Below are 71,447 nucleotides of genomic sequence, written 5' to 3'. Positions count from 1 at the left end.
CCAGCATCGGTACCGTGAATGGGCGTTAGTGGAGGGCTTGTGTACGTGTGCACTGGGCCCTGGGCCCCGAGGCTCCGCGCCACCTTCCATCTGGAACATTCTGCTACCTGAGATTGGATAAAAGTCCTCTGACTCTCTCGACCCATTCTGATGGAAGTTACCCAAACCTCCATTTCCACTTCACTAAGATTCATTAAAGAGTCAGTCACTTTTAATTTAAAACCATTTCCCAAGGCAAAGGTTAAGCTGTCCACTCAGGGTGGAAGATGATAACAAGAACAATAAATTCCTCTTTGCTTGGTCCTGTAGGCTTGGCAGAGCATTTCTAACTGTGTAACAGGGTCACGTGGACAGATGAGGGGCAGAGGAAGGTCTGGAAGTCATGTCCTCTGGTTCCAAATCTGGTGTCTTTCTACAGCAAAAACAGTTTAGTAGCTGGCTCTTAAAATTTTTTTTGTAATGTTTATTTTTGAGAGAGAGAGAGAGACAGAGTCAGAGCATGAGCAGGGGAAGGGCAGGGAGAGAGGGGGACACAGAATCTGAAGCAGGCTCCAGGTTCTGAGCTGTCAGCACAGAGCCCGACGTGGGGCTCGAACCCACAAACCGTGAGATCACGACCTGAGCGGAAGTTGGACGCTTAACTGACGGAGCCACTCAGGTTCCCCCAGTAGTTGACTCTTTAAGACGTGAAAAAAACAGCAGAAAGGTTCATGGCTTGCCTTTCCATCTTCGCACATGGTTGGTTGCTGGAGAGGTGGTGGACCCACACAGCCCAGATGTGCTGTCCGGGGCATGTGTGCCTTGCCCTGTGCAGGGGACAGGCTCCCACACTGTGGTGGCCCCTTATGTGTGCCTAGAGGAGATGCATCCCAGCTGCCACCTGCCACAAAGGAGTCCTGTTCCATGAGTCGGTATTTCTCTTTTTTCTAGGCCGAGAGGAGTGAGCCCTTGAGAAGACAGGAAATCCCTGTGGAAACCGGGGAATGACCCAGTCCATGTCTCCCAGGGGACAGGGGGAGATATCCAAGCTCTGCAAATGGAAAAGAGGTAACCTGGTTACTAAAGGCATCTGTGATGAGTGGAGGGAACCTTTAAAAAAATGTCTTTAATGTTTTTATTTATTTTTGAGAGAGAGAGAGAGACAGAACACAAACAGGGGAGAGGCAGAGGGAGAGGGAGACACAGACTTCAAAGCAGGCTCCAGGCTCTAAGCTGTCAGCACAGAGCCCAACGCGGGGCTCGAACTCACGAACCGTGAGATCATGACCTGAGCCGAAGTTGGACGCTTAGCCGACTGAGCCACCCGGGCGCCCCTAGAAACTGACTTTTCTTTTCTTTTCTTTTTTTTTTTTAGAAACTGACTTTTGATTGGGAATCGCCAACATGAAAGGTCAGGGGCCGACCACGTGAGAGGGCTTTGCCAGCATGCCGCCACTCCGCGTTCGGCTGGGCCTCCGGAGAGCACAGGCTGCCGGGGCAAGTCTCATCAGGCCGCAGGCCCTTCCCGGACGCTGCCGGTGTCCTGGAAGCAATGCACCTCCTGGCTCACACGTAGGCAGCTTATCTCAGGTCTTGTTTTGGCTTAGAAATCCTTTAATCTCCCAGGATCGTTTTAATGGATCAGCCTCTATTTTTACTCTTGGACGGCGGAGTGAATCAGAGACTCGGCCGACTCCACTGGACCTGTGCAGGCCTGTCCCTGAGCATGAAATTCCTTGCAGCTTCCAGCAAGTTACAGACAAAGCTGAGAGGCTGACATGAAGACAGCGACAGGATGGGGCCTGCTCTTAACCGTGGAGCTCGGTGCATAGTAGGCATTCAGCAAATGTTTGTTGGAAACAAACACCAAGAGATCCTGTTAATACCAAGTAGCTTTCGGCCCCTGCTGTACAGCATGCGGAACGAGAGACAAGGGCAGCCACCCGGTTGTTTTCCGAATTGATGAGCCGGTGCCTGTAATCCCCCCCCCACCCCCCGGGAAATATTTGTGGATGTGGCTACGTGCTGTGGAACTTTCTAGGCTTCACCACGTCTTGGGAACCTTTGTTTTCCTCTCCTTGGACAGTGGTCGCTGCATTCACCCTCCCCACTCTTAGGGGAGCCCTCGGAGATGGTGGGTGCTCTCTGGAGCCAGCGGGCTCTGTCTGCATTCTTCTTGATTCTTATCGAAACCCATTCTGGACCTTCAAGAAGTGGGATTTGGGGCTTTCTAGATGCCATGGTCTGGGCGCTGGGGACTTACCAGAAACCAGCAAGATTGCTTTGTCTTGCTGCTGTTTCATGTTATGCTGTCAATATCCTCCCCAGACGAAAGCCTGGAGAGTTGGACTATTGGCAGGGGGAGCAGGGACAAGGTGTTCCAAGGAGGGACTGAAGGCGCAGAGGCTGGGGCCCCAGACGTTTGGGGCAGTGTAGTGAGCCTGGAGCAGCCCCCGATATCCTGGGGAGAATGCTCACGAAAGAAGACTTGGCCACGGGCAAACACAGACACCTGCTGGATCCCCTGTCTGGCTCGGGCAGTCACGTGCTGAGGCTGTGACTCTCCCACCTGCCATCACCACCCCTTGTGAAGGCAACTGTTCAGTCCATTGCAAAGCTGAGCGAAGCACTTCTAACCTGTTCCACATTCACGGGTGAGCAGGTCGATGTTAGGATTTTCCGGAGAACAGTAAGATTTAGATCTCTTTTGGTACATAAAGACATTTATTATAAGGAATCGACTCACAGGATTACGGAGGCTGAGAAGTCCCAAGATATGAGGCCAGTAAGTTGGAGACCTGGAAGGGCTGATATTTCCATCAGTCTGAATCCTGGGAAAAAAGGTTCTAGCTCACAGGATTGGGCAGGAGGCGTTCCCTCGTATTCAGTCCTTTTGTTCTATTCAGATCTAAACTTGATTGAATCAGGGCCACTCAGGTTGGGAAGAGAATATGCTTTACTCAGTGTACTGATTCGAATGTTAATCTTTTCCAGAAACATACAGACACACCCAGAATAATATTTAACCAAATACCTGGGCGCCCCATGACCCAGTCAAGTTGACATGTAAAATGTAACTAGTAGTGTAGACAGAACTATTCACAGATTTTATAGGCTAGGGAAATGGGGGATTCAGGGCTGATCTCTCAGGTGTTCTCCCCTGTCTTTGCCATCACAGGCTTTCCAGACCACTCCACTTGCTAGGCTAGTCTTCGATGTTCAACACATCGCTTATGTATGTCCCCTGAGTGGAGGGCTGGGTGGGTGGAGGGAAGAGATAAGCAGAGAGATGCTTACAATGGCAATATTACAGTCATTGTATATGTTAGCTGGAGGAACATAGAAAAATACACACTTATTCATTTAATAAATATTTTTGGAACACCTGTTATGTGACAGGTAGGGTCCCAGGTGCTTAGGAGATGCCAACGAATAAAACAAACATAGGACACTATACTGTGGCAGGGGCAGCAGTCAATAAACAATAAATAGAAGATAGTATAATAAATAATAAGTTAGATACAATAAGGTAATAAACATACTAAAAGAAGTCAGCGTTACAGCGTGGTTGAAGGTGACAAGGAAACCGGAGAGAAAAGAAGCTTAGAGCCAGGTACGAGGGCCTAGAACTTGCCCGTGGGAGGACAGATTGCGATTTTAAGTAGGGACGGTCAAGGTCAGCCCCACTAAGAGAATGGTGCTTGTGAAGAGGCTTGCAAGAGGTGAAGGGGAAGATTTGGGGAAGATTGTTCAGGAGGGTGGGACAGCCGCCGCAAAGGTCCGAAGGCAGGCGCATCGAGCATGTTCCAGAAATAGCAAGGAGGCCAGTGTGGCAGAACCTGTGGGGAGGGGAGGGAAGTGGGAGGCCCGGGCAGAGAAGGAATGGGGCAGACCACACGGGATGCTGGGGAGAAAGAGAAGGATCAAGGATGGCCTTGGGCCCGAACAAAAACGTAATAGGCGTCTTGGTGTTTCATGAGTTTAATCAGCCATGGCATCGTCCCGGTGGGGAGGGGAGCATCCCCTTCACGTCTCTCCCTTCTTTAGAATACCACTGTCTTACGGAGGCGTGTGTACCCATGGGCAAGAAGGCAGCCGTCTACATATCCCGCTCCTCACACATGTTAGGGCAAAAAAAGCGTTCAAGACCAATGTCATAAACACATGGAAATTCGCTCACATCTGCTGTTGCCTAACATGTACAAACCCTCCTCTAAGGTGATTCTTTATTTTTATCACTTGTAGTCCAACAAGGGATCTTAACCTGAAATACACCGGACAATGAGGTACAGTCTTTAAAAGGCTCTTAAGGGGTGCGTCCGAAAGAAGCAGCTGGGTGTCCCTGTAGAAGCTTTCCGCGTGTTGGTTTCCGATCGCGGAACCAATGTCCACTTGCTCTGGTTTGGAAGGGGCCAGCCGCTGAGGAGTGGTGACTGTGGTTTTTTATTCCTCTGGAGGCGGGCCATTTCTGTCATTTTAAATCTCGTTTGAAACATTCTCCATGGCTTCATCTGGGGTTTCTAATATTCCATCTTTCACAGTCATTATGTTTTTGGATTTAAAATTCCCCTTTTGAGTATTTGCAAGCCACTGTAAGAGGTTCATGAAGAGAGGTGAATTATAATTTTTCTGGCCTTTCATACCTCTTTAAATTTTTTTTTTTTTTACTGTTTATTTATTTTTGGGAGAGAGAGACAGAGACAGAGTGCGAGGGGGGGAGGGACAGAGAGAGAGGGAGTCACAGAAACCAAAGCAGGTTCCAGGCTCTGAGCTGTCAGCACAGAGCCCCATACAGGGCTCACACCCATGAACTGCGATCTCGTGATCTGAGCCAAAGTTGGATGTTTAACCGACTGAGCCACCCGGGCGCCCTTGTACATCTTCTTTGGCAAAGTGTCTGTTCACAGATTTTGCCCACGTTTAAAATTATCTGGTTTTTCATGTTAATTTGTAGGAGTTCTATTTATTTCTGCATTTCTCTTTTCTCCCTGGTCACTAGCCAAATTCCTCGAGGTATCTTATCAATTCTCTCTCTGGTGCCACCATAATTCCTTGTAAACAGCAGGTACTTAGTAAATATTTACTGGATTACCGGCAAACATTAGGCTTTACCTGTGCAGTGGCATCACTTGTTGATTTTATTAAAATAATTCAGTCAAGTTTAGGTGTTTAGTTTTCTGATTAACAGAATCTCTTGCTGTCCAGTTGCCGAATTTGACATCACTCCTTTCCAATGTGTTGACCTTTCACAAACATCCAAGATATTTGTTTCCAAATGTTTTAAGCCAATCTGGTTTATACTACTTGAGTCTGGAAACCATACTAAACTTTACAGTTAATTTTTATAAGACCAGAAGATCAGAAGTTTTCATGATAGGTGGTCCCTTCTAGAAGTTAAAGTGTTTATAGTCTTAAAAAATAGAACATCACGTGTTATCGTCCTATGTTTTTCTTTCCTTCTGCCGTTTATGAGACATTTCTTAACCAAGAACCAGAGCCTAAGGGGCAGAAATAAGGAATATAAATACTTTTATTTGAAGATAGAGATGGTAAGCATAGAGAATATCTGAGGCTTTTAAAATCTTGTCTCCCTTCCAGTTTTGTCAGCCAAAACATTATAAATTTGTGTTCCACTTTGAAAGAACACCTGCAATGAGGTCATGTTCGTGTTCTTAAATTAGATTCTAGGCAGACTGGCCAGCTCAGGAAAGCCAGAGAAACATTTCCACTCTCATCCATTTGAACTTCGTCCAGACCCTTTGCTCTTGGGTATTAATTACCCCATGTTCTAGAGACACTCTCATCCCCAGGTTGACTCAGAGAAGCACAATCTTAAATCTTGAAAGTTATAAGTAGCCAATGAGTGTATTATTTTTCAGTTGACTGGTATTAAACTCAAGACAATGTAGCACGTTAAACTCTGTTTTTGACCTCAAAAGTGATATTGGCTGGTTGTAGATAATGCAGCATAAACGTATAGAGAGTACAAAAATAATCTGAAAATCTATCTTATAAAAGTAATTCTTATTGAAATCTCTTGGGTTTGTTTGCAGACTTTTTCGTTATTATATTTGGGGCCAATGTGGATAAATTTGTATTCTCCAAAAAAGAATCATAGGGAATGAACATTTATGGATCCTGCATTTTGTTTGGTTTCGTGCGGTTTTCCCCAGAATGACGTTCACACATCATTGTAAGTTTCTGAGGGCCGTCCAGCATTTCGTTGTGTGGTTGTGTGTCATTCGCCCATTACGTTCGCCCTTGTGCCTCCGTCAAGATTGTTGCTCACTTCGTGTCGCTGATGAGAACGGAGCCTTCTCTGCCCAGGAGAGTGTGCTTTCTGTTTGGTTCATGTGGGTATATGGAAACGCCAGCGACTGTTGTAGGTTTATTAATTTTTTCCTCTGGCCCCTTTACTACGCTTTTCTTCGAACTCTAAGTGTCTCAGAGTGGATTCTGTCAAGGGTTCGGGTTAATGAGTGGCATCACGGGTGTGGAGTACGTCTGTGTCTCCCCCTTGCCGCTGGTCGTCGTCCAGATTTCTCTTTCAGATCTCGTTACGTGAGCCGAATCTTCTGAAGCCCACAAGAGACGGCAGTAATTGAACCGGACACACCTGCTCTGCTTCTGATTGTAAGAGGAGTAATTCGGTGTTTCACTATTAAGTGAGATGTTGGCTATCAGTTTATGTAATTATCACGTGAAAGAAGTAGCCTGGCGTTGTAGTTTTCCCTAAGGATTTTAAAAAAAAAATTCAGGAATGTGTTTCAGGTGGGGGCTATTGACATAAAGCCCCAGGCCGTCAGATTTCCTAATCTTGAACCCTTTTGCAATCCCAAGCTAAGTTGTCCTGGATCATGCTAGAAAATTCTTTTCTTTTTTAAAGTTCATTTATTGATTTTGAGAGAGAGAGAGGGAGAGCATGAGTGGGGGAGGGGGCAGACAATCTCAAGCAGTCTCTTTGCTGTCAGTGGGCACAGAGCCCTCGGAGGGGCTCAAACTCATAAACTGTGCTATCATGACCTGAACTGAAAGAGTCCGTTTGCTTAACTGACCGAGCCAAGCCAGGTGCCCCGAAAATTCTTTTAAGATTTATTTTGCAGCTACTTTATTGAGGATTTTAAAATTACTCCTAAGTGAAGCCAGTTTATATATTTTTTTCTTTTTTAAATTATCTTTTAAAAAAAATTTTTAATGCTTTTTATTTATTTTTGAGACACAGAGAGACAGAGCATGAGCAGGGGAGGGGCAGAGAGAGAGGGAGACACAGAATGTGAAGCAGGCTCCAGGCTCTGAGCTGTCAGCACAGAGCTTGATGCAGGGCTCGAACCCATGAACCGCGAGATCATGACCTGAGCTGAAGTAGGACGCTTAACCGACTGAGCCACCCAGGTGCCCCTTAAATTATCTTTATTAGATGCTGGAATCAGGGTTAATGTTACTTCTAAAATAGATCATGTAGCTTTCCACTTTTTTATGCTTTGGGAGAGCTGATAGAACCTAATGCCTTAAAAGTTTGAAAGAAACCTTTGAGATACGTTGACTGCATTTTAAATTTCCTCTACCACTAGTCATCTATTGACTTGTAACATTTTTTCTTATGTCCATTTTGATAATATCCCCAGAAATGTGTCTGCCCTCCTTTTTTAAAATGTTTGTTTGTTTATGTACTTATTTATAGAGAGCATGCACACGTGCACACACACACACACACACACACACACGTGCATTCGGGGGGAGGGGCAGAGAGAGAATCTTAAGCAGACTCCATGCTGTCAGTGCAGAGCCTGATTCAGGGCTTGATCCCATGACTCTGGGATCATGACCTGAGTTGAAACCAAGAGTTGGAAGCTTAACCGACTGAGCCACCCAGGGGCCCCTCGTCTGGACTTTTTTTTTTTTTTTTTAATACATATTATATTTTCCATGGAATAGAATAGCATACTTTCCCATTCACGTTTGTTTCGCTTCGTTTTAATTTCAAAACTTTTTATTATGCAAAATTCAAGAGCATAGTACAAGGTTCTACGGTTCCCATCCTCCAGCTTCCATACTGACTGCCCCCGGGGGCAACTTCATGCTGTCTCTCTCCTCGCTCATGTGCTCACTCCCTGTCCTCCTCCGTCATCCTGAACAAATCCCATTATTGTCATGCCATCTGTAGATATCTCAACATGTATCTGTGAGCTTCAGTCTAAATAATAGCGAAAGTACCTCTGCTTACATAAAGCATTAACAATAATTTCTTAACATCATCCAACATCCAGTTCCCATCTCTGCAGTGTTCTTCTACTTTATGATTTGTTTGAGTCCATGTCATCTTAAGATGGGTTGATATGTCCCCCTGTATCTTTTTTTGATTATAGGTTCCTTCCATTTACCCCATTTTTCTTGAAATTTCTCTTTCCTCAACTCTTATGTGTGCATTTTCTTCTTGATTCTATTGGCCACAAATTCATCTATGTTAATCTTTTCTCATTTCCATATTCATTTAATTTCCTGTTTTCTTCATTGTGTTTCCCTAGACTTTATTTTTTAAAGAATCAAGTATTTTATCACATCCTATGTGACCCTGTGCTCTTTGCCTCCTCCTAAACATATTTATGTTGTTGCAATTTTGGTTTCCTTAGAATCTTCCCTTTTTGCCCCTAAACTGCTTATCTTCTCATCTTACAGTCTTGACTCATCTTATCCCCCCCCCTTTTTTTTAAATACAGAAACTGATGTTTATTTTCCATTAACCTTACATCCGTTGTCTACGAAAGAACAGCTAAGGCCACTCAGTGGTCGCTCCTCCCCCATTCGGTGGCCTGGGCAGTGGGGGTGGTCTTCAGCAGCGACCTGCTCTTCCCCTTGACCTCTCCTGGATCTCTGTTGGGGCAGCCATCGGGCATGGCATCCCGGGGGTGCTCCTGGGAGACGGGGCCACCATTCGCCCAACTTCCTGGGCCAGAGGCCACCACATCAGACCCATTGAAGGAGCTCCTGGCCATTTTCCGCTTGTTTCAATCCCTCCCCAGAGCTCTCACGTGCTAAAATTTCTATCAACCCCCCACTCATTGGGCCAGAGACTCTTGTGGATGTTGAGAACCTTGCCCCTGAGATGGTACACTTCCCACTACCTTTCTGTCTCTAAGTCTCTTCGTTTCCTTTCGCCACAGCTTGTTCCGACATTTTGGTTTTCTGATCTTGTTTCCAGAATACCTATTCTACCATGGGGGGCAAACCATTTCCAGAATACCCTCTTTCTGGTTTCTGTGGTCCTCAGGATTGTTATTTCTTTCAACTTTTTTGACGTTTTTATTCCATTTGGTACCGTATTGGCTTTTTCCTTTTGGAAATGTACTCTTCCAAGAAGAAACACCGAGATTTGAGGATGGCCTCCAGAAAAACATGTGAGTCGCCCTCTCGTTTGTTGATGAGGCCACGGGTTGTACTGGTCAAGGCTCAGAGTGACAGCTAGCAGAAGGCATCATAGTTTAAGAAGGAGGTGATTTACCAGAGGGTATTATGAAGCTTGGAGAATCTCTAGGGCGTGAGATTTGATTACCACACGGTCAGAAACAGTAGCCACTAGAGAACTGCCCAGCAGCACATTAGCTTTCCTAGTGGAAGCCTGGCTGTTGCCACCACAACTCCTTATTACCTAAGTTAACCAGGAACCAAACTTCTGAAACTCTGCCGGAGCTGCCTTGGAACAACCAACTTGCCCGTTGCCCTTGTTTGCAGAGACCTGCACTTCCCCTACAGTTTGACCTTGGCCACTGACTCCCTGTGCTGACCACCTCTTGGTTCTGAGGGTCAAGATCTAAGGCACATACAACGTCCAGGGTCTTGTAAGCGGGGTTCCCTGGTAGCTGCTATCCTGGAAGCCCCACTAAGAGGGAGTGGGGATAGCAGCTGGGTGAACCAGTGAAAAATCCACAGCACTAACTAGCTTAGTGATAGATGGAACGCCTCCGTCTACAATCCCAGGTCTAAAAGGGTGGCTTCTGTGGTGGCTTTGCTGTACGGGCGTCGGTCTTCCAACATACCCCTGATTTTCTGCGACTCTGGACCAAAGATATAAAAAACCCCACAGTTCCTTCTTGCACTAACTCCACAGCGTCTCTCAAAGCCCCTTCCACACAAGTTAATTTTCTCAGATGAAATGTTTCACCAGCAGTATTTCCTCAAACCCACCATGTCACGTCCCCTAGGATCCGCTAGTTTTTTTTTGGGGGGGACTTAGAGTCTCTGGATAGAAATATAAATAAGTGGGGATACCAAGGAGAAATTAATTCTGGCCACAACATGGTGGCGGACCGGGGGGCACCATTTCTGGGTTGTTATGGGTCCTGCAGGCATGACCTGAGAAGAGAATCCGGGCGAGGATTGTCTTGGGTAAGTCAGTTGACCTGTCTGAAGGCATCTGGACTAAGTTATCTCTCAGCGTATTTCAAGAGATGATGTCCTATGATTTTATGAAATTACAAAGTTATTTAAGTACATATTAGAAGAAAAATTTTTTCCTGACAAAAATGATACTTGACTTTTCCACAGATGATGCCGCAGCAGATGGGCTTCCGCATGCAAAACAATAAAGGTAGAACACCACCTCATACTCTACACAAAATGAGTTCAAAATCAATCACGGACCTAAATATAAGAGCTAACATGATAAAACTCTTCAAAGAAAACACAAGAATGAATCTGGGTGACCTTGAATCAGGCAATAGTTTTTTAGATTCAATACCAAAAGCTAAAGTGACGAAAAAATAAACCTATAAATTGGGTTTCATCAAAATAAATTTTTGTGCTTCAAAGGACATCATCAACAGAGTGAAAAGACAAGCCACAGAATGACAGAAAATATTTGCAAATCATATATATGATGATGGACTTCTGTCCACAGTGTGTATAAGACATTAGCAACTCAAGAACAGAAAGACAAGTGATCCAATTGAACAAAAAAATGGACCAAGCGTTTAAATAGACATTTCTGCAAAGAAATCATACAAATGATCAATAAGCACACGAGAGGATGTTTGACATCCTTAATCGTTCATGAAATGCAACTCAGAACCGTAATTTGATACACTTCATACCCACTAGGAAGGCTGAAATTAAAAAAAAAAAAACAGTAAACGACAGGTTTTGGCAAGGATGTGGAAAAAGTAGAACTCTCATCCCTCATAAAGTTGGTGGTACTTGAAAATAGTGCCTGGGGGGCTTGGTTGGGCGACTGACTTCGGCTCAGGTCAGGATCTTGCAGTCCGTGGGTTCGAGCCCCGCATTGGGCTGTGCTGACAGCTCCCAGCCCGGAGCCTGCTTCAGATTCTGTGTCTTCCTCTCTCTCTGCCCCTCCCCAACTCGTCCTCTGTCTCTGTCTCTCACAAATGAAGAAACGTTAAAAAAAAATTAAAAAATAAAATAAAATAGTCCAGTGGTTTTGGAAAACAGTTTAGCAGTTCCTCAAACATTTTAAACATAAAGTTACCATATTACCCAGCTGTTCTACGCCATGAGCATTGAAAATACATATCCACACAGAAATTCATACACAAATGTCCATATAAGCATTATCCATAAAAGTTAAGGAGTGGAAACCCCCCCAAATCCATCACCTGATGAGTGGATAAGCAAATGTGGTATACCCTTCCTTGGAATGTTATTTAGTAATAAAAAGGAAAAAAAGTACTGATACGTGCTGAATATGGATGAATCTTGCAAACATAATGATGTGTGAAAGAAGGAGCCAGTCACCAAAATGCCACATGTTATACGATAACATTCATGTTAAAAGTCCGTAGTGGGCGAATTCATTGAGACAGACACCAGATCAGTGGTCAGCAGGGGCTTAGAGGAGCCGGGAGGGGAGAGATTACCAATGGCACAGTGTTTCCTTTTGGGGTCGTGAAAATGTTTCAACATAGAATTATGATTATGGTTGCACAAATCTGTGACTTTCCTAAAAACCAATGAGAACACTTTTCAAAAGTGAACTTTGTGGTATGTTAATTATATCTCAATAAAACTATTATTGGAAAAGTAATGCATGCCATTATTTTTCTGAATTTCTCAAAAAGCATCGTCCGCCGAGCACAAATGCATTCATAACGTGCTTATTGCATGAGGTATAATCCTAGCTTCAGTTCAAAAACTATTTTTTTTTAACTGAGATACAATTGGCATATGACATTATATGAGTTTCGTGTGTACAACATAATGATTTGATACTTGTATATATTGTAAAACGATCACCACAGGAAGTTTAGTTAACATCCATCATCATACATAGCTACACACTTTGTGTGTGTGAGAACTTTTAAGATTTACTCCTTAGCAACTTTCAAGTATACAATACAGTATTATCAACGATAGCTACCGTGTTGTACATTATATCCCCAGGTTTTATTTATCTTACAACTGGAAGTTATAAACTTTGACCACCTTCACTCATTTTGTCCATCCCCTCACCCCCTACCTCTGGCAACCACCAATATGTTCTCTGTATCTATGATTTTTTTTTAGATTCCATATACAGGTGAGATCATATGGTATCTATGTCTCATTTTACTTAGCAAATGCCTTCAGGGTCCATCCATGTTGTCACAATGTCAAGATTTCCTTATTTTTTATGGCTGAATAATATCCCGACGTTCCATTATACATACATACACATATATATATGTATGTACATACATATGTCACATACATATATATACCTATATCACATTTGCTTTTCCATTCATTCATCATCATTCATCAGTGGACACTTAGGTTGCTTCCATGTTTTGCCTTCTGTAAACAATACCATAATGAACAATGATCATGGTGGTGCACACATCTTTTTGAGTTAGTATTTTTTTTTCCATCAGGTAAATATCCAGAAGTGGAATTTCTGGACCATGTGGTAGTTCTAGTCTTACTTTTTTGAGGAACCCTCATACTGGTTTTCACGGTGGCTGCACCAATTAACATTCCCACCAGCGTGCACAAGAGTTTCCTTTTCTCAACATCCTTGCCAACACTTGTTATTTCCTGTCTCTTTGCTAACAGCCATTCTAATAACTGTAAGGTGATACTTCATTGGGGTTTTAAGGACTGCACGACACTGGTTTTTGAATTTCACAAAAAGCATCGTTCGGCTGGCGTAAATTTATTTGTGATGGGCTCAGTGCGCGAAGTAAAGTCCTAGCTTCAGGGAGAAAAAGAAATTTTAATTAGAAACAATAACAAGTTGAAAGTCTAAATTAAGAAGTTTTCGAAAAGCAAACCAAAAGAAAGCAGAAGAAAGGAATAATAGAGAAAAGCAGTAATTAAGGAGTTACAAATTTAAAAAATAACAGACATAATAAATTCAACTAGTTCATGGAAAAACCCACAATAAAGCAGACAACTCTATTCAAGAGAAAAAGGGAGAAACACAACTATAAACATATAAACGACAAGGGGGAAATAACGATTGAAATAAAGGAAGTTAAAAAAAAAAAATAAGGACTTCTACCTCTGACCATGAAGGAAAAGAAGGCCCAGACTTCCCCTTTCACTGCAAGCAATTTGAAAATGGCACAAAGTAGATTAGACAACTGTTCCCAGACACCGGACAATAAATAGCACAGTGCTGCGATCCCTAATAATAGAAAAACAAAAGAGAGAAGTCTTATGATTGCCCAGCTTCCTGCCTGCAGGCATTTTTTAAACCCTTGACACGGGAGAGGCAACAGAAACAGAGTCCAGTGGCCTCATGAGTTGAAGAGAGAGCGGTCAGAGTTCAGGGAGGCTGGGGCCACATGAAGTCACAGGGCAGAGTTCCAGATGGGAGGGAGCTTTCCAGAAAAGGAGCTGCAGACATCTGCATACAATCTTCTTGTTTGCGGAGTGCTCAGCCATTCCAGGGTACAGTGAACCTTAACAGAGATAAGAAAGCAATGAGTGGGGTGTCGTAAACTGACTGAGTACCAGAGTCGCACAGGGAAGGAAGGGGGACATTTGAATTCCGACAGAGTGGAAAAACCTCCGAAACAACCTGGCGCATTAACGGAAGGCCCCAGAACTGTCGTGCCGCATTGTTCGGACTGAACTCTTGGTGGAGCAAGGCTATTCTAGACCTTCTTTTGGCAAAGCTTAAAACCAGGCCTCACGAGGATCTGGTCTTCAAGTAACTTAGCTGCCTTCCAAACTAGAGTCCACTACTCTATACAAGAAAACAAGATCCAGACATAAAATATAAAATTTGCAGTATCCAGCAAAGGTTAGAAGAAGCCCCCCAAATAAATGTCCAATAACTGGGAGAAATATCAGTCTTTAGAAACAAGTCAGAAATGACCGAGATGATGGTATTAGTAGATAAAACAATTACACCAGAAATTATAACAATTTTCAATATTTAAGGGGAAACAAACATGATAGGAGAGAGACAAGATAAATTTAGAAGAATAAATGGAAATTTAAAAGACAAAGAACATAATAACTGAAATTTTTAAAAAATTAATGGAAGGAATAATAGTGTATTAGATACTACAGAATAAAAAGTCAATGAACTTGTAGATATAACAATAGAACTTATCTAAAATGAAGCCTAGAGAAAAGAGACAAAAAAAAAAAAAAAAAAACCCAAAAAACCCAAAGTGAGTTTCAGTGATCTATGGGAAAAAAATCAAGCCCTCTAACATGATGGTAATTGAAATCTCTGAAAGAGAGAAAAGTGGAAAATTATTTGAGGAAATAATGCATCCAAATTTGGTGAAAATTATATAGCCAGAGAAGCCCCACAAATCCAAAGATAAACACATACACCATGAAACATCATAATGAAATTGCTGAAAATCAGTGATGGAAAATTCTTAAAAGCAAAGAGAAAGTGGGCATATGTACAAAAGAACAAAGGTAAAAATGACTGCAGACTTCTTGTCAGAAACTATGCAGGTGAGATGACAAAAAATGAGATATTAAAGGGACCTAAGTAGACTACTAATAGATCATAGATAGATAGATAGATAATAAGTTCATAAGTTCTGGCTACCTTATTTCTTAATATTCAGGGAAAACAATTCCTTGAAAATGTAAGTAAATTAAATCTTTTTCAGACAAACACAAGCTGCAAGAATTCACTTCCGAGAGATTGATCTGCAATAAATTGAAGCCAAGTTTTATGAAACCTGAAATCTCAGACGTATACAAAGAAATAGAGAAGGCAAAAATTTGGCAAATACATGGTAAATATATATTTTTTGCCTCATTTAAAAAATGTCTTCAGAGAATAATTGAATATTTAGGACAAAATGTAAAACTGTATTGTGGGTTTAGTATTATGTAAGAAATAAAATGTGACAGGGGCACCTGGGTGGCTCAGTCAAGCATCCAACTTCAGCTCAGGTCATGATCTCACAGTTTGTGGGTTTGAGCCTCACATCAGGCTCAGTGCTGACAGCTCAGAGCCTGGAGCCTTCTTCAGATTCTGTGTCTCCCTCTCTCTCTGCCCCTCTTCTGCTCATGCTCTCTCTCTCTCTCAAAAATAAAATAAAAACATAGGAAAAAGACATAAAATATGACAATAACAAAATAGCACAAATAGCATATGGAAGACAGAAGTACAATGTTGTAAGAATTATACATTATATGTGAAGTGGCATAATATTATTCCTATGTGGACTGTGATAAAATTGAATAACGTAAATCTTAGAGTAATCACTTTAAAAATGATAAAACAAAAAGTGTAGCATATCATCCAATAGTATATACAAAAGAACAGTAAAAAAAAAAAAAAAAAATATATATATATATATAAAATCCAAAAGAAAGTAGGAAAAGAGGAAAAAAATAAGAAAGGGATGGGACAAATAGAAAAAAGTAGGAAGATGATAGATTAAAATTCAGTCACATTGGTAATTATAACAAAAGTGATGGTCTACATTGTAACTAAAGAGAGAGTTTCTAAGATTAAAAAAAAGGCGAAAATATATGTGATCGACAAAAACATACTTTAAATGTGATGATAAAGATATGTAAAAGTAAAAGAATGGAAATAGATATACCATGCAAACAATAATCCAAAGAAAGCAAAGTAGCTGTGAAAGAACACGGATCTCAGAAAAAATATATAAACAGAGATAAAGAATTCACCATAAAAACATGACAATCCTAAGTGTGTACAGGTACAGTAAGTAAATAAAGCAAGAACTGACAGACCTGAAAGACTAGGCAAACTAACAATTATAATTGGAAATTTTAGCGCTCCTTCCTTAATAATTCATAGAACGAGTAAACAGAAAATCAGTAAGGATAATTTTATTCACCAGCTTGAACTAATTGACATAAGTACATCTACCCAACACTGCAGGAGAGCCATTCTTTTCAAGTACGTGTAGAACATGCACAAAGACAGACCATGTGCTGAGTCACAGAATAAGCCTTTAAAAGGATTGAAATCATACAAAATTTATGCTTTGCCTAACAAAAGAATTTAGTAAGGAGTCAACAACAGAAAAATGTCTGGAAAATCTCCAGAAATTTGAAATTAAACAACATACTTCTTTTTTTTTATTTTTATTTTTTAATTTTTTTTATTTTTTCCAACGTTTATTTATTTTTGGGACAGAGAGAGACAGAGCATGAACGGGGGAGGGGCAGAGAGAGAGGGAGACACAGAATGGGAAACAGGCTCCAGGCTCTGAGCCATCAGCCCAGAGCCCGACGCAGGGCTCGAACTCACGGACCGCGAGATCGTGACCTGGTTGAAGTCGGACGCCCAACCGACTGCGCCACCCAGGCGCCCCTAAACAACATACTTCTAAATAAACCATGGGTCAAGGAAGAAATCAAAAAGAGAATTAAGGATATTTTTAACTAAGTAAGAATAAAAACATAACAGATCAAAATGTGTGGGATACAGCTTAAAAATGATCTAAAATATCATCTTAAATTTCTAGGAAAAAAAGCAAATTAAACTCAAAAATAGGTAGGAAATAAATATAAAAGTTGAAATCAATGAAATAAAAAACAGAAAAGAATAATAGCATGCATGACATCCACAGTTGTTTCTTTGGGAAAAAAATTCAATGAACTTGATATACCTCTAACTAGACTTGTTCAGAAAAAAAAAAAAAGACACAACTTACCACACCAGGAATGAAATAGAAGCATCACTACAGATCCTACAGACCTTAAAAAGATAAGAAGGAAAAAATTACAAGCAATTTTACTCCAACTACTTTAATAAGTTAAAAGAAATAGATAAATTCTTTGTCATAATGTTACTTTGGTTGTATTAAAGAATGTACTTATTCTTATGAAATACATGCAGAAATATTTAGTTTTCAAATAGCTCAGCAAAATTTTGTATATTTGAACGTTTTGTTGAACATTTGTATTTTCATAATACAAAGTTGAGAAATATAAACCAGGCACAAACTCTTATCAGTGGAGAGGCTCTCACTCCAGGCTTGTCATTTTAAACAGGCTGATGACAGGAAGGACCGTGTCATGACCTTTCACCCAGAGAGCAGTGTCACAACCTTCCCTCTGGGTCAGGATAAGGCTTCTCAGTGGTGCTGGAGCCTCCTACAAGATGGACACAGACAGGAAGGACCTAGGTCACTGGAGGCCAGGCTTGCCCTTCCATCAGTAGCAAGGGCCAACAAAAATAGTGAGTAGCTTTCTGTAGATGTGTAGCCACTAACAACAACCTGTAAATGGCCGGGCGGTCAGCATGGGCCTTGCTCTGTAAACAAAGGTCTGACCTACTTAATTCTTCCCAGAGGTCGGAAAAAGAGGCCTTGACTCCCACAGACACGAAACCGTGGCCTAATTGGATACTAATTACTCGTAAGAGCTTTGTTTACCCAAACTTCCCATAACCCAAGTTTGGTAGTTGAAAGGAGGGCATGCCTGAAGAAGCAGAATCAGTGCTAGGAAAATGGCACAGATCTATCCAGTCCTGAAAGTCCTTTTCCAGAAATGATGTCGCTACTTGCGCAAGAAGAAACAATACTCGGTTGGTAAACCCCACATTCAGGGGCTGGGAACAGCTTTCTTATGTTCCTAAGGGGCTGTCTATTTGGAATCGGGTAACATTGAAAGTAAGAGTCGTTGGCCATCTCAGGCCAGGTTGGATGAGACCAGAAGTTCCCATATTTTGGAATAGCTCTTTGTGATGAGAGCATCCGTGAAGGACCCAGACTGGGGTGAGTGCCCAACGTTAGGAACCTACAAGAAGAGGCCTGATACCACGAGTCTCCTCTTGGCCTCAGGTCCTGCCTGCCGCTGCACATCCAGCCACCCTCTTCGTCTTGAGGGGACGCTTGAGAGGGAGTGATGGGTGGGATGAGACCCAAAATATCTCTGCAGGATGAATCCAGCTACTCATTTCCTGATGACCTGTGTGTTCAACAAACGGGGCACCTCAGTGGTTCTATGCTCTCACTGCTGCAGGTGCAGTGGAGAGAAAGACAAAATACACTGCAGCTTTTATGCAGCTCACATTATGGTGCATATGATAAAGTCAAAGTTATTTAAATAAAGACAAGATATGAGGAAGACTTTGGAAAATCTGGGCTCTCATGCCAGCTTTGCAGCTGGCTGGTTGGGGCCTGAGTGAGGAGTCCCCTGACCACTCCCAGACCTCAAGGTCTCATCCAGATTTCCAGGAGCAGCTCTTCCAGCCCCATCTTTGAATGAGGGCCGTTTTCCCTTCCATCCCTCTGTCAGCGGATGCCCAGCCTGTAACGCGTTTGGTTAACGATGGAAAGGGGGCCTCCCAGCTTCCCCACTCTGACCATCTTTGGTCTGAAGGACTGGAAACTTTCCTCCAAATGGAGAAAAGTCCCGGTGGCGTGTACATTCATTATCCACACAAGGTTACTGTTCCTTTTGGAAAATGTGTGCATTTTAACAAGTCAGGGCCATTTTTAAGGCAGCCTGTCCTGACATGACGAGTCGCCGCAAGAGGCACAGAGGGACACAGGGCTCTGGGTTTGTGTGGGACACTGGGTGCCACTCGGGTGATACGGCAGCGGACAGGTCTCCTGGGTACCTGTGTCAACAGGGAGGCTCCCTGCGACAACCATCATTTCATCCCTTAGGGGCCTCGTGGTGGAAACATCAAGGACAACGCTACAGAAATGGTCCAATATACCATGATTTCTTTAATTTCCAGAACATGATAAATATTGTAATGTTAATGTACAAGACCGGGATCCAGAACTCATAGACAACTTGTACAGATTGATAAGAGAATTCAAACAAACCAGTTTAACCATGGGCAAACATCCGGGTAGCTGCATTACACTAGAGCAGGGGTCAGGAAATGAAAGTCCCAGAGGCCAGATATGACCCCTCAGCCTCTTTCTAAATAAAATTTTATTGGTACACTGCCTGCTCGTTCATTCATATATTGCCTACAGCTGCTTTTCCCTACAACAGAGGGACTGGGTGGTTGGAGCGGAGACCAAACGACCTGCAAACCAAAGGTATTTACTATCAGCCCCCTACAGGATAATATGCAGACCCCTGTAACAGAGAAAACCCAAGAGGCCAATAAACATAGGGAAAGGTGCCCAACATTATCAGCCAACAGGAAAATGCAAATGCGGACCACAGTGAGATACCCTTGCACACTCACCAGAATGGCTAAAATGAAAAAGACCGGCACCAAGTGTGACAATGACGGGGAACAACGGCAGGTCCCGAACATCGACGGTTGAAGTGTAAAGTGACACAACTTTGGAAAACAGCGTGACCGTGTCTCATACAGCTGAACATACCGATGTCCACGCCAGCATCCCCGGGTGTGTACTTGGGGAAGTGAGGGCCATGGCCGCCGGGGGACACGCATCCAGTGGTCATAGCACCATTGTTTATGACAGCCCCAAACATAAAGCAACTGAGAGGTCACCAACTGCAGAGGAAATCAACCTCATTGTGGTATAGCATGTCACGGGACAGTATACAGCAATAATAATAATTTTTAAAAAGCCAAACTATTGCTTTACACAAGGACATGTCATAGACACAATGTTGAGCATGAGAAAGCAGGTCCTAGAATGCAGAGTGGATGATTCCACCTCTAACTTTTAAATTAAGTAACACGTAGTGCCAGAGGTCAGAGCTGCAGTTTCCTCTAGGGGTGGGGGATTAGTTATCGAGGAGGGGCCTGCTGGGCCTGGCAGACTTGGCATCTTTCTCTGGAAGAAGCTTCCATGACTGCAGAGCTATGTAAAAGGTCACTGGATAATAGTTAAGTGACCCCGAGATTTGAGCACCCACGGTAGAAGTGGTATCTATCGATAAAAACTAGAAATACTAAAGGAAAAAATACTGCGAATCCATCTGGCCTTGAACCTTACGCCAGCAGGGGATAGTGCAGAGTGAAGTTTTTTTAATTTTTATTTTTTTAATTCCAGTTAGTTAACATAGAGTGCTGTTAGTTTCGGGTGTACAATATAGTGATTCAACACTTCCATACATCACCCTGTGTTCATCACAAGTGCCCTCCTTAATCCCCATCACCTATTTCTCCCATCCCCCCACCACCTCCCCTCTGGTGACCATCAATTTGTTCTCTATAGTTAAGAGTCTTTTTTTTTTTTTGGGTCTCTTTTTTTTTCTTTGTTTTTGTTTTTTTAAATTCTACATAGGAGTGAAATCATGATATTTGTCTTTTTCTGACTACTTATTTCATGTAGCATTATACTCTCTAGCTCTATCCATGTAGTTGCACATGGCAAGACTTCATTCTTTTTTATGGCTGAGTGATATTCCATTTATATCTTCTTGATCCATTCATCTACCAATGGTTACTTGGGTTGCTTCCATAATTTGGCTATTGTAAATAATGCTGCAATTAACATAGAGGTGCATGTATCTTTTCAAGTTAATGTTTTCATGTTCTTTGGATAAATACCCAGTAGTGAAATTACTGGATCATATGGTAGTTCTATTGTTAATTTTTTGAGGAACCTCCATATTGTTTTCCAGAGTGGCTGTACCAGTTTGTATTCCCACCAACAGTGCACAAGCGTTCTTTTTTCTCCACATCCTCAACAATACTTGTTGTTTCTTGTGGTTTTGATTTTAGCCATTCTAACAGGTGTGAGTTTTGATTGTAGTTTTGATTTGCATTTTCCTGATGATGACTGATATTGAGCATCTTTTCATGTGTTTGTTGGCCCTCTGGATGTCACATTTGGAGAAAGGTCTGTTCATGTCTTCTGCTCATTTTTAATTTGATTATTTGTTTTTTGGGTATTGAGTTGTATCTGTTCTTTATATATTTTGCATGATAACCCTTTATCACCTATGTCATTTACCAATGTCTTCTCCCATTTGGTAGGTTGTCTCTTAGTTTTGTTGGTTGTTTCCTTTGCTGTGCAGAAGCTTTTGATTTTGATGTAGTCCCAAGAGTTTATATTTGTTTTTGTTTCCCTTGCCTCAGGAGACATATCTAGAAAAATGTTGCTGTGATCTCCACTAGGAATTTTATGGTTTCAGGTCTCACATTTTGGTCTTTAATACATTTTGAGTTTAGTTTGTGTATGGTGTAAGAAAGTGGTCCAGTTTCATTCTTTTGCATATTGCAAATACTATTTGTTGAAGATACCGTCTTTTCCCCATTGGATATTCTTTCCTGCTTTGTCGCAAATTAATCGACCGTATAAATGTGTGTTTCTTTCTGGGCTCCCTGTTCTGTTCCATCCATCTTTGTGTCTATTTTTGTACCAGTACCGTGTTATTTTGATTACTACACTTTCTAGTTTATCTTGAAATCTGGGATTGTGATACCTCCAGTTTTGTTTTTCTTCTTCAGGATCGCTTTGGCTAGTTGGATTTTTTTTGGTGGTTCCCTACACATTTTTAGGATTCCTTCTTCTAGTTCTGTGAAAAATGCTGTTGGTATTTTGATAGGGATTGCCCTAAATCTGTAGATTGCTTAGGGTAATATGAACATTTTCATATTTTTTCTCCCAATCCATGAGCGTGGAGTATCTTTCCATTTGCTGGTATCATCTTCAATTTCTTTCCACAATATTTTATTGTTTTCAGAGCAAAGGTCTTTCACATCCTTGGTTAAGTGTATTCTGAGGCATTTTATTCTTTTTTGGTGCAACTGTAAATGGGACTCTTTCTTAATTTATCTTTTGCAGAGTTAAGTTTTAACTAGAATTCAAACTATCATACCTTTTAGGTTTTGCCATCAGAAAAAGTAAAATTTCAGAATGTAGCTGTGCATCGGTGCTAAAGTCCTCCATAGCAACCCGTTCTCTTCCCTCCCCGTACCCTCTCCATACCCTCCCCTCCCCGTTCCCTCCCTGTCCCCTTTCTCCAAAGTTGAGAGGACTAATGGGGGGGGTCACCTGACCCTTCACCCTGATCTCTGATGGGGACACGTTTTAAGGCACCTTCTGAGGGCACCAGGGGCCCGGGCAGACGCTTGCCCCATGGGCCAGTAACAATCAAGAGCCTTCTTCTTCACTCAAAGGGGAATGCGGCTGCGGTAACAGAACACAGCAGACCAAGGGGCTTCGAACTGCACAACTGGATCCTCTCCCTGTTCTCCAGGCCGCAGGGGTGGGGTCAGGGTCCACCCGGGCTGGTCCCTTCTGGAGGCCCCAAGGGAGATCCGTTTGGTGCCTCTGTCCTGCTTCTGGGCTGCTGCTAAGCTGGGCGTTCCTGCAGTCCCTGCCGGTGGCTCGCCTGCCTTCCCCGCTGCGGGTCTGGGTCTCCTTCCTGTGCCTGCAAGGACACCGGTCACGTCGGACCGGGGGTCTGCTCTGGCCCCTGTGACCTCATCTCAACTAACTACATCTGCAAAGACCCTATTTCCAAATAAGCTCACGTTCTGAGGTTCCAGGTGGACACGAATTTGGGGGGACACTAATCAAGCCAGCACGGGCACCAAGCACCAACAGGGTGTGTCTGTCACCTCGCTCTGCATGTGGCAGCAAGACCTGCCCCCGTGACCACATGCTGGAGAACAGGACACACGTCTGGAAGGCGGGGAGGCCAAGGCTGGAGAGCAGGTTGCCACGGTGATTGTGTCTGGGGTCCATCACGGCCCCCTAGCTCCCGCCGGGTCCTGTCCTACCCCCCGGGGCTGTCGGTGCACCCTCCACACGGGGCCTGTGGGTGGCCGGCGGCCTTTCCTCCTCACCCGCGAGTCTGGGGTCCATGATGGAGCCTCGGAGCGGCCTCATGGCTCCGGGAGGAGGTAGGAGCGGCCCGTCCTTCTGCGGGGGTGTGCTGCCCGTGAGTCCCGGGCGAGGCAGCCCGGGACTTGTCACCCTAGCAACGGACGGAGGACCCTTCAAAGCCTAACCCAGGGCAGTGATTCACACAGCTGCCCGGGGGTTGGCCTTTGGTGCAAAGGCAAGAGTTCTGGGGGGTTTATGTCAGCCGGTGGCAGAGCCTTCGGGGGTCAGTACCCCCCCCCCATCACGTCAGGAGGGTTCCGTGGGCTTTGGCTTTGAGAACCACACCCGGGGATCTCCTGGGCGTCCCCGGCAGGGGTGAGGCGGGAGCAGTCTGGGCCGCGTCTGGGAGCCGGGACACTCTTGCCCGTCTCAGATGCACAACTACTCGTCCCCGTGAGCTTTGTCTCCCTCGGAAAGTCAGCCCACAGAGCCCGGCATCAGCTCTGCGGGGAGATCCGTCTCCGGCCTCGTCTTTATAAATCTTAACAGACGGGAGACGAGCGGCCTTTCCGTCTCACCCTTTCGGACCCACACGGGCGCCACGGCTCCACGGCTCCGCTGTATTCGGCTCCTCTGCTTCCGGCCTGGGTAGCATTTCCGGGGGTCAGAGGACCGGGGCGCCAATCCGGACCTTCTTCTCCTTTCCCTCCAGGCTCCTTGGAGGCGCCCAGCGGAGGACAACTGGGCATGCGCGGTCTATCCGCCCCTTCGGCCGCTCAGGGCGGGCGTGGCCTCGGGTCCGGGTTTCCGAGGCCCCGGAGGAGCCGTCCGTCCGAAAGGCGGGGAGAGGCATTGCTGGGGACAGAATGGCCCGGGTCCTGCCCCTGAGGCCTCCCCCTTCCCCAGAGGCTGACCCAGGAGGGGGGGGGGTGCCCCCCTGCGCACACAGGAGCTGGGAGCCCCCAGGCCCAGGCGCTGCTCCCAGGAGGAGCCCGCCGTGGGCGGGATGGGTCAGCGGCCAAGGCCGAGCCCTCAACTTGCCGTCCCTGCCGTGGCCCCTGAAGATGTTCGGACGCAGAGGAAAACAACGCCCCCCAGGACCTCCCAGGGAGGGGGCAACTGTAATGGACAGTGGGGGGGGGGGCGGGCAGAGGGAAGACGTCCTGCAATCTCAGCAACGGGGAAGCTTGCGACCGTCCTCGAACTTGTCAGGTGTGAGCCCGGGTGTGGCCACCTGAACTGCGAGCCGCCTCACCTTGTCTGTTCTGCTGGACCTGACTCTGGACAGAGCAGTTCTACTTAAGACGGCATTTGCCGTCAGAATTATTACAAACAATAGGATTCTTTCACATGCAAGTGGCAGAAACTCATCTCAAACTGCTTAGGCCTCAAAGGGGACTCAGGTCCTTTATGAGACTAAGACAGAGGCTTCAGGAACAGCTGGATCAAGGGTGCAGATACCAGGATTTTGTTTCTTGCTGTCTTTCAGCTTTACTGCTTCCTCTACAGGGGAAGATACCTTAGCTCTCACAGCATCTCCAAAAGGGACGCAATGGCTGTTGGCACCCCCAGATTATAGGATTCTTGGTGCTTGTGATTGATTTCAGCAGGAGAGAAGTCCCCTGTTTCTTAGTGTCTATATTTGTCTGTGGAAGGGGGCTGGGCCTGGGCCGGCTGGGGTCTCATGCCCACCGCTATACTGAGGGGTTGAAGGTCATTCCCATGTTGAGGAGGGCAGTTCCCAGAAGGCAAGAGAAGGGGGCCAGAGATGCTGAGTGAACCAACTGGGTTCACTGCTGGGTGTTTGGAGACCAGCCTCCCACAGGGGACGAGTTACAGGGGCACCTGCTGAGAGGTCGGAGACAGGGACCAGCGGAGACAGAGGAGGAATATTGAAAGAAAGAAAAAGAAAGAGCCTCTAAAAACCCCACACACCAACAACCTCAGAACTCTGACTCTGAAACTTGGAAATGTTACCTAAATTCTGACAAGAAAGGGCTTGTACATCTCTTTGTGTTCAGAATCGGCTGCTGGAGAACACAGAGCTTTCTCGAGGCTGTGCCCTGCAGATTCATTTCGGATTTGACATTTAGAAGAATGTTCCACCCACGGCTTTTCTTTGCAAGACGAGAGTATCTGTGAACTTAATATTCAGGTGGATAAATAGATTGCTTGGAGAAAATGATCCCCTCTGAAATGCTGTCCCCTGGCACTTTTCTTTTTGTCTTGTTTTGTTTTGTTTTCTTTAGGAGAACTGCGAGGGAAAGAAAGCAAAATGCAGAAATCCTCTCTGACATCCTCACTGCCCACGATGTTCCCAGCTCAGATGAGGCGTGTTTTCTCTCCGTCCCCACCCTGCTGCCTCTGGGTGGCTGTTCACCCGGAGCCCAGAGAAGTGACTCCTCACGGTGCATGGGTGAAGTTGGGGGTGGGGGGGGGAAAGCTGTGGTTTTGTTTTCCCCGGCTTTCAACTGAAATGTAGCATTTCCTTTGATTCTTGAGTGGAAGCAAGAACTCAGAGCAGCATTAGCAGGACTGGGGATTTTAGCACCAGCGGGATCACAGGTGTTTCATACCGCATGATTACTCTTGTGGAATCTGGAAGGAATGGTTCCTGATCATCTCTGCCCTGAAATTGCAATCATTATTAGACCTGCCACTGGGTCTTACTACGAATGCACGAGAAAAGAGCACACACGTTGCTTTTCCACACTTACAGTTCTATGCCCATTTTGATATTTGTGGGGCTTTTTTTTTTTTTTTTGTCATCCTTCCGAATTTTATTTTACGCATTTCAGCATACGATTCTGGGAAGGGGTCCGTAAGCCTCGCTGGCCTGCTGAAGGGAGCCACGGCATCGCCCGGCCACCAGCTCTGTGCTGTGAGTCTGACATGTGTTATTAGGGGAGCCCTCACACGCACGCTGTGAGGTGGGTATTAACAATCCCCTCCCACTTAACAGATGGAAAGACCGAGTCTCGAAGGATGGATACCTTCCCCAAGGAATGTATCGGAGCCACCAGCGGCAGAGTTGGAATTCGACTCCAGAACACCTGGCCCCCTCCTCCTGACCACCCCACCTGCTACCCACCTTCAGACACCCGGGAGGCCCCTCTCCTCCCAGAAGCTGCTCTCCCTGAATCACCGGTGAGCGGGGTTTGCCTGAAGTAATTGATTGAACGTTACCCAGAAGCGGAAGCCAACCAAAGAGAGACGACTAAGTGTTCGGTTCACCATATTTAAAACTTTTCATTTTAGAGAGAGAGAGTGTGCGTGCGTGAGCCAGGGAGAGGGCCAGAGGGAGAGAGAGAGAGAATCTCAGGCAAGGCTCCACGCCCCTCATGGAGCCCGACGCGGGGCTGGATCTCACGACCCTGAGATCACGACCCGAGCCGAAATCAAGAGTTTGATGTTCAACAGACGGAGCCTCTCAGGCGCCCCCAGCTCACCTGATTTTTCAGCGGCAAACACAGAGCGCTACCCTCCTTCTCGTTACTTAGCAAGCACGTTGCAAGTGCTCCCGGGTCAGGGAGAATGTTCGCGTGCGTCCGAGTGCACAGCGCCTGCCTCACGTTTCATCTGTGCAGGACTGGGTGAGACACTGGGCAGATACGCTGGGGCCGGAAGAGGAGGCGAGGAAGGAAAGGCGGGAGCAGGCTGGGCAAGGAGAGGGCAGAGACGGAAGCAGGAGGCAAATAGACAGACTGTTGTTCACGGGCAAGTCAGAGAAGGAAAGGGGCCCAGACCCGCTCTTCCAGAGACATGGGTTCAAATCCTGCTCCGGCCTCACCAGCTCTGTGAACCGTGTTCTTAGACGGAGACCTCGCCCCTGCCTCAGAGATGAGTGCAGGGTTGTCAACTATGTGTGTAGACACAGAGCGGGGCCTGGCCCTCGGGCGCCCGGTCTGTGGGGACACAGGTGATGAGGGCCTGACGTCACCTGGCATCCTGAGCCATTGCGGGCTTGGGCTTCGGGGACAGAACTTTGGTCAGCGGCTTATCTCAGTCCCGTGTGTTGCCCACCGAAAACCGCTCTCCGTTCTCCACCTGCTCTTTGCTCGGAAACTATCCCCGTCTGGCGGACCAGGTGCCCGCAGCGGCTGCCACCAGCCAGGCACTGCGGCACCGGGGCCGGCACGATGGTCCCGCGAGCGCAGGACCACCCGGCCGTGAGCCAGCACCTTTGCCCCTTAGCACCCGGAGAGGTGATGTGTTGTTCCAGCTCATTCTGCAGGCACGCTCAGCATCCTCAGAGCGACCCCCAAATCGCGGAGGGAGAGTTTCTGCGCCGGTCTTCTGACCCTGGGCTTGAACAACAACTTGGTTTCTCATTTCACAGCCGCGCTGTCCTTTCCAGAAAACCCAGCCCTGTCCGTCCCTAGCTCTCACTTCCTGGCACCCTCACTTGCGCAGCTTAGAAACGGTAAGCAGCATGTTCCTCTATCCAAACATACTTTGGCGAAATATGCATGGCTCTGAAAACGAGGCCCGGCCACCTCCCGGGTGGAGCCCTGGGGAACTTGTCTCCTTGGTCTCCTATTCTTGATAACCTGACCCGGCCGCCTGCCCAGGTACAGATTCCCTGCCCTGGGCTTGTGGCCAGTTCTCTGAGCTCCATGCCTGCTGGGGACGAGGGGCGAAGAGTATGCTGGCACCACGAGCTCAGGAGGGAAGGCACACGGTCCCCCAGGCCAGTGGCCGCGGCAGGATGTCTTTCCCGGGTGACTCACCCAGACTCACATGGGTCCCACGTCCCTGGGCGCCAGCTGGGCCCAGATGGCCAAGAGGGGAGGCAGGGTCTTTCCACAGCTTTGCTCAGGATTGATGCTCAAGCCCCAGCTGAGGGACAGGGCATCCTCGTCAGAAGGCTTGGCAGAGGCTCTCTTTGCGAAGGGACTTACCCACGATTGCGGAATGGATGTGGCCTGACATTAAGATGTTTTATGACTCTGATTAAGCAGGAGGGGGGAGCTGGAGAGAGGTGGTGATTAATCCTCCCACGGAGGAGCTGGCCCCCATCATCCCCACTAGACAGAGAGGCTGGACAGCAGGGGATGATTGCCGCTCCCCAAAGAGAAGAAGCCCAGTTTCCACCCGGGGTGTGGGGGGTGAGCCTCGGGCCTGCTGGGCGGGCGCTTTGCGTGTGTTCCCGGGTGGCCCGTGTATGGGCCCTCAGAGGGTCAGACACCTTGTGTAAGACAGAGGACGCCTGTGCCCTGGGACGGCGGTCCCTGGGGGGTCCTGGATGCCCCCTTTGAGACAGGTGCGAGGAGGAATCCCAGGAGGACAGAGCCCATGACGTTCCTCAGGGTCTCTGGTGTGGGCCCCACGGGAAGGCTCTTTGACAGCCAGGCCCCGAGCAAGTCCCTGTTTCTTGCAGGAAGAGTGTTTCCTTCCTGGCCTGGTTCCCCTCTCTGCTTGGCCCAGAAGGCTCAGGACTAAATTTGGGAGTCCGTGTTGTGAGTTCTTGAATTCCCATAACGTACGCAGGGCATTCTGGCCCCTCCTCGCCCATCTTTCCATCTTAGCTCCGTGCTCTGATCGCTCAGGCATTCGTGTTTCTGGTTTTCGTCGTAGGGCACACACCTCTGGGTACATCTCCCATCCTCATGGAATGAGGTCAAGGGTAATAATGGGCTTGTCTGTCTGTCTGTCCTTCCTGGCTGGGGATGTCTCTGGTGTGCCCATGCACGGGACTGTCCATATCCTCAGAGGAAACCCTCTCACCGATCCCTCCAGAAGGAGAAAAAGAGGGGTCAGGCACTGGACATGAAGTTATAGAGACAACCCACGTGCCCACAGGGGCTGGTAAATGGGGTCTTTGTACACAAGACTCTCTTCAGTCTCTCAAAGGAATGAACTAGAGTTGTGACTCAACGTGAACAATTCTCCAGAACGGATGACTGAGCCAAAGATCAAGTTCCAGAAGAATATATATGAGATGATATTATTCAAAACCCTTTTTAAAAATTTGAAGTGCTTTTCAGCAGTGTTTGTTGGCTTATTTGTTTTTATTTTTTTGTTCGATGGCACTCTGGTCACTGAAATGAGGATGTCTAGCTTCTCAGAGGTCGGGACCTGCCTTGAAGGACCCCAGTCCTTCCTACTTTTTCCAATGGTTCACCTTCATCTGTGGGAATTGAGCACTGGGTCCAGGGGCACAGACTGTGGTCTTTGCCAACACACCAAGTAAAGCCATGTGGGGACACAGGAAAGCCCCCTTTCGGGGTTCCATGAGGAGAGAGCCCTCATCCATGAACAGGGATGGGGCTTCGTCCGGGACCACTCAAGGGAGACTGGGAACTGTGGCCGGGCTCACCTTGGGCACAGAGGCTGAGAGGGGGCCCACTTCATGCTTGTCACGAGGGTGATTCTCAGAAAACAAAACCAGCAAGGACCAAGGGTTGGTGAGGATGTGGAGAAATCGGAACACTCGTGCTTTGCTCGTGGGCGTGTAGATGCAGCCACCGTGGCAAATCGTAGGAAGCTTCCTCGAAGAATTAAAGATAGAATGACCGTAGGGTCCAGCAAGTCTGCGTATACACTCCAAGGAACTAAAGGCAGATGCTCAAAACAGATATTTGCACACCGATGTTCATGGCCACATTATTCGCAACATCCAGAAGGTGGAAACAACCAGAATGCCCACTGATGGGCACGCGGATAAACTAAATGTGGTCTAGCCACACAATGGGATACTATTCAGGCTGAAAAAAAAAAAGAACGTAATTCTGACACGCTACAGCAGGGACGAACCTTGGAAACATCGTGCTCAGCAAAACAGGCCAGTCCCAAAGGACAGACGCTGTCTGATTCTGCTCAGTGAGGTGTCTGGAGTAGTCAGGTTGTTAGACACAGAGAGGAGGCCAGAGGTCGCGGGGGGCTGGGTTGCAGTTTGCGAAGACGGAAACTTCTGGCGATGGATGGCGGGGATGGTTGCACCACAATGGGAATGTGCTTAACGCCGCTGAATTTTACACTTAAAAAGTAGGTAAAATGGCAAATCATATATGTATGTTTTGTAATCATAACAAATTTAAGGGATGCCAAAAAAATCTCAGTAATCAAGGCAAATATATGCATTACGAAGCGGGCGAAGGCATGGCTTTCCTTCCGTGACTTTGCTTCGTCCGTTTTTTTCATTTCGTTGTTCCATGTGTGATGGCCAGAGGATTCTTTCGGCTCTGTCATCTGGCCTAATAAACTCTGATGATTAAAGTTTCCCTGACACAGCTGTATTCCCTGGTTCACGGGAAACCGAACCAGAGAGGGACTTGGGCACAGTTTGGGGCGGTGGGGGTCTTCTTCCTCCAGGGAAGGGCCAGGGTCACCACCTGCCTCTTGGTCAGGGTCAGCTCCTTCAGGCTGGGACCTTGTCTGTCCTGTTCAGAGCAGTACCCAAATCTGCCTGGTGCCTGGCACATAGAAGGTGCTTAATAAGTCCGGGCTGAGTGAGTGAGCCAGGCAATGAAGGAATGAAAACTAAAAGTCTAACTAACATGTAACCCTTTAAAAAGTACACGCAACCTTTCTCACAGATGTCCTTGAAACTTATACTCGGGGTAATTGTTGGATGAAAAGTTGGTGGTTGAAATGGAAAAGCATATAGGGTTGTGATGCTTTAAAAACCATACCTTAAGGGGCACTTGGGTGGGTTAAGCGTCTGACTCTTGATTTCAGCTCAGATCATGATCTCACAGTTCATGAGTTCTGGCCCCAAGTTGGTCTCTTCACCGACAGTGTGGTGCCTGCTTGGGATTCTTTCTCCTTTTCTCTCTGCCTCTCCACCGCTCGCTCGCTCTCTCTCTCTCTCTCTCTCTCTCTCTCAAAATAGTTTAAAAATCCTGTATCTTAAGTATTTATATTTGTAAATCTTCAGTGGAGGTGGACACAGTCAAATACATTTTCTTTAACCACAAAAGAGGTGAACATATAATATGTCACCAAGTACTTAGACATGATGTATTTGCATTTGATGTGTCCCTAAAATACACAGACCATTCATTGAGCTGTCAGACGTCTGCTCATGGGATAGATGAGCTCATGTGCACGGTCTGAAGGGGTCTGCTTATCTTCAGAGCTAAAGAGTTTTCTTCCTTGCAAAGCTGTTTCTGTGCCTGGTCGGAGTGGTGCCCCCATGGCTGGCTTCCCCGAGAGGCACCTCAAGTTCATTGTGCTCCTCTGAGATGGCCCCTGTAGGATAGGAGCCCCGGACAAGGTAAGGGGAACAGTGTGTGTGTGCACAGAGTATGCATCCGTTCTGCCTCCTCCTCCTGCCCTCCCAGCTTTGAGCTTCCGGGCTCCGGAAAGCTAACTACACGACTTGCCTGGCTCCCCCAGTCCAGGCTGTTTGGTGCCCTGTGTTTTCGCCTGTGCCCTGTCTTCTGCCGGAAATGCCCTCCCCCTTCACTTCTTCCCACTCCTACCCCACACTCACCTAAAGGTCCTTGGCCCTCCATGTCCGGTCCCGGCATCGAGAGCACATGGGGGGAGCGCAGGGTCTCAGCTCCCCCCACCACCTGATGAGTCACAGCCTTCTGTGACAAGGTCTTCAAGTGATTCAGACGCCCCTTGAAGCGCGGAAGCACCATCAGTGACTCCTGCTCATCCGTCAGTGTTCGGCTCAGAGGCCACCTCCTCCAGAGAGCCCTCCAGGCCTGCTCCCCGCCCCCAGCCTGCAGCAGGGGCAGTTGGAGAGCCGGGGTGGCCTGGCAACGGGCGCGCAGGCCACCTTCTCCAGCACTTTGCGTCCCTGAGCGTCTCTCTTCTGTGCCCGTGACCCTGGGAAGGACACGTATCGTCTGTCGTGGTTCTGCCGGGGTCGGCGCTCCGGAGTCTGAGCGCCCGCTTGGGAATCCTCCCCCTGCACTCAGGCCCCTCCTGTAACCGTGCTTGGGGTCCCTGTTGTGGGAGCCCCTGGGAGGGGAGACCACCTGCTCGAGAGGGCTTTGGGTGCGGTGGGAGCGTGGTGGGAGCCCAGACCGACGTGTCTGCTGCAGAGTCCCCTCCTCGGAAAGCTGGCTTCCTGCTGCAACGGTCCGCGCCCTCCTGAGTGTTCAGGGCTCCCCATAGAGATTCTTCTAAGGGCTCCCCGGGGACGTGCGGACAGCCCTCGGGGTTCTCAGGAAAGATGTGAGGCCTTCTTCCTGGCTCTCCTCTGAGCACCACCCAGTGCTCCATGCGGACCCCGTGAGCCCCCTCCCCCTCCCCCACGCCACCTCCCCTGTCCTCACAGCCTCGGAGATCTGTGTAGGACACACATCACACATCCCCAGTGGCCACCCTCTCCCTCCAGGCCTACCCCTGCCCCTGGCATCCCCCCCTGCACCACAGAGACGTCTGTGCAGTTGCCCTGCCCCTCCCATCCCCTCACATCCCATCACCTTTGCCCCAGTTCCCCTGCCCCAGAAGCACCGCCCTCAGGCCTTTATACTCTTGTTCTCTCTGCCTGGAACGTTCTGCCCCCTCCCCTCCCAGGCTACCTCCTGTTAGCTTTACTCTCAGCCTGAATGTCACCTTCGGGTGTGATCTCTGACCCTGGTTAGCCATCACCCTATTGGAACCATCTACAGAGCAGAGATTACCATCCTTTGTCCCTTTGGTCTTTGTCACCTGGCCTTGCCCCTCCTACAACGTAAGCTCTGGGGTCCACGGGGTCCACGGGCTCACTGGGGTGTCCTTTCCATCACTGCCTCCCATGCACTGGAACACACATCATAGAAGCTGCACAGACATTTACTAAATAAACAGATGTGAATGAGGGAGTAACACACACACTTTGCATCAAATAGAGTCAAGGGTGCTGGTCCTTCTCCGAATTGCGTCTGGACCCTGTCTGCCTGCTCTGTGCCCGAGGCTGACCCCTCTGCCTACGTTCCCAGTCCCCTGGGGGGCTGTCCCTCTCCAGCAGTCCAAGGGGGACCGGAGGACAGAGGGGGCATTTCCCTGTTCCCTCGACAGCCCCCACTGGGCTCAGCTGAGGCCACATCCCTCTCCTCCCTCCGGACCGAGGTGGGACCAGGTTCCCCTGGTGCTGGTGGCTAGGAGCCCGCCTCCTAGGTCCTGCCCTCATCCTTGCTGGAGCTGGGGACTATCTCCTCGCCTCGTCGTCCTCTGCACCCTGGGGGAGAAGTGCTCCTGGCTGGGACCCTGGCTGATACACAGGGCACCTGCTTTCTGGGGATGAGATCAAGGGGTCTTTCCTCTGTTTACACATCGCACACACACGTTTTTGCTTTTCAGTTATTTATTTATCTAAAAACAATTTTTAAAATTTTCAATTCTATTTTTACATTTTCAGGTACTCAAGAAAGAACTAGAAGAGCCTAGATTCTACACATGTGCACGTGTGTGTGCCTGTGTGCATGTGTGTGTGTGTGCGTGTGTGTGTGCGTGCACGGGTGCATGGGAGTGTGTGTTTGCCATCGAGAGAAAACTTTTTTTGACTGCATAAAATTTATAAGTGTTCAACAACAGCATCTTAAAACCACAAAGATGAAGAAAAAAATGACAGAACAAGAAAGAAACGGTTGCAAATTCTTAAGTTTTCCCATCTATAAATTTAGGACTAAACTAATCCCATGAATTTAGGACGAAAATATAAATGTAGGGCTAAAATATAAACGTGGGACTACGCTAATAACAATTTTGTGCAAGTTTGAGTGGGATGTGGTTTACGTTTTTTTCTCGTTGTTTTTAAAACCAACCGAATGTTATTCATGTAAATATTAGGTGACTTCTGCAGATTTGTGACCCTAGTCCTAGGGCGCAGAAGTGGTCTTGTTTTGGACATTTTTATGTCCGACCTTATTCTATGTCAACCTTAGAGAATGTTTGAAGGACGAGTGGTGTCAGTTTAAATCAAAACGCAATACTTCCATGTTTCTAAAGCGTCTGAGGGGGAAATCATGTATTCGTGAGAACATTCACGCAGCTATATTAATATGACGCCGCGGTAAAGCTATGCTGCTCCCCTAGGAAGACAAGTATAGCACGAGCGTAGTGACAGCAGCATAAGGAAAGCGAGGACGATCAGAGATTCGTCGCAGAAATGCGTGCAGGTGTGCGTGGGGGTGTGGGTGTTCAGGGCCCCGCTGCCCTGAGCTGAGTCAATCCCACAGGCGACCCCGGATCCCCGAGCCCTCACAGTGGGGACCCTGGTGACCCAGGGGACCCCCCTGACCTTCCCGGCCTCTCTGGGCTGCGGGGGGAGCAGCGGGAGCGAAAGGGCCCCTCGGGAAAGGCTGGCAGCTGGACTCCCGGTGGGCCAGCAGCTGCCTGATGTGGTCATTTTCTGCCCTTAGCGCCTCGAGCTTCCTCTTGGTGGACACAGCTGCCGCCCAGCTCTTCTGGGCTCTGTCCCAGTGGGCGAGGACCTCCTGGTGACAGTAGGGGGAGTTTCTCTCCAGCTCTTGGCCCACGTCCTGGGCCATCTTCTTGTAGAGGTTGCGAAGCTGGTACGTGCAGTTTATGTCTCTGTACAGGTTGGCCAGTTTCCTCTTGATTTCCAAGCACCGCGCTTCCTCTCGAAACCATTTCTTGTGACGCTGAAGGATGTGCTCGTCCCGTGCATCCTGCAGGCTCTGGAGTTGGAGCTTCAGCTGCTGAATCTCACTCTCAAGCTGGGAATTTTCACGCTGCAGGGCGGCTTCCTCGGTTTGGAGACTGTTTGCCTGTCCTGTTGGCTCTGCGGTCAGGTGCTGGTCTTCCCGCCGCTGTCTGGCTCTGTCTCGATGCCCCCCTTCGGGACCCCGAGGGGACACAGCGACGCCAGCATCACCAGCGACATCCTTCAGATCACCTGCTGCCCGCTGCAGGGGACGATGGCCATTCCCTGCCGCCCCCCTGTGCTCGACGTCCCCGCTCCCGGCGGCCCCGCCATCTCCAGGGAGGTCAGGCGAGGGGATGGCCCGCAGCAGGTGCTCAGCCCCAGGCCGTGACGGGCCTGCTCGATCTTTCGGGCCCTGCTCCCCGTGTGCCTTCGCCCGCTCCAGCCTTTCTTCCCCCTCCCTTTCCTGACCTCTCTGCCTCCGTCTCGAAATTTCTTGGTTGAGCGTTTCCGGACTTTCTGGACAATGAGGGTTTTCGCCCCGATTATGCGTTATTTCCTTCCGACCTTGTTCTCGATCCTTCTCCGATGCCCTCAAGATGGCGTTTTCATCAGTGACTTGGGGAAGTGTAGGAGGCTGGCTCTCGTGTGCCTGTTTCACGAAGCCAACGGAGTCCCGCAGTGAGGCGCTGCTCAGGTGTATGCCCGTCGCCGAGGAGCACGGGATTTGTGAGGTGAGCGGGGGCGGCCCGAGGGCGTCATCGGCCCGTGAGGCTGGGCCAGGGCTCTCACGGCGTCCTCCGCAGGCCTCACCGCGGGCTGGACACCTCTCGCCCAGTGTCTTCGCGCTTCTGGGACTGTGTTGTCTCCTCACTGTCAGAACCAGCACCACAGCGCATGCCAGCACGGCCCCGGGAAACACGGGGTGTCTCAGGCTTCCAGAAATCCCCTCCCCGCACCGCACAGGTGCTTCAGGACCAGCTGAAACGCGCATCCCGTGGTCGACGGCGGGCCCTGCGTGGCTGCGCGGGCCTCCACGGCTCGGCCTCCGACCACAGCACTGCCTCTGAGGGCCAGCGTCCTGTGGTTCCCAACTGACCACTCGGGAGAGTTCCGTCTCTAAGGTAAACAAGTGCCCGGCAACCGGGGCACGTCGGTTGGGCTGGGGGGAGGGGAGGCCAACCAGTTTCTAGAAAACAGCTCTGCCTGACTTTGCTGACGTAGACCGTGGTCTCACTTACACAAGCACCGGGGGAGGCGGGAAGGGCGGATCCCAGCCAGGAGCTCGGCCCATCTGGCCCGACGGCAAACCTAGGCGGTCAAAGCAGAGCCAGGCAGGGTCCCTCTCTGTGCACCGGGGAAGTCGGGGCAGAGTGTCAGGTTCCCCGGGCGAGGCCCACCGTCCTGACTCGAAGTTTCCCTCTGCTCCAGGGACTCCTGGTCCTGCCCGCAAAGGTCCCAGGGATCTCCCTCCTCGGAGGCTCCCTCCCTCCTTTCTGTGGTCACTGTGAGCGGGCAGGTCACTCTGGGTCTGTCCCCAAAGCTACTAAGGGACCAGGATTCCAATCCTAACAACTGGGGAGAAATCAGGAACTGGCAGGGCCTTACAATGTCGTGGGTTCTGTGCAGCCAGCCTGTCCTTGTCCAATCCTGGTGCTCCTGCGAGGGGGTAATGCTTCTACAGGGTGACGCAGTGGCCGTCTCCCTCGTGTGGCCTTCCATCCACAGCCATGTCTCCCGCGGTGCCCGGGGGAGGGCCCCCAGTCCAGCGAGTCACCTCGGAAGTGGGCCCCTGGAGGGGCCCAGTACCTCTGCGGCAGAGTCCGGCTCCGAGCCCCTCGTCCGTCCCCTGGGACCCTGATGGAAGAGGCCGTTCCCACTCTCCTTGTCTGAGAGGGGAAGAGAGAAGTCAGTAAGGCTGGTCAGGTGTCCCGAGGGGTTCCAGGCTTAGGCTGTGGGGGCCCTCTGGATGGACAGAACAAGTACTCTGAGCAGGTTTGGTGATGAGGGAGGAGGTGGCCCATGGTCTGAAGCGAGAGCTGTTCAAGTAGACTTTTTAAAAATTATTTATTTATTTTGAGAGAGAGAAAGAGAGCATTTGTGCATAATTGGGGAGGGGCAGAGAGAGGGAGAGAGAGAGAGAATCCCAAGCATGTTCTGTGTTGTCAGCACACGGCCTGGCTAGGGGCCGGATCCCACAACCCGTGAGATCTTGAACTGAGCCGAAATCAAGGGTCGGACTCTTAACCAGCTGAGCCACCCAGGTGCCCCTAGATTTTATTTTTTGTAGTTAATTTTACGTTTGAAGAAAAATGGAATGGAACGTATGGAGAGTTCGCATATACCCCCTTGCCTCCCTCGTTAAGAACCCCCTACTGTTGACAACTGGCATTAGTGTAGTATGTCCATACTAGTGATGAAGCAGCATTGGTATATTATTATCATCTAAAGTCCATAACTTACATTAGGAATCACTCTCTGTGTTGTGCATTCTCCGGTGTTCGACAAATACACTCTGTCGTAAGTGTACCGGTCCAGAGTCTACAGAATAGTTTTGCTGCCCTGAAAATCCCCCAGGGCTCCCCCTGTTCATTCCTCCCTCCCTCCCTCCCTCCCTCCCCCTGAGCCCCTGGTCATTTTCCTTGCTCTGTATTCAGCTTGTGTGACATTAATACAGTGATCCCAGCTTTTTAAAATTACTGTCACTGTGGTATACCTTTCTCTATCCCTGTACTCTTAATCTGTGTCTTTATAGTGAAAGTGAGTTTCTTGTAGATAACATAGAGTTGGGTCTTGTTTTGTGTGTGTGCGTGTGTGTGTGTGTGTGTGTGTTTATCCATTCAGTCTCTGTCTTTTAATTCATATATTTAGACCATTAACATTTAAAGTGATTATCAATATTTGTGGATTGATACCTATCACATTTCTGACTGTTTTCCTTTGTCACCCTTGTTCTGTTTCTTTTTTTTTAAACTCCTTTTCTGCATTCTGTGGTTTTAGTTGAGCAATTTATAGGATTTTGTTTTATCTTCTCTCTTGGAAGCAAACTTCTTTCAATAATTTGTAGTAGTTGGGGCACCTGGGTGGCTCTGTTGGTTAAGGGTCCAACTCTTGATCTCGGCTTGGGTCATGACCTCACAGTTTGTAAGCTCAAGCCCCCCATCAGGCTCTGTGCTTATGGTGCAGAGCCTGCTTGGGATTCTGTCTCTCCTTCTCTTTGCCCCTCCCTTGCTTGTGCTCCCTCTCAAGATAAAAATAAATAAACTTTAAAAAATTAAAATAATTTGTAATAGTTGCCCTTGAATTTGTAGTGTACCTCTACCACTGGCCCAAGTCCGCGTGCAAGGACCGGCGTCCCCAGGTCTGCTTCTGCTGATTTTAACTTCTTTAGTGTTGGGAGATGTTATGGGTTGAACTACGTTCTTGCAGAATTCAAATATTGAAGTCCTCACTCCCAGGACCTCAGAATGGGACCTTACTTATAAATGGAGTCTTTACAGAGGTAATCAAGTTAAAGTCACGGGCCCTAATCCCGTGGGACTGTGTCTGCACAGAAGAGGAAATGTGGGCAGGAACGTGTGGGGAGAGAAGGCAATATGGCGACACTGGGGAAGATGGCCAGTGACAAGACAGGGAGCAAGGCCCGGAGCAGATCCTCCCTCATAGTCCTCTGAAGGGAATCTTGCCCCCCAACACCTTGCTTGGGGACTTCTGTCCTCCAGAAGTGGGAGATGACAGATTTACCTTGTTTGAGCCTCCCAAGGTGGGTATTGTGTGACAGCCGCCCCAGGAACCCGATAGAGAAGAGAAGAGACGTGGTGACCAACAGAAAGAGGGACAGAGACAGAGGCAAGCAGAGGGTGCTGTGTGCGCACGTGTAAGTGTGAGTGTGCATGTGTGTTTGTGCGAGGATGCATGTAAGCATGAGTGTGTGTGTGCGCGCACACGCGTTCGGAGGATCGTCTTATTCCCGGCTGCAGGGTTGAGCTCAGAGACATTTCGGTGAACTTGTGGACCCCCGACACCTACCCCAGCGCCCAGTAAGGTTGATTCCTTGTCACCTCTTGTTGCAATGCCACCGCTGTCACGCACAGCTATTGGAGAAACGCCGGCCACAGGTGCAAGGGTAGCACTGGGACCCAGGCCTTGGTGCTAGATGGAACTCATCTGCTCTTGACGTCGTTACTCCTGGGCTCCTTCACTTAACTGGCTCCTAGAAAAGCATAGAGTATCTGGCTTTCTGTGATCTCTACGTTCCTAGTGGTTGACGTTTAAGAGCTGCTTGTGAATGAATGGTTGGGGGAGGGGTGAATACAAAAATGACTGAATAAAAGTTAACTAAACTGTTGGGGCTCCCCTTGGAGGGTCTTATGGGATTCATACATTGGGGAAGCAGAAGCCCAGGCTCGTGTAAATTTGATCGAAAATACTAGTCTGATTGCTCAGGGCCTGAGAGCTCTGACCAAGGTGCGGTGTCCGTGAGATGATGCACTCACTTCATCCCCAGGGCGGAAAGGCTAAGAACACCTGTACCACTGATGGCAATGCCTAGGATGGGTGGGGCAGATGAGGGTGACAGTGTTGAGAGCCCGTCCAGCCCCTCGTCTGAGGCGGGGGTGGCTCTGGGCTCCAAGCCCTGGAGGCCTTGACCACCCCCAAGCCCACGGTCAGGACAGATCAGAGGCCACCACTGAGTCCAAAGAAGCCCCTCCAGTTTGAACATAGGACTTTAACCTCTCCGAGCCTCCGTTCCCACATCTGTAAAACGAACGTAACGAAACCGACCTCCCGGAATCCCAGGGAGATGATGCCAATGCTATTGTATTTCACAATTGTTAATTACACATTTGTGCTGTGATGAAAAATAACCTCTTTGTTAGCCAGTTTGATGGAGTTTACGAGCAAATGGCAAAGGTGTTTCTCATGGGCTTTACGTGGAGATGGGCCACAGCTGATGCACAACCTTCTTGCTCGAGACCTCATGTTCTTTGTACCGTTTGTTGCCCCCAGCATCTCCAGGACACGTCATTTGCCGGCCAATCTGGGCCATGGGCTCCCGTGAATCAGCATTTCCAGCCCCATGCCATGCAAACACACATGTGTGTTGAGCCCTGGCTGGAGAGTATGAAACCATAGATATGGAAACTGTTGGTGGGGGTCAGATTTGGCAATCCTGGGCTATCTTGCCATTGAACATGACTTGGGGAGGCAAGGAGGGGACAGTTACTCATAGCACATGGACAAAGGCGATGTCCATTCCAGTTGTGAAGGTGTCATCACCAGCTATGACAAAAATCATATTTCCCTGAATGTCAGATTTCAAGTAGAATCACATGTTCAAACCCTGCCCAGGCGTTTCAAAAGAATTACACAATAAGGGGTTTCCCCCTTCACTGCATTGAGCCTCACCCTTTTGTGCAGCTTTTTCAGAAAAGACAGATTAACATCTGGCCCCGATTATGGGATTCACGCATCTGCTCAAACTAAACTAGCCGTGACCAGCTGCTGCGTGTATGAGGACTGTGTGTCCTTTGGGTAGAAGGCTCGTGGATAATTTTAAAATTCAAGGGCTGTGCACTGTGTTCAAAACAGAACAGAAGGAGGAACTGGAAGCTTGGGGGAGCCCCTGGGTAGGATTTATAATGATTTAAGCAAAACGCAGCGTGGTTATCATGGCAAGAGAACAGCATCTGGAAACGGAAGGCCTAAGTCTGAGTCCTGATTGAATTAAATGCCAGCTTTCTTGCCAAACTCTGCAGCCTGGGTTTCTTCTTATGAAAACAGAGACATGATGGTCAGGAGCTGTATTTTCTTCACAGACCCCTTTGCTCATGACTTAAATGGAGACCCTCAGGTCACTAACTTCCCACAATCTTAAACAAATGATGGATTCATCCACCCACGACCGCCCCGTGACTCCACTTTATGGAGGGGAAACTGAGGCACCGTGTAATGAAGTCACATGCCCAAGGTCATGCAGCAGTGCGTGAACAGTTGGGTGAGAACCATAACCCAAGGGCAGGCCACAGCATGACAAACTCTACCGTCAACTTGATGTTTCCAAAGAGGTGATGAGAGAGGTTACTGCCCTCCCCACCCACCCTGTTCCGTCTCCACCTGCTCTGGCCCCCACATCCTGTACCTCACTACCTCACCCACCCAATGGAGCAGCCCCTTCAGGCTCCGAAACATTATCGCTTTGAGTGTCCACCATTTGCAGATCTGAGGACCTCTGAGGCCTCTGCATGGGGAACAACCAGGACATGGGGTGGGCTGAGTTGTTTGCCCTTCATGACTTCAGTTTTGACTATGTTAAAAATAAACTTTTAAAATGTGAAATACACTACATCCAAAAAAGATTTAGAGAAGAACTTGGGTGGCTTGGCCAGTTAAGTGTTCGACTCTTGGTCTCAGCTTGGGTCATGATCTCGTGGTTTGTGGGTTTGAGCCCCACACTGGGCTCTGCCCTGATGGCGTGGAGCCTGGTTGGGATTCTGTCTCTCCTCTCTGCTCCTCCCCTGCTTGTTCTCTCTCTCTCTCTCTCTCAAGCAAAAAAACTTAAAAAAGAGAGAGAATTGGAGTGACATATGGAAAAGGACAAAGAGTGAAGGACGGTAGGAGAAGGACTTTGAGAATATCCATTTCACCTTATTTCCTTATCAGGTAGAACATTAGATAATCCTTTTTGTTTTACATAAAACTGCTCATCTTAACTGGCTATGAAAGGGTAAGATTGGAAGGATGGACCCTGGATCTGGAAGGAGAAAGGAAAATTCTCTTCACCTGATTCCTGGCCACCTTCTGGTCCCCGTTCCACTCCGTTCTGGGTGAGCTGCTCTGCTTTCCAGAACATTTCTCAAAGTGAGGTCCACAGATATCTGTGGGGCTCTGACACCCTTTCAGATACTTTGCAAAGGCAAAGGTGTGTAAAATTGCTGGGGCCTTAGCATTAACTGTCCCAGCCATCACTGCATTCTTCACCACCATGTACTGGTAGGGAAAAAAAAATACCAGTTCCATTTAAAAATGTCCTTGATAAAGGAGTAAAAAGTAATTTTATTAATGAGTGAATACACGTTTTTAATTTCTGGGTAACAGTACACACGAAGAACTGCTGCATGCTAAGGTAGATTGGTTGTCCCGGGAAATGCATCATGCATTTGTGTGAGTTGCAAGCTAAACTAACCACTTTATCCATGGACGCCATTTTTACCTGCAAGAACAACTGACAAGTTATGTTTATTCAGACTTGGGTATCTGACAGGTATTTCCTCACAAGCAAATGAAATGAGTCTGTCATTTCAAAGAAACTTAAGACTATTTGTTGCCAATGATAAAAATTGAACTTTCAAGTGAAAATCTGAATTTCCGAAAATTTACATTGCCACTGTGAGCTTGATAGATTCTCAGTACTTTCCTGGTGAAATTGGTGATGGTGGTAATTAATGTGATTGTTTGATATTAGACATTGAAATGTGTCAACATTTTGAAGCAATATTTTCCAAATGACTAATGTGTGATGTTACAAAATCACCCCTGGGTAAATGATCCACTCAAAGTGCAAGACAGACCAATAGAATTTACTGTAATCACAGGAAAGTTTATTGGCATGGTTTCATATTCCAACTGCAGTGAACCTTTAAATAACTTTCATTTGCCAGGTTAGGTTTAGTATAAAATACACACAATTATCCTAAACATCTCCCAAATACTCCTCTGTTCCAATTACGTATCTGTGTGAGACCTGATTTCCTCCAAAATATATTGCAAGAGACAAAATGCAGAAGAAAATATAAGAACCCAGCTCTCTTTTCAACCAGACATCAGAGAAATTTGGAAACATGTAAAACAATGCTCCTTTTGTTTTTTTGGAAAAGTTATTTTTCATAACAATGTTATTTTAAAAAGGAATTGCATTGCAAAATTTGTTCTAATTACTAATATGGTGAACACCGATGCCAGTGGTGTTTTGGTAAATAACCACCAGCTCCCTGAGGGGCCTTGAAGGGAGCCCTGATTTGTAGCGTCGGGTGATTTCCATGGTATAAATGCTCTCATCACGACCACTTTCAAGGTGCCAATAAGTCATTGATGCGAAGTTGGGAAGGGACCTGCTCTCTCTCTAGCCTGTGGTGAGAGGGATCCAGCACATCACTGATCATAACCCACCTCTTTGTTGGCATCCTAACTTGTGTTTTTAGCTTGTTGAGAGAGAGAGAGAGAGAGAGAGAGAGAATACCAAGTAGGCTCCGTGCTGTCAGCACGCTGGGTTCAATGTCACAAACCCATGAGATCATGACCTGAGCCACGATCAAGAGTGAGATACTTAGACTGAGCCACCCAGGTGCCCCATTCCTAATTCTGAAGTGTGTTTGATAACAGGTGTCCCAGGATCATCACCCCGACCTCAGTCAGCTCAGCAATGTCAGGCACCCTGGAGAAAGTTTTTGAGACTGAAGTTCTTATGTTCCTCACATCAACATCCTACCATCCCCTGTGTTCCCTCTGCCGACCCCTTGGCAAAGACAAGACACCTGTGTCTTTCCATTCTAACCCCTTCTTAAAAGAATTTTTTTTTTTTTTTTTTTTTTTTTTTTTTTTTGCTGTAAGCAAACACTTTCTCGGGATTCTGTCAGGAAGAGCTCACAGGTGGCTGAGATTTGGTCATGATTTACTAGGTGACCTGTGTGTAAAATCAGTTAAATGGACTTGTGACTCTCAATAGATGGAAAGCTGCTGAGAGGACAATGGATCAGAGCTCAATATCATACCACCTCCCCTCATCCCCTGTCGGGGTGGGAAGAATGAGGACCCTTACCAGGAAGCGTATATATAAACAAAATACTTTATTATTTGCAAGAGAAAAGGCCAGATTACAAAATCTTTATACTTCAGTTCTGTGCATGACCACACCAAAGGTTTATGACAGACTTTGGTTTCTGTAACTTAGGTTGAACCACATGACACTGCCAACTTTGTAAGTTTCTAAAAAAGTCCAATATTGGCAATTTCATGTGGTTCAACCCCATTTAAAATGAGCCAAGGGCTAAGATCCCCTTTGGCAGAAAGACATTCCCGGTCACATGTCTGTTGATGTTATAAACAGATGTCTGAGTGATAAACATGTCCCGCTTGAGAAAAACATCCTGTGCTTAAAGACACTGGAAACGGTCTCGGGTAGGTGCTGAGACACAGTCCCCAGCTCTGGTGTTGCTGTTCCCAGCTGCCCCCCGCACCCAGTTTCATGGTCTCAATACATAGATGGACTCCTCTCCGGGGACGTCAGCCACTCCTCTGAGTGGCCTCTCACATTGCGAGTGAAGTCGGTGAGGCTCCGAAACCAGGTCGACTCGATCATTTACAAGCGTCCTGACTGCACGCGGACCCAGGCGCTCCTTCGAAACAACCACGGGAGTCTCCCGTCGGGCGCAAAACATTTCTGCAAGTCGACCCCTCCAGAGGATTCTCTCTCCCGTTTTCTGTGCCCTCTCTTTGCCTCTGGGCATTCAGCTTCCAAGAAAATAGGAACAAAGACCCGTGCCGCTGCGGGCACTGAGCAGAAAGGAACAGCATCGTGCGTGTCCAGACAGCCCACGACCCGACAGGTGAGCCAGGCCAGGGGAAAAATTCGAGTTTCGTTCATGACCAACAGACTTCGTGAAGGTCCCCCTCCCCTCCCCCCACCGGCCCCAACCTTCAGCTCTGTACAATACGTTTAACTTTACATGGAGTGCAGATAAAAATAAAGCTTTCTTACAAATTGCATTTTTTCCAGTGAATTACTTCTGCAGTAAAAATAGCTGCTACATAAATCCTTCCTGATCTCTGAAAAGGAGCCACATATTTCCAAAAATAGCACTCTTATTTTAATCATACAGAATAATTTGGGGTGCGGAGGTGGACCATGGGAAGGGAATGGCTGGTCAGGGGACGTTAGTCGTCGGGGAAACCCGGTCGAACTAAAAAATAAAAGAAGGTTTGCGTATCAACTGGTTTAAAGGCATGCACGGAAATGGAAAACATATGCCATTCGTCAAGAAAAATACTGCTCTATAGCTTTTACGTTACAATTAAGGAGAAAGCGGAGGCTACGTGTGCCTCCAGATAATAACATTAAGTGTTTTTATAAAAATTCCCAAATGTACAAAGTCCTTGCCGGATGATAATCCGGACAAAACAAAACAAAAACAAGGGACTGACCCTCTCAGAACTTACACCTGTAGGCATATTGAATGTAAATAACACACGGCTTTACAACTTCTGCGTCTGGCCGGGCAGACGCGACGTTTGCAGAATGCCGCACGGGCTCTGCGTTCCCGCTCCACGTACGCTTACGGAATTATTTTAAATTACAATGTACAGTTTTTGTTAAATAGGACCATTAGAGGATTCAGACAGCAACGAGGAGATTACAGTCATATATACAAACCTGACTCCTGAAACGGCACCACAGTCTCCCTGCACCGCCCCTCCGCCTCTCTGAACCGAACAGAACACCCCCGCCTTTGTGATTCCCGGCTGCCAGAGGCGGAAAGAAACTTACGAGAAACAAACAAACAAAAACAAAAAAAACCCAAAATGCGCGTGCCCCAGACAGGCTCGCTCCTTTGAGACTCTCCGGGAGCCCGGACGGTCCGGTCACACAGCCTGCTCGGGGATGGGGGGCGGCCAGGGCGGCTTCCCAGTGCTTCTTTCTCGGCCGTTCTAACGTTAAGAGCGTCATCAGCAGCGGGTTCCAAGTCGGCAGGCTCTCCGAGCGAGAAACCGTGCTTCCTGGTGGCGGAAAACCCGCGGTTTCGGAGGGGACAAGGCCACTGCTCCGCGGCGACTCTCCGGGACGCGATCAACGCCGCCTGTCAGGGTCCTCGGGGTGGGGGGTGGGGGGGGGCCCACGCGGGCGGGGCCGGCTCTGGTCGGGGCCCCGCGGGCCTCAGTCCTCCGTGTCGGGCTGGACGCCCAGGATGGCGTGCAGTTCCTCGGGGGTGAACCCCAGCAGGTGCTGCAGGTCGCACACGAAGCGGTACACGTAGCGCTTGCCCGACGTCTTGTGGATGATGTTCTTGTCGTAGTAGTAGCGCAAACCGCGGCTCAGCTTCTCGTAGTTCATCTTGGGCTTGTTTTTCCTCTTCCCCCACCGGCGGGCCACCTGCGGCGGACACGGAGGGAGAGACTTCAACTGGGCAGGTAAAGAAAAAGCGGGGGGACCTTCTCCCCCCGTGAGGGTGGTCGTGCCCGCTTACCCGGAGAGAACCGGGCCGGCCCTCACGAGCCCTGGGGGTGTGTGCTCTGTTTCAGGGCACCTGCGGGGGCACCGTGTCTCTGAGGACGGAGGGAGGGGCCCCCACCCGCCACGACGCCTCCTGCGGCCTGAGGCCATGGTTCACGGTCAGGCGGCCCCGACGCAAGGGAAACGCTGTGTCCCCCCCTCCCCCCCGGGCTCCTATTCCAGGCACCCCAGCCACCAGCTGCCGGGTGTGGTTCCGAGCCACGGGACGGTATGCATTCCTCAGCGCTTCTTTGCACCTTCCTGCTGCCAGAGATCACGGGCCTCTCTAAGGCCCGCAGGGGAGGGTCTCGGATCTGCTCCCGGCCTCCTCCTGCAGAGGGGAAGCCCCGAGGACCAGCACAGGGCTGCGGGGGGGGGGGGGGAGGCAAACTCCCCACGGCATTTGCGAGTGGTCGGGAGAGACCCTCAGTTTACCGCTCGTGCCTCTATATCAGAGGAGAGAGCAAGACGGAGAAGCCTGCCCGGTGCCCACGTGCACGCCCACGGGACACTAGAGCCGCTCTGGTTAGTAGCCGTGGACCCTGCCGTGTGCCCAGCTGGGCCTAAGGTGAGGAAATCAGGGTTCTGAGCCCAGAGATGGACTTCCCGAGCCCTGGCCGTACCTCATCGGGGTCAGCGAGCTTGAACTCCCATCCGTCCCCGGTCCAGCTGATGAACGGCTGGCAGGACTTGTCCGAGAGTAATTCCAGGAGGAACTGCCACAGCTGAATAGGTCCGCTTCCTGGGGGGGGAAAGGGCGGGTCACACGTTTTTACAGATTTACAGTTCGGCAAGGCTTTCGTCCTCCTAGTGACCTCGGCTGCTGGAGCCCTGTGAGACCCACCTCCGGACAGGGGGCCAACATGACGACCCGGTTCAAGGGTGGTGACACTTCAACGGCACCAGGCTAGAGACCGAATAGGGCGTCTTCCTCCCCGCCTCCCACTCCAGAAACAAGGGGTCACTGAGCCCTTAAGGATCGCCGAGTTTGGTCTTCTGGAAAAAAACTCAGGGCCACCGACTCTAGACGTGAAAATTCCTCAGCTCGAGGGCGCCCGGCTGGCTCGGTCGGGGGAGCGTGCGACTCTTGACCTCGGGGTTGTGAGTTCGAGCCCCACGGTGGGTGCAGAGATGCCTTAAAATCTTTTAAAAAAGATTCCTCATCCTGTTTAATTGTTCCTTATGTAATAAGTTTCAGGGTTTATTTCTAGAGCCACCCAGCAGGACAGGGGCGGGGGTGGCTGAAGGGGTGTTTCCCCACAGAATGAGGCACGCCATTCAAGGAATCCTACGCTGCACCTTCCTGACTAGAATGAGGGTGGGTAAATTGCTTAATCCAGGACTCAGTTTACTCAACAGCGAGTTGGGCATCTGGGGTTGTATCCATTGCTTCACCACCTCTGGCGAGGGATGCTTTGCTTTTCATATACCTCTCCTGGGTAATGTTTAGAACCCCCACCTTGTGAAGAGGGTTATCACTGTATTTTATTTATTTTTTTCAAGTTTACTTGAGAGAGAGAGAGAGAGACAGAGTGAGTGGGGAAGGGGCAGAGAGAGAGGGAGAAAGAGAACCTGCAGGCTCCGCACTGTCAGCACAGAGCCTGACACGGGCCTCGAACTCACGAACCGTGAGATCATGACCTGAGCCGAAACCAAGAGGTGGATGCTTAACCGACTGAGCCACCCAGGCGCCCTGTAACACTCTTTTATTTATTTTTAATGTGTTTTTTGTTTTGTTTTTTTTGTTTGTTTGTTTTTTTTTTGAGAGTGAGAGCAAAAGCATGAGCAGGAGAGGGCCAGAGAGGGAGGGAGACCCAGAATCCAAAGCAGGCTCCAGGCTCCGAGCTGTCAGCACCGAGATCGACGCGGGGCTCAAACCCACGAACCGTGAGATCATGACCTGAGCCAAAGTCAGAGGCTTAACCGACTGAGCCGCCCAGGCACCCCTGTAACATTGCTTTAAAGAGGAGATGCGCTCAGATGCCAGGTGTCTTGCCCTGAATCACACACCCATCAAAGAGCTGTTCCTCAAGACCCCATGGCCATCATCAATAAGGCTAGAAAACACGAAGGGCAGGAGTTCTGGAAGCAGACACAACCAGGTTACCTATGTGCCCGGAAAGCTGTCCACTTCTGAGCCAACCGCCCCAACTGTAAAGCAGGTTACTGCCCTCACCTGCGCTGGGCTGTCCCAAGGATCGCCAACCCTATTCGCGCCTAGTTAGCCACAAAGAGCTGACAGTTGGCAAATGGTAACGAATCTTAAAATGAAGACCACCATGGCTGTTTATCTTCTCACCAAGCCCATTTCTGTGGACGTTTGGGACGACAGAAAGAAAAAAAAAAAAAAGGATCCCTCTGTATTCTTACTTTAACCTGTGAGTTGTTTTTCCATAGGTATTTTTTTTAATCCACTGGCTCCATATGGTCAAAATAGGGAAAAAAAAAAAACAAAAACACCCACACACACTTAAGGACCTATGAAGCAATGAAAAAAAAAATCTTGGTAATTTTGCTCAAGCACTGGAAATATCTGCTTCCAGAAACAGCCTTAATATTTATCCGCTGCCTAAAATAGCTCTCGCCCAAATCTTAAAAATAAGATGGATTTTAGAAACACGAAAAGGTAAACAGCCCCCGTGTTATTGCAGGCGGGCTCCTGTCCCTCCCTGGGCTGGCTGACGTTCTTTGGAATTCCTGGAGGGGGTGAGTCAGAGCTAAGGCCTCCGCAGGCCCCGTGCGTGCGCCCCAGCCGTCTCCCCTGCAGGCCGGCCCTGCACACCCCAGGTGAGGGAGCCGCCCCTGGAAGCGCATCCCCGCCACCGAGCCGGGTGTGCGAAAATCCCTGCAACGTTGGCCGTTTTAGAAATCAGGGATGCGGCCTGCCCGATTCGGGATGACGGCCACGCAGGCAACGCGGGGTGTGAATACAATGTGCTCCAACCAGAAACACCCTGGATAAATAATGCGGCGCTGCGGCCGGGCGGGGCCCGGGGAGGTGACGGGGAGACCCGGGCGATGCGCTCACCTGTGAAGCCGGCCAGCACCGCCGCAGGTATGACTGGTTTGCCCTGCTCCACCGGGTCGCTCCGCTCCTGGATGTAGTCCTTGAAGGACATGGTCGGCTTGTTGAGGCACAGGGACTGGCTGCAGTCATCCTCGAAGCTCTCGAAGGAAGGCACTCGCTGCACGTCCAGCAGCGACGACTGGCTGTTCCAGGACTGCAGCAGCGAGTCTGAGCTCTCGAAGCTGTCCGTGCCGTTCTCGGGGGAGTCACGGTCCCGGGGCTTTCCTGGCAAAGACAACCGGGCACGGACGCTGACTCCTCCGGGCAGGGGACCGTCCGGTGTTACCGAGCCGCGAGGGACCTCAGGCCGGTCTGGGGCTTTGCAGCAGCATGGACACCAACCCCCCTGGGGACTGCTCACAAAGCTCCTCCACGAGGCACTCGGTCCTGATGACTAATGTGCCATACAACCTCAGCACCCAGCAACAGCATGGCTGAACCAAGCGCAGCTCTGCAGGATGGAGTATTACACAGCAACGAAAAGGACAACTGGGGGGCGCCTGTTAAGCCCCCGACTTCGGCTCAGGTCACGATCTCCCAGTTCGTGGGTTTGAGCCCCACGTCGGGCTCTGTGCTGACGGCTCAGAGCCTGGAGCCCGCTTCGGGTTCTGGGTCTCCCTCTCTCTCTGCCCCTCCCCCACTCACACTTAGAACAAAAAAAAAGAAAGAAAAGAAAAGGACAATTGTCTGCCACATCCAACCACATGCATGGGTCTCAGACACGACGAGGAACAAAAGGCACAAGAAAACAGAGCGCTAGGATTCCATTTATATCAAGCTCATGGGCAGGAAAATCTAATCTATGATGACAGCAGTCAAGACAATGGTTTCCTCTTGCTGTGTGGACGCTACTGATGGAAGGCACGTGACGGGGTCTTCTGGGAGGCTGGAAGCTTCTCTATCTCCATCTGGGTGGCTGTTACTTACCCAGGGGCATATATGTAAACAGTCAGCCGGCAGTACAAGCCGAGATTTGTGCGTTGTACGTGTGCACCTCCATAAAAAGAAATCTGTCATATTCCTACGTTTTCTCCCACATGCAGGAATGTCACATTCCTACGTTTTCTCCCAAAATAGCCCACTGAGCGGAGGAATCCAGCTGCGAGAGCAGAGACCATGCCTTGTTTGCTCAATACCCGCGGTGCCCGGCTCAGAGCGTGAAACATAGCGGGAGTCGATGTTTGCGGAGACCATCTGTCCCCTGCCAACAGTGCCCCACAGCACTTGGGACACAGAGGGGACCTGTGCCCTCCTCCAAAGGCTGAATCCAGGCCGAGCTGCGTGAGAAGCTCCCCTCACTGTGCGACTGTCTGAACCAAGCCTGGAGCCCTGACTTACCAGAACCGCCAGCGAGAAGGTTCAAGCTGCCGCCTGGGAAGTCCTGACTGACGGGGCAGTAACTGACGCTGACGGTGTTGAGTCGAGACTTGGGGAGCATCTGAAAGTCCTGCTCAGAACCGAGTGCGCTGGGTGCGGAGGATGATGCACACACGTCCAGGAGGCCGCCTTTGGGGTAATTCTGTGTCTGCACGCCATACGCTGCCTGCTCCACGCCAAAGCCTGGGACACAACGATCGGACGGCAGAGTTGTTAGGCAGGAGCGACGTGGTCATCAGAGACCCTCTGTGCCCTCGAACCGAACCAAACACAACCCGTTCTGCACGCTCTAACCCTCCACGAAACCGTGGCGGGGGGGGGGGGGGGGGGGAACGTGGGCTTCGGCAACAGCTCTTCTGAAGCCAGGGAGCCCTTTTCCAAAATTCCCCGGACCGAGATGCGGTGCCTTGATGTCAGCATTTCTACGGCTCTGGTTTATCAAATGCTTTCATCCTGCCTCGGGATGGCAGAGGTCACTGGCTCTTTCAGTTGCTAAGGCTCGGAGGGAGTAAGTGATTTGCCACCCAGCGTGTGCCTTGCAAGGGAACATCCCCTCCCTCTGCTGGCTGGGGGGGCGGGTGGGGGCTGGTGGGGGGACCATCTGTAATCCGCACTCATCAGTGTCAGTGACCAGAAGGAAAGACCCGAATTCCAGGACACTTCTTTGAACTCCAAAGTTCAGAGCAAATTTAGAATTGCTTTCTACATGCTTCCCGTGCCTGTCACCTCTTACTGATTGCACCAGCTCTGACTACAGCCGTCAGCCCCCTTCGCTCTGCCCCTGGGCTCTACGGACTGCCTTAGACGGCACTGGCCAGGCAAAGATCATGCCAGGCACTCAGGCAACGTTAGATTTTCCAGTAGCCGCAACAGCAAACTGAAAATAAACAGGTGAAATTAATTTTAACCTTTTATCTGACTCAACAGTACCAATTATCGTGGCAGATGTGTATTATTTACCACACGTCTCAACGTGGACCAGCCACGCATCAAGAGCCACGTGTCGTCACCACATGGGGACAGTGCAGGCCAAGACTGTGCGCCAGGGAGTCCGAATTTATTTTTATTTTTATTGATTTTTTTCGTGGGGGTGGAGAGTGCAAATTTAATAGAAAAGCTTGAAACCAAGGTCTTCAGGGCAAGAATCGATTGGACTGACCTAGTGAATTGCTATTAATCCAATGAGGAACGGAGTTGAGGTGTGAATTTTCTTCATACTGATCTTCTGTCTTTTCTTGGTTTTCTGAAAAACAGATACAGGAGGCATAGGATTGCAAATCAAGGTCAAAAACATTTATTCCCAAATTACCATCGTACGGTTATTTTAGAATATCGAAATGCGTTTACGCTTCACGTTTTTTAAAATTTTTTTTAAAGATTTTTTTTAACTTATTTTTGAGAGAGACAGAGAGTGTGAGCGGGGGAGGGGCAGAGAGAGAGGGGAACAGGATCTGACGGGGGCTCTGTGCTGACAGCAGACAGCCCAATGCGGGACTTGAACTCATAAACCGCGAGATCATGACCTGAGCCGAAGTCGGAGGCTCAGCCGACTGAGCCACCCAGGCGCCCCCGTGCTCCACATTTAATCAGACGGTAATCAGCGTCATTTGGTCTTTTTAAAAAACCGGAGACAGCAACACATTTTCTAATAACTAGAGTGAGTTTTCCGCCATGAACGCTGTCACTGGCCAAGCTAAATGTTCTACTGCATCATTTCAAATATCTAGACCGTGAATTTAATTCACCCCTGCCGTCAAGAGGTAGTTAGATATTTATGAAGTTCCATCTGTCCCAGGGGCTGGGAACTTTGAAAAGGAAAAGGTTATTAGCATTCCGTGTGTGTGCTTACTCCCTACAAACACACTGAACCACACACACCCACAAATCCAGGCCCACACAGACTCACACCCTGAGTGATGGTCAGACAGGCCCAACCCGCCAGTGAGCAGATTCACCAGAAACTCGTCAAATCAGACTTGTCCAAGTTCAGGAAGGATTTGGGGGTCTTCACAAATAAGCTTCCTTGGCCCCCAGAAGTCACAGCCTAAAAGAAATGGTGGCTGAAACCTAAGGTCTTTCAAAGATCCTGGGTCTGTAAAAGGTGTTGAAACACAGTGTTTAAAATCAAGTGAGTGAGGACTATTTCTCTGAACTCTACCAATGAACTGATTTTCTTATATTTATAACTTGATCCTTTCCTATAATTTTTTTTTTCTTTTTAACTAGATGTGTTGTTAACATTGCTGCCAACACTCTTACAAGGTCTAAATCAAGACTTTCTGGGGGCGTCTGGGTGGCTCAGCCGGTTAAGCGTCCGACTTCGATTCGGATCATGATCTCACAGTACACAAGTTCGAGCCCCACGTCGAGGTCTGTGCTGACAGCTCGGAGCCCGGAGCCTGCTTCGGATTCTGTGTGTCCCTGCCTCCCTGCCCCTCCCGTGCTCACGCTCTGCCTCTCTCTCTCTCAAAAATAAACATTAAAAAAAAAATTAAGGACTTTCTATCTGATGAGAGTTCTTTTTATCCAAGGCCAGTTTCTGCAGAACATGTCAGCGTGTAAACATATATCAATCACTTCTGCATTTGTTTAAATAGATAAAACCAGAGGAAATTCTCGTTGTTGCATTCCATTGGGTCTTAGGAAAACTTACTGTAAAATGCACGGAGTGTGTCTGAATAAAAGCTCCCTTTCACTCAGGGCAACTTGCTCCTTCGGGTTCTCTAAGATGCGCCCCGGCACCTGGGAATTCTGCTGGCCTCCATATCTGAGCCAACACGCGCTCCTCTGACACATGCCATCTGACCACGGTCAACGAGTTAGTGACTCAGGTCACTGCCAAGTGGCTATGCTCCATTCCACACACACACACACTTCAGTGGATTAAAAACCCTCTGATCACGGCCACACATCTGACTCACTCCGGTGGCATTTTCAGGCACTGTACGTAATTCGGAACCCCAACCATACGATTACAGAGCGCCGCTCCCCCTTCCATCCCCCTTCCCTGCCACGGCTCTCCTCGGCGAGCGGGAGCCAGGCCCCCCAGCGGGCACCTTTGATCATCTGCTCCAGATGCTCCCAGAGAATGTCGCCCACAAAGTCAGGTGCCAGCTCCAGAAAACGCTCCTTGCCCAGGTTGCATAACACGTGGCCATTCATGCCGAACCTCTGGAGGTTGACGTTGACCAGGCTGAACTCGCTGGTGGCCCAGAGGAGCCATTGGCACACTTGCTGCTCGGTCCACAGCCAGGGGTCTGTCCGGGGGAGGCAAGGACAGACAGACACACACAGGGAGAAGACGGGAGGGAGGCAGTGAGAGCAGCGTCGTTCCTGATCTGCCCGCAAAGTCCAGATGTGTACCAGAGACCGGGCAGAGGGAAAAGACACCCAGTAAACTCTAAGACAGCAACAACGGTGCCGGACTGAGGGTTCGGCCGGTTGAGGGGTTTGAAAGCATCGCTGGCTCGGGTTATGCCAGCTGCAAGCTGCTTGGGGAAGAACCAGCCGTCATCCCAAGCAATCCCAAGCAACGACGGTCAGATTCGTTCTTCCAGTACAACCCAGACTCAGAGAAACTACTGGAAAAAGTGGCCCTTACTCTTTGGGATGCCAAGACGGTGCTGCTCCTTCTTGAAGCCGCTGAAGGTAGCTTTTAAGGCTTGACTCATCACGGCCTTGCTGCACGGCGTTAACAGAGGTAACTCACAGCTGGATGTATCTAGAAAGAAACCCCATGGGGACATGAGGGCTGGAAGCTGGCACGACCAGATACTGACTTCAGGGGAGAAATCTTGTTAAGTTTTCAGGAAAGAACAATTCTGATCTCAAACCTTGACGTAATTCCTTAAGAGAGTATAAATGTTATCAAAAATTTGGCCGGGGAGGGGTGGAAATTCAGAAAATATCCTACATCTCACAGCTACACTTAGGAAAATAAAATGCAAGTTTTATTTTATTTTGCAAATTATTTTGCCATTATCCTTAGGTGAAATTCCTATCTAAATCTCTTTTAAAATTTTTAAACAATGAAAGACAGTAGGTGGTTTCGGTCAAAGGTTTTAAGGGACGGTAAATGTAGAATTTGCCATTTAAAAGAATTTTTTTTTTAACGTTTATTCATTTTTGAAGGAGACAGAGACGGAGCCCGACGTGGGGCTCGAACTCACGAGCTGTGAGATCATGACCTGAGCCGAAGTGGGACGCTTAACCGACTGGGCCACCCAGGTGCCCCTGTAAATGTACAATCTGAAGTTACCTCCATTCAAATAAGCAGCAGGCAAAGGGCCTTCTGGTGTAATGCGAACACACAGCATTTAGCCCCCGTCACGTCAGCGCACCTGCAATTTTTATTGAAAACCAATCTTCTCCGGGTTCCCTCAGCAATTTCATGAATGATAAACGACCGCATGATGGTATACTTATGCAGGCATCTGTGTTTTAATTAGTTTTCTGGGCTGTATTTTCCAGCACCTACTTCGTATGACAGAGTAATCTCTGGAATGTTTCCAACGAATAACCCTATCCCAGTAATCGTACAGGCATTATCTGACTGCTGTCCCTTTAAAAACAATAAGCCATGACATTAAGAACTACAGAAATAAATACAAACGGGCGGGCGGATATTAGCAATTGTCATTTGTTGCCCCAAGACTCCGGGGTGGGGTGCATGATCTAACTAATGAGGAGACCCCAGACAGAGAAGCTGGGGTGCATTTTAATCATCCGCTTTGCAGGTGCACCCCGGAGACGGGACCCAGGCTGGCTACAGTGTTGCAAACATCCCAGTGGAAATCTCAGGGGCTCCCCTACAGGTTGGTCCCAGCAGGGCATTTGCGCTGGCTGGGGGGCGGGCGCCTGGCAGGGGAAGGCACCAGAGCCAGCATGTTCATAGTGGGAAAACTGTCTTCTCCCAGGTCCAGAGTCACCAACTTTGCATGCCAAAGACTGAAGACACCAACCGTGGCCGCTTGCAAATGGTCGCCTCTTTAGTAACCGAACTAGGGGAGGAAACCAGGCACACTTTGTCAAGTCTGAGTAGCAAATTACCATGAGAAATTGAATCCAAGCCTGTAGGCACTTCCTGGAGTGTCTGCTCTTCATTTAGGGAGGGGAAAACAGCAAACAGGGACCCATCGAAGGTGTCCAAAGCTGGCTGGCGCTGGGAAACAGATGGAAAAGAAAATGGAAATTAATATTTCAACCCATTTAATTACCTGTTTTAAAAGTGGTCCATGGGTAATCGTGCCGACATAGCCTGACGAAACTGGCAATTATGAAGCCACCAATGGACCAGACCACTGAGCGCTCTCAGACCAGACTTACGAGACAGTCAAAGTGATGGGGAGGGTTCCACTTTACTCGGGATCATTTCATTGACCTCGCAGGGTCAGGATGACCCAGGAATTTATTTTTAATGGCCTAATAATTAACTTCAACGAAGAAACGAAGTAAACAAACCTAAAAATAATGGAACTTTGGAAGAACAGGACTGGACGAGACTAAGAGACCCACCTGGTCCAAACACCTGGTCCCTCCACTACATCAGAGGGAAATTCAGTCAGACTGGGCACAAAAGCAAAAACTACCCTCAGTCGGGCAGTTTTAGCTCATTGCCGTTAAAGGGAAGACAAATGACTGAATGAAAACTGAGAAGCAAACAGTGAAATAAATTACTTTATTTGTGGAAGCAGTTATCTTTATGTTTAACCATGAAACACTTTAACTGAAACTAGTTTTTTTTTTTCACTCAACTCCAATGGTCCAGAAAATAGTAATAGATATGAAAAAAACACCTTAAGGTTTACTTTTATAAAAGTTAAGGTGTTGAAAAGACCTCTACCCCACATCATCTACTAAGGAGAAAGCTTTCCAAAGGAAAAAGGTTTCAAGTTCAACTATCTATAGCTTAGGGGAAAAAGAGAATGGCGACACAGAGAAAGATAAACCCCACACTGTGTCGATCTAAGATAATTTCATCTAACAGTTATGAAAGTAGCCTTTAATGGAAGACTTGTTTATAAGTAACAGATAAAGTCTTGATTCATCACTGCCTGACTTGCTGAGTAACAATGTAAAAGATGGTTATGTTTTTCCAACATACACTGGAAATCCCGTGTTATGTGTAATACAATGAACCATCTGTTGAGTCATCAATTTAAAAAATGTGCAACACATTTACAAATAAAATCGGTTTGTGTGCTTTCTTTCTAGAAATGCGGAACAATGAATGACGCATTACGTAAGAGGGCAGGCAGAAGTTGGACCGCAGCCTAAAACACTCAACACGGCGATGTCCCAACGATATGGGAGCCCAGCCCCCCAAAACCCGAGACTCTAATGTCTGACTGCCAGAAACCTAAGGGAATAAACAATCAAGTAAGTTCGAAATCCTCATCTGGATTTATAAACTATACCACAGGACCAATTTCAGTGAAATAGCCGATTAATTATTATTATTATTTTTTTTAATTCCCAGTAACATTTCCCCAGGTGACCAAGAAATGCCTTTCCTTTCCTGGCTGGAAGTTCATTTTTTAAAGTCAGGAAGCCAAAAGACAATACAAATTCCCACTGAGTGTACCAACACATCAATGTCAGCAACGACGTTTCTTCTCCGAACCCAGAGATCACATGAGCATCATCAGGTTCTTTTAACGTCTGGAAGAATTTTCCTCTCTAGGGGTGTGGTTTCAGACCTAACACCACGATTTCTTATACAGCCTCTGCCACGTGGAAAACATCTGACCAAATCAAACGAGCAAACTCACTGGCTGGAAGTTTCCTGACCTTCCTAATACGCAAGAAAAGCCTGGGCCCATTTTTGGCCGTCGGGGACTCTCCGGGACTAAATCACCTCCTAAGGATACACAAACGATCATGCAACACGACGAAGCTCCATCACCGTACGAAACACTAAGCTTGGTGGAGGCCAATCGAAAAATCCCTGCTTCTACAGGTGTTTACTGCGTGAGGCTAAAAAAACAATCAGGTCTCACTGTCACGTTTGAAGAAAGCAAACGGGAAATTATCAGTTTCTGCTCCTTCAGAATGTTCCCCAAAGGAACGAAGGCAGAAGCTGCATGGAATTTGGCTCTTAGACACCGGAAAAGCCTCCTTCATCTTTCACCTGTGTTTTGGTTTACGCAGAGAGGCGTGCCGTTCTGTGGCCGTGTGGCAGCAGGCTGCCAGCAGCCCGGTGGGCACAGACCCTTCGGAAGGAAGGACCCTCCCCCTGCGGAGGCGGGCCTTCCTCCTCTCCGATCTTCCCTGGTCAGTTCTTTTTTTTTTTTAATTTTTTTTTTAACGTTTATTTATTTTTGAGACAGAGAGAGACAGAGCATGAACAGGGGAAGGTCAGAGAGAGAGGGAGACACAGAATTTGAAACAGGCTCCAGGCTCTGAGCCGTCAGCACAGAGCCCGACGCGGGGCTCGAACTCACAGACCGCGAGATCACGACCTGAGCCGAAGTCGGCAGCTTAACCGACTGAGCCACCCAGGCGCCCCTTCCCTGGTCAGTTCTTAAACAACCCAGCCCGTGACCCCAGGAAATGCACAGATGAACAGAACCGCAGTAGAGACAGCTTCTCCAGCGCTGTCCCACTGAGAATCCCAGGATTTTTCAGCTGGTAGGAGTCTCAGAAATAAACCACAAAGGCCTCACCATCTGCAAATTAAATGGTTTCCTAGCGTGGAAGACAAGCAGAAACAAGCATCAGGATACCCATTTTATAGACTAGAAAACTGAGGTCCAGAGAGACTAAGCAAACAATCCAGAGTCACACAGCCTGTAGATTAAAAGGCCGGGGCTAAAGCCAGTCTTCTGGGACCCGGCGCATCGTTTGACGATCCTAGAGATTGAGTTTTCCAATATATATATATATTTTTTTTTTTTTTTATAATTTAAATTTTTTTTTTTCAACGTTTATTTATTTTTGGGACAGAGAGAGACAGAGCATGAACGGGGGAGGGGCAGAGAGAGAGGGAGACACAGCATCGGAAACAGGCTCCAGGCTCTGAGCCATCAGCCCAGAGCCCGACACGGGGCTCGAACTCACGGACCGCGAGATCGTGACCTGGCTGAAGTCGGACGCTTAACCGACTGCGCCACCCAGGCGCCCCCAATATATTTTTAAAAAAAAACATTTAAATTAAGACTCAGCTCACTCACCTTGAGTGTCCCTCTGTAACTGTTAGACACAGGGGCTACCTGGTCCATGTTCTTGACTCCAAAATCATTCATCTTAAAAAAAAAAAAAAAAAGGAAAAGAAAGTCAGGGGCAACAAACATCACGTTTAAGAAGTCTTTACTGGCGAGGTCAACCCTAATTCTGGTGGAGTCTGTCACCGTCTACAGCACAACCGGGCATTCAAAACTGAAGGCCAGTTCTTACTTAAAAGGCCCTTCTCGAAAAGGGTACGCTATTTAAGCAATTAAATAATAATGCTGATTCTCCACCAAATCCACTTAGATTCCAGACACACAGATGAAGGCACTTTCTGGCTGGCTGCTCAGGGCCTCCCAAGGGAGCCTGGTTCAGGGAGCTGAGCAAGGACTATAGGACAGGTGGGGGTAAGCTGCTTTCCACGGTCATGTCCCCGGGGCAGTCAGCTCCACCTGGGAGCTAAGGGCCAGCCCCCTGCTCCCACACCCAGGCGGCTCCTGGTGGACCCAGACCCAGGCCAGCATGCTGGAAGGAGCCTAGGAGGCCCTTTCTCCTGCCTAAGCTACGAGCGAACACTCCCAGGTAGGACGTAAAAGGTTCCCAGAACCACTGCTTCAGTCCAAAGCCCCGGATCCCTCCAGTATTGTCTACACACACTCAAAACGTGTCTGCTGTGTGTGTTGCTCAGCTGTGTTTCTTCCAGGGGGAGTAATGCTGGGTATGCATCAGTCTTACTGGCTCTGATGAGAGTCTGGGCTTTACCAGGCGGACCTGTGCTGACCACTGTGCTATAGCCACCAGCCCTGTGTGGACTGCCAAGTGCGTGGCCCGGGGCCGGGATGGGCTGAGCTGAGCTCTGCATGGCAAACACACAAGATTTCAAAGGTTCTGTAGAAAAAAGTGAAGTATCTCAGTAACGACTGTGGACTGACGGCACGTTTGTGTAATATTCTGAAGGTATTCAGTGACTTGGAACATAGAAATTAACTTCATTTACTTGCCTATATTTAATGTGGCTGTTAGAAAATTTACAGTTGCTTACGTGGCCTGCAAGGGGACAGTGATGTGGGCTGAAAACTTATTTGGAGCCCTAACATATAATTGGCGGAGTAAGTTCTATATTAATAGGCGAGAAAGGTACCAAGATCATGTCACCAGAGTGGTAGATAAACATACAGAGCGACTAAAACTCATTTTCAAAGAAGCTGGGTTAGCACCAATAATAGCAACGGGCAAGCCTCACTCACCCCCACCCCCGCCCCCCAGCTTACAGGCTATGGAACTGAAGGTCTATAGGAAGCTTTACAGGGTACCCGGAATCGTCCTCCCCCCACGATCTCCCCGGGGGGTGCTCCCACCTGTTACAACCAGGAACTCTGAGTAATTAAAGTGTTGCGCAATTGATAGGGCTTATTGGAGGTGGAGAGTAGGACATTTCCCCGTGACTACTTTGAGTTTGTACTTTGTTTCCTCTTATGATCAACATTATGGCTAAACCAGACCTCCCAGCTACTAGACACGCACCTGTGCATGAACGCACGCGGACACACACACACACACACACACACACACACACACACACCCTGGGCTAGAGAGGTAGCGTGGGAGGAGAAGTCTATGCCACAGAGCAGGCAAGAGACACTGGAGAGGGCTGTTAAAACCCTCAGAGTGCGAGTAATTATCATGGTGGCCAGTGGAGGCTGGAAAACATTATCATGGTGGCCAGTGGAGGCTGGAAAACACAGACAATAAATGAATAGTCCTATGGGGGAGAAGGGAGCAGAGGAAGGATTGTCTGGGATCAAACGTGGCCACTGTGGTTCAGAATCTCCACTTAGTGGCTCAGGCGCTCAAGAATCAATATTCCCTACTAATGATCCCCGCACGGACACCATCCTAGTCACAAGAGCCAAACCCAAGCTGGGGGACCACACATTCCCACTTCACTGAATCTTCCCTACGTTTCTGAGAGGCCGATGTTGTAACATTTTACAGTGATGTTGCATCTTACAGGGCAACCGAGGCCCAGAGACCTCCAATGACTTGCCCAGGACCATACAGCTGCAGCACGACTACAGTCCCGATCAGTCCTTGGGTGGGTAACCCGAATGATGAGGCCTGGGCCTTTCCCACCACATCACTGTGGAGCCTACAGAGCATACAAATATTATTAGACCAGGCCCCTGCTCACTCCTCTCTACCACGGGAAATGCTCCTTCACTCACAGCTTTATGTTATTTATCTGGATAAACTAAACGCTGTTACCTGTCGATTAAATCAACCAACCTCAAACAGAAGACCTAAACGAAAAGACGCCTTAACTGCTACCAGTTCTCTCTCCTGAGCCCACTGGGCCAAGCGCTTTTTCTAAGTCTCGTTTGCAGACAACTTGCTGACTTTATTGTACATTTTTTTTTTTTTCCAGCCTCCAGGGATGGACGGAGAATTGGTATGGAAGGCGATGGAAAAAGCTCGCCTGGTTTGGGGTACAAATATCAGGAGGAAAGGCAGCCTACCATCCCCACAGAAAAAGCTCTGATTACTAGCTACAGAATAGAATTCTTCTGTTGTCTGGCATTTCATCTGTTTTGTAAGAACCACGTAGAATCAAAGTGTCCCCCCAATGGTTTCAGGCAGACACATAACTAATGGAATTTAAATTCGCTTATTTTACTCCACAAGGCTTCTTAAGGTGGCATTGATTAAGGTCAAGTTTCTTCACCTGAATCAATTTCAAATTTAGGTCCCTTTCAGGTTGCCCTATTGATGGCTGCTTTTGAACAAAAAAAGGAAAAAAAAAAAGGCAGAAATGGAAGATCTGAGAACAATAAAATTTTAAAACAAAGAGAATTTGCCTAAGGACAGTACCCTTACCTGAACAAGATCAGAGCACAGGTCGGTACTGAGGTAAATTTGAAAAACAAAAGGCAAAACAGACCCATAGGCTACTTTTGAAGGCTGGTTTTGCCGTTTCTTTTGAAAGTTATCAATTTAGAGAGAGAGAGGAATGACTAATCCCAGAAATGAGTGAATATTTCCCTGCAGGGCCCATGGCGCTAACTATAAGTATACTGTGATATTACTCAGAATTTTAATAAAGCTTAACTTGGAGATTTATCTCCCTGATTGGAGGTGGTGTGGACAGGCCGAGGGCGCACGGGCGCTTCCATTGTCCAGGACAAATATAATCTCTTACCGGTGAATTAAAACAAATCACCTCTATCTCCAAAGGGGGGACTGCTCACTTCTTTACTTTCTGAATAAGTAGCACGTCACCTAGCAGTTTAAGCTTACCCCGAAACCGAATACAGGCCAACATCTTAAAAGTCTCCTGGGCTCGAAACCAAAGCAAACAACCCACACACGCACAAACGGCAACCTTTCATTCAAAATCCTTTAAGAACGCGAAAATAAAGGCAGCCCTGCGCACCCACACCCGCGTTTCCGACAGGCTCCCACGCTCGCCTGCCGGCACCGAGGGCCCAGATCCAGAAGTCCCGGGGCGCCCGCGGGGGGCTCGCCCTCCCGGGCGCCTCCCTCGCCCACCGCCCCCGATCGGGCCCCGGAGCGGCGGAGCAGGTGAGCCGGTGCTGGGCACGTTTGCGGGGGCGCGGGGCGGGGGGGGGGGGGAAGCGGGTGCAGCCGCCAGGTGTTTCGGGCGCCCGCGATCCCACCGGGCCCGGTGCGCTCAAGTCACCCGCAAAGCCGGGCGCGCCGGGGCCGCCCCGACACCCTCCGCTGTGTCCCACTCCCCCCCTCACCCTCCGCGAAATCGGCCCGCGGGGGCGCCCTCCGGCAGAAGCCCCCCCCCCCACCAGACCCGCGTTTCCTTTTAAAAACAAAAGCAAGTGAAGCCAGCGGGCGCGCCCCGCCCGGCGGCTCGGCCGCCGGGGGCCGCGGCCCAAGTTCGCGGCCGGCTCGGAGCGTCACGGCCCGGCCCACCCGCGCCCTGCCCGGGCCCCCGCGCCGCCCCCCCCATCTCCCCGAGCCGCCCCGGCCCCGGGAGCGAGCCCGAAGCCGGGGAGCAGTCGCCGCCCCGCCGCGAGCCCGGCCGCGCCTGGGGACCCGGACCTCGGGGCTACCCGCGTCCCCCGCCCGCGGTCCGGGGCCCCGGGAGAGACGCCGCGCCGGAGGGCGCTGTCCTGGACCCCGCTCTTACCGCGCCGCTTCGGGCAGGGCCGGCGGCGGCTCGGGGCCGGGCTCCGCGGTGCGCGTCGGACGCGGGCGAGGGCGACGGGGCGGGGGTCCGAGCCGCGGGCACCGGGGCCGGGGGCCGGGACGCTGACCGGACGCGGGCGGGCGGCTCCGGGCGCTCGAGGCTGGGGACGCACTGCGCTCCGTGCCGCCACCGGAGGAAGTAACCGGCCAGTCCCCTTCGCGGCGCGCTCTTCAGAGCCGGGAGGGAGGAGGGAGCAGGGAGGGGGGAGGAGGAGGGGGGAAGACGACAGAGGGGAGGGGAGGGGAGGAGGGACAAGGGGGAGGGGGAAAGAGAGTAGGGGAGGAGACAGGAGGAGAGAGGGGAGGGGAGGAGACGGGGGGAGGGGCGGAGAGGGAGGAAGAGGGGAGGAGGGAGGGGGAGAAAGGAGGGGTGGAGGAGGGGAGGAAAGGGGTGGGGTGAGAAGAGAGGAGGGTGGGGGAGGGAGGGGAGCGGAGGAGTGGGAGGGAAGAGGGGAGGGGTGAGGACTCGAGGGGAGGGGAGCGGGGGCGGAGCTGGCTCCTTCCGGCTGGGACCTCGCTCCGCGCCCGCTGTCACCCGGCTGCGTCCCTCGCCTGCGGTTCTGGGACCGCGGTGGGCCGGGGACTCGAGCCCGGGGAGGTCAGGGGGAGGGCCTCCCCGTGGAGGATCCGGTTTCCTCCCCTCGTCCCGAGGCCTCCACACCAAGCGCGCCTCTGGAAGTGGGCAGGAGCGGGGTGGTGGCACCGAGGGGCTGCGACACTTGGGTAGTGAGGGACTCGCTCAGGCCCCATTCCTGGATCTCCTCCCGGCCTCGGGAGTTCTCATCATTCTGTCACGAAGAGTCTCTAAAAATGCGCCTGAGATGCTACACGTCCGAACTGGGCCCCTGGCTGGGTCGCCGAGTCTGCCCTGCTCCGGGGAGCCCCCAGCCTCCGGCATCGTGTGAGGCGCGCCCCCTAGAGTTGAGCGGTGCCTGGATGGTAACCAGCCTTGGCTGAGTGGCTCCGGGTGAGTGCTCACCATCCTCCGAAGCATCGTTGACCCCACTTGACAGTGTGAGGCAATTGAACCTTGGGGAAATAACTTGCGGGGCCATAAAACATATGAATGGGAAATTCACGTTGAAACTCAAGTTTATCTGACTCCCAATCCCGGTCACAACCGGCACCCCTACTGCCGGTTTCCGTTGCTAACGAAATACTTGAGTCCATGCCTAGAAATGCGCGCATTTCCTACTCGGGCTCTCAATATTTTGGAGGAAAATTTAGACTCCTGAAGGTGGTATAAAATAAAACAGCCCAGCGTAGGGAAGGCCAAGGGACTGAAAGTTGGCGCATCTCGGGGACTGCAGTGCTGTGAAGAGACAGGAACCATCTCACTCTGTTACCAAGGTTCCCGGTTTCCATGGCAACCCTAAATCTGGAGTTACCCGGATAATTGAGATACTATTGCACTTTAATGTTGCCACCGGCACCTGAGGCTCTTCCGGCATCACCCCTGCATGGGTCAGAGGCAGAGTCTACACCTCTGAAACACCCCCACCCCCCCCCCCCACTCCCCCACCCGCATGCAGACGGTGTTGATATTTCGAGGAGACTGATTGGATTCTGATGGCTTCTCAGTTTATATTCAATCCTGGATCAGAAATCACAGATAGGTCAAGAAGGAGTTTCATAAATGGAATGCAGATCCATAGTAAGTTACCATGGAGATGTGAACAGTATGCTACTTTTTTTTTTTTTTTTTTAACTGTAGCAGAAAATACTGACTCATGGGTGCTGCAGTTTCAGCGAATAGAGGGACTTTTCCCCCAGGCTACTCATCCAGCCCTTGATGGAGCCTGAGAAGTGTGATGCCTACAGCTGTTCCATTAAGTTCAGTCGCCCAGAGGGGGGCTCCCGTGACCACGGGTGTTCGGTCCGAGCTCAGAGGCTCCCCGAGTCATTGATGTCCACTGATGCTTTGAGAAGCCATCTTCCCTCCTGCAGGGGCGGATCCAGGCTGGGGGCCTGGAGGGGACCTTTGGTCATGCTGGGCTGTTGGACAACCTATCTGAGCAGAAAGATGTCGGAAGAGCGGCATGGGAGATAATCCGTTCCTGACAACTATTTTCTTCTGCTCTGACTCGTGAAGGAGGTTCTCGCCTCTACAGAAGAAAAGGTGATTATAGAACCTACGTCGTCAGGCTGTGATGAGCAGTCTACACAGAACCAAACGGGTAAAGAACTTATCAGGGCCTTGAGCACATGGTAGAGAGAATCTCAAAATGACATAGCGATTAAGTGTCTTTTTCCAAGCTCTTCTCTTTTCATTTTATGAAAAACCCTTTGAAAAAATGTCATATATGTGGGGGGGAAAAAAAAGAAGGAAATTATCCCTACCCTCTCAAATATACTGTGTGAAACCCTATTGAAAATAATCCGGCCAGAGGCACAAATGGCAGAGCTGAAAGGGGTGTGGGAAGCCGGGGGAGAGAAAGTGAGGTCACATGCCAGCCCCAAATCTGGACTCTCATCAAGCCCCTGTCACCCCCTGCTTTCCCTTCCAGGGAGCCCTGGGCCCATCCAAACAGCCCCCTTGCCCTGGGTCCCTGTCCGCTTGGACAGTCATGTGCAAGGAATAAAATGGCTTGATCCTAGCTCTGGGGCGATAGCAGGGTTCCTAACATTTTTTAACCTTCCTGTTACTAGTCGGTTTCCTAGTTACTCAGCAGAACGAAAACCTGGCTGACTGAATGAAGCCTGTGATTATTCACTATTATGGCTTGATTCACAGGGAACACTGAGCTTTACAGTAAATTAAACCTAATAAAAGGACAGCCCTTGTGCTTCAAGATCAAAAGTCGAACGTGTTAGAAGGAAATTAAAAGTCAGAAGGCACGCGGGGTGAAATGATCAGATGCACTATGTCAAACTGAGTTTAAAAGCTATCTTGACTCTTTGCTCTCCAGAAAGAGGGACACTCATAGAAGAGAAGAAGAAAGGAATATTACAGGAGAACATGTGTGTTTAAATACCAAATGTCTAGAGACTGAAATGCAGTCAGGAGTTTTTTAGAATCCAGACATAATTATTAAAAGTGATTAGCTTCCCAAGTCATTCTGTAAAAAAAAAAAAAACAAAAAAACACAAAAAACCCTGAAAAACAACCAAACATGTTTCCTTAGAAACATGTCTGTATTTACCTTGAAATCCAAATCAATAGTCAACATACAGTACGTGTGGTTTCTAGTTGTAATCACAAAAGACGTCATTTGGTCGGAAGTGTCTCATTTACCCAGTCAGCAAACACAGTGTCAGCTGCTGAGAAGACAGAGACCAGTGAAGCCTAGTCCCTGCCCTTAAAGACATAAAAATGAGTCCTCAGCACTGTAAAAATCACACAGAAACAGGAAACTTTGGAGATCCTGGGGGGCAGGGGCAGGATGGGGGAGGGGAAACTCACTTACAGACGGGCATCGCGGAACTCACGCGTATCTGGCACTTGAATTTCCTCTGTTGACTATTTATTTACCTTGCAGTCATGGAGTGGGTGGGGTCTGGCAGCAGCAGGGACCCCACGGATGTATGTTGGGGTCAAGGAAAGGATGAAGTGAAGGTTTATAACCCGCACCTCTCCCCACCTCCGTGTGCTCAGACACCACATTCGCGATCCAAGCGGCTCTCTGTTGTTGCCCATTTGCAGGCTGGCGTCAGTTACCAGGAAGCTGGGGCGACTTGGGGTCGTGGGGCAGCCTCCCAGCCTCCTGACAGGGTGGTCCCAAGCTGTGTAAGAGCAGGCGGTATCTATACTCTTGGGGAAGAGTGTCTAGAACACTCATTTATTGGTTGGGTTCCCCGTGGGTACAAAGGCATTAAAAACTAGACACAGCCTGTGATCTGAACCTCCGAAGGGTAACTTGTAGGGTAAGACTCCCTGGGTCAAAACCCAGTTCAGTCTTTTTCACTAGGCATCCACTGTGGCCCTCGGAAGTTACTACTTTACCTCTGCGAGCCTCGGTTTCCTTCTCAGTCAAGTTTGCATAATAGCGATGCTGACATTTCTCCAAAGGCTGCCTTGGGATGAAATGAGTTAGTGTTTCTTATGCACGGCCACACAGTGCCAAGTCCAAGCCCAAGTGTGTGATAAACCAGCAGCAGATCCTCCGACCATCCCTTCCAGCGCCTTCTGATGGCCGCTTTGCTCTACACTCTGAGCAGGACTTTGGTTCACAACAAGGAATAAAGTCAAGACCAATGCCATCAATAGGAGCCTACGGTTTCCTTCACCGTAATTCGCTTGCCTTCGGTGGTGGAATGAAAACACTGAATTTTAAAACTGGAAAAAACTTCAGAGATCTGATAAGTGAGATCAGCTCCTGTTTTTATAAGGAAACTGAGGCCCGAGGACGATCAATCCCTTACCTGCGGTCATGCGGCTGTTTCCTGGCAGGGCTGGGGCTGGGGGTTATTTCCAGGCCGACTGGCCCTTGCCGGCATTTTCCCTTATAAGGTATTACTCTCGGAGTATATAAAACACCTTCAAAATCCGCCGTGGTGTTAAACTGCGTGATGCCATGCTTTAGGCAAGTCTGAACAACAAAAATAGCAAAAGACCCTTTGTATGCTGTAAAATCGATAATCCCTAAATAAATGTGTCTGCAGTGTGAGTCAGACCGGTACAGATATATGATTTTGGAGTTGCGTGTGCTTTTTTTTCCTGAATCACAGAATGATTCCCACAGTATGCACTCAACTGGATAATATGCTCAGCTCATCAGCCTGACTGTCTGCCTCGCAAACCCAACACTGAGCCACACTAGGCCTCGCACAAGCGAAGAGTTAGTCACTGCTGTGGCGGTCAGCCTAGCAAGTGATTAAGTAAAGGTTAATTCACCCGCCGCTTTGGTGGCAACTGAAACCTGGATTAATGTTTTAAAGCTAAATAATGCAACACACTCAAGCAGGCATGTGAATCAATCGCGAAGATGTTGGGATATTCGGGGGGTGTCCATCCTTTTGAAGAATGGTTTTCCAATTGCTGCAAGGTTTTCCCCGACTCCTTTGCACTTAGGAATTTTGGTCTCTTTGTCTATTTCAGACCCACTGAGCTATTAGTACCTTTGTTTTGTAGCTGTTATGTAAATCACACCTCCTCATGTACTTTGCTCCCAGCTAATGCTTTCTTTTACCTCTTAAATGCCAAAAATTTCACCACTGCACTTGAACATGCCTTTTGGGTCGGGTGGAGGACAAGGAGGAAAGCAATTCTCCACACTTAGCTGTCAAGGGAGAGAAACATCAGCACCCATCTTTTGGAAGAGTCTCACAGAATGCTGTTGGAGTCCCCTGTTTTGGCGAAGAAATACCCTTTCATCAAAACGAAGCAGAGCTGACAGGCAGGTTCATGCGGTGAGAACAGCCCCCGCCCCCACGGCTGGAGAAGAGGACAGGGTTCCACTTGGCATCTTGAAATTCCTAGTGACTGTCTGAAACAAGAGGTCCGTTTTCATTTTGCAATGGGCCCTCCAAATGATATAGTTGGTCCCGGGGGGGGGGGGACGTCTGTCCCAGGGCTTTCTCCACCTTCAGGGCCCCATTAGCCACGTCACAGGCAGAGACTGGGTCATCTCGGTCGATCTCTCCAAACTATCCTTTCCTGTGTGACAACAGAGGTTCAAAATGCACTTTTAATAGGCTCTCCTGGGGGTGCCTGGGAGGTTCAGTTGGTTGAGTGTCTGACTCTTGATTCTGGCTCAGGTTATGATGCCGGGGTCTTGGGATTGAGCCCCGCGTTGGGCACTGAGCACTGAGAGTGGAGTCTGCTTGAGATTCTTTCTCTCCCCTGCTCATGCTCTCTCTCTATAAAAAAAAAAAATAATAATAATAAAATTTTTTTTAAAAAGTCTCTCTCCTGGCTGGGCATAAATACTTCCATTAAGGATTATTAACATTTTTTAGAAGTCACGAAAAAACATTGTGTTTGTGTGTGTGTGTAGGTACGTATATGTGCACGCACACACACACACACACACATACACACACACACACTCTGTTGAGATCTAATTCACATACCATAAAACCGACCCACTTAAAGTACACAATTCAATCGTTTTTATTTTAGACTTTTCATGGAGCTGTACAACTACTATGCAGTCAATTTTAGAACAGCTCATCACCTTAAAAAGAAAACCTGTTTCCGTTAGCTATCACCCTATTGTCCCTAAGTCCCAAATAACCACCAATCTGATTTTGTCTCTAGAATTGCCTCTTGTGGACTCTCTGCATGAATGAGATTGTACAGTATGTGGTGTTTTGTGATGGGTTTCTGTCACTCAGCATCATGTCCTCAAGGGACATCCATGTTATAGCATGTGTCAGTATTCCGTTCCTTTCATGATGTAAATATATATATATATATATACATATATGATATACACTTCTCCTATAGCCAGTGTCCAGTCTCCATTTGCAGGTACCTGGGGAACTGTTGGGCTGCACAATGAAACTCACCGCATCTTCGGACCTCAAGCTGTATTACAAAGCTGTAATCATCAAGACAGTATGGTACTGGCCCAAAAACGGACACTCAGATCAATGGAACCGAATTGAGAACCCAGAAATAGACCCAGCAATGAAACGTATGGCCAACTAATCTTTGACAAAGCAGGAAAGAATATCCAATGGAATAAGACAGTCTCTTCAGCAAGTGTTGCTGGGAAAGCTGGACAACAACATGCAGAAAAATGAACCTGGACCACTTTCTTACACCACACACAAAAATAAACTCAAAATGGATGGAAGACCTAAACGTAAGACAGGAAGCCATCAAAATCCTCGAGAAGAAAGCAGGCAAAAACCTCTTTGACCTTGGCTGCAGCAACTTCTGACTCAACACATCTCCGGAGGCAAGGGAAACAAAAGCAAAAATGAACTACTGGGATCTCATCAAAATAAAAAGCTTCTGCAGAGTGAAGGAAACAATCAGCAAAACTAAAAGGCAACCGAAGGAATGGAAGAAGATATTTACAAACGACATATCAGATAAAGGGTTAGTATCCAAAATCTATAAAGAACTTATCAAACTCAACACCCAGAAAACAAATAATCCAGTGAAGAAATGGGCGAAAGACGTGAATAGACACTTCTCCAAAGAAGACATCCAGATGGCCAATCGACACATGAAACAATGCTCAACGTGAGTCATCATCAGGGAAATACAGATCAAAACCACAACGAGATACCACCTCACACCTGTCAGAATGGCTGACATTAACAACTCAGGCAACAACAGATGTTGGCGAGGATGCGGAGAAAGAGGATCTCTTTTGCCTTGTTGGTGGGAAAGCAAGCTGGTGCAGCCACTCTGGAAAACAGTATGGAGGTTCCTCAAAAAATTAAAAATAGAACTACCCTACGACCCAGCAATTGCACTACTAGGTATTTATCCAAGGGACACGGGTCTGCTGTTGCAAAGGGACACATGCACCCCAATGTTTATATGTTTATAGCAGCACTATCAACAATAGCCAAAGTATGGAAAGAGCCCAAATGTCCATCGATGGATGAATGGATAAAGAAGATGTGGTACATATATAAAATGGAGTATTACTCGGCAATCGAAGAGAAGGAAATCTTGCCATTTGCAAGTATGTGGATGGAACTGGAGGGTATTATGCTAAGCGAAATGAGTCAGAGAAAGGCAAGTCTCATAGGACTTCACTCATATGAGGACTTTAAGAGACAAAACAGATGAACACAAGGGAAGGGAAGCAAATATAATATAAAAACAGGGAGGGGGACAAAAACATAAGAGACTCTTTTTTTTTTTTTTAACGTTTATTTATTTTTGGGACAGAGAGAGACAGAGCATGAACGGGGGAGGGGCAGAGAGAGAGGGAGACACAGAATCGGAAACAGGCTCCAGGCTCTGAGCCATCAGCCCAGAGCCCGACGCGGGGCTCGAACTCCCGGACCACGAGATCGTGACCTGGCTGAAGTCGGACGCTTAGCCAACTGCGCCACCCAGGCGCCCCAAGAGACTCTTAAATATGAAGAACAAACAGAGGGTTACTGGAGGGGTTGTGGGAGGGGGGATGGGCTAAATGGGTAAAGGGCTTAAGGAATCTACTCCTGAAATCATTGTTGCACTATATGCTGACTAACTTGGATGTGAATTAAAAAAATAAAATAAAAATACAAAAAAAAAAAAAAAAAGAATTCCAGGAAAAAAACAAGGTTGATTTTGGTTTTGGTAGAAAGATTTCCAAGGCATACAGCCAAGTGAAGAAGGCGATTGGCTAAATAATCTGGACAGTATGATCCTATTCATGTGAAAATGGTAAATATCCACAGTAACCTCCAAAAATAAATAAATAAAAATAAAAAAGAAATTTATGGCATCTTTCGCCCCCAGAGTGGGCCAACGCCTCATGTTCTCTTCCTGGACCAGCCTGAGCAGGGGAGGAAGACACAAGTCACGTCAGGCGGGATCAGGCTGGGTTTCACCTGACCGCCCACCTGGCCTTCCGCAGCGCCGTGGGAGGGAGACCAGGGAAACCCGTCTCCTTCTCAGCTTGGGCGCCGCTAGTTTGAGCTTGGGGAGCAAGAAGATTGCTGACTAAATGGGGTGAGTGGTGCCTTCCTGTTTCTTTACTTTCACCCTGTACTTGGGCATTTGTATAGCAAAATGAGCGGACTATTTCTCTGCAAGAACCATTTGCTATAGTCTAGGAAAAACAACCATTCTACATCTATCTATCTATCTAGCATCCATCA

The 71,447-nt window shown here is 48.6% G+C and overlaps 1 protein-coding gene across 2 annotated transcripts; it reads right to left on the bottom strand.

Moving 5' to 3' along the window:
- Positions 1-43,465: 43,465 nt before the first annotated feature.
- On the bottom strand, positions 43,466-62,948 carry ETS2 (ETS proto-oncogene 2, transcription factor). 2 transcript variants are annotated; one of them, XM_047098840.1, is made up of 10 exons: positions 62,674-62,948; positions 58,520-58,591; positions 55,398-55,509; positions 53,950-54,069; positions 53,405-53,605; positions 51,508-51,591; positions 50,310-50,531; positions 48,933-49,196; positions 46,528-46,646; positions 43,466-45,784 (listed from the first exon to the last, which is right to left on the bottom strand). In XM_047098840.1, exons 2-10 carry the CDS (start codon positions 58,589-58,591, stop codon positions 45,569-45,571), a joined length of 1,410 nt encoding a protein of 469 aa, XP_046954796.1. In that variant the 5' UTR covers positions 62,674-62,948; the 3' UTR covers positions 43,466-45,568. The 2 variants fall into 2 exon arrangements, with proteins under 2 accessions (XP_046954796.1, XP_046954795.1); XM_047098839.1 differs by lacking the exon at positions 62,674-62,948 and having other exon boundaries at positions 58,520-59,707.
- Between the last annotated feature and the right edge of the window lie 8,499 nt (positions 62,949-71,447).

Source organism: Lynx rufus, unplaced genomic scaffold (assembly GCF_022079265.1).
Source record: "Lynx rufus isolate CCGP_SWC_20201006 ecotype Redwood Valley unplaced genomic scaffold, mLynRuf1.p SCAF_5, whole genome shotgun sequence".
NCBI lineage: Eukaryota > Metazoa > Chordata > Mammalia > Carnivora > Felidae > Lynx > Lynx rufus.
The sequence above is the reverse complement of the archived record's forward strand: the minus strand, read 5'-3'. Positions and strand labels throughout refer to the sequence as shown.

Coding starts and splice junctions, on each gene's coding strand:
- ETS2 (XM_047098839.1), bottom strand. CDS start 58,639: ATGTTTGTTGCCCCTGACTTTCTTTTCCTTTTTTTTTTTTTTTTTAAG. Junction 53,606..53,949: donor CCGTCTTGGCATCCCAAAGA/GTAAGGGCCACT, acceptor TCCCCCGGACAG/ACCCCTGGCTGTGGACCGAG. Junction 46,647..48,932: donor GGTGCTGGCCGGCTTCACAG/GTGAGCGCATCG, acceptor TTCCCCCCCCAG/GAAGCGGACCTATTCAGCTG.